Source organism: Saccopteryx leptura, chromosome 1 (genome assembly GCF_036850995.1).
Source record: "Saccopteryx leptura isolate mSacLep1 chromosome 1, mSacLep1_pri_phased_curated, whole genome shotgun sequence".
Lineage (NCBI taxonomy): Eukaryota > Metazoa > Chordata > Mammalia > Chiroptera > Emballonuridae > Saccopteryx > Saccopteryx leptura.
In genome coordinates, this window is record NC_089503.1 from 128,107,361 (window position 1) to 128,179,449 (window position 72,089).

A 72,089-nucleotide genomic window follows, 5' to 3' on the forward strand; every position below is an offset into this window, starting at 1 on the left:
CAAAGTCACTTATCTGAGGCATAATGGGGTTGCACCACTCCACATCAAAAAGGGTGGGAAAGGCTTAGTCCTAAAACCAAGCCCCAGGCTACAAGGATCCTGCCTGCCCACAGCCCGCCCCCAACACACATTAATATCACCTGGGCTATGGCTTCCATGTGGGCAGCGCCATCTTTAACAAAGTGAGCATAATATATTTTATCTGCCCAACAGTAACTTTGTGGCCAGACCCAGGCACCAGGGTTTGCACAGTGGGCTTAAAATTTTGACTCTAAAAGTAAATAAATACATTCTAGGATGCAGTAAAAGTAGTCACATGTTTATTCTAATGAAAGTGGTTTATAGAGCAATAATTAACTTGGGGTAGCTCAAATATTTCTTTAATGCAACATTGTAATGGGTCAGTAATTGGAACAGGCATTCTTAATCCTTCAAATACAAGGGTGACTGATCACCCTGTATCCATAGCACTTCCCTCTAGCATAGGTGGCTGCCATGGTGGATGGACTTGGCTTCACTGCATCATTCAGCAGCTAGTAACTCCATTCCCATTTCTTGCTCTTCCCCAGAGACCCAAGCCTGACCTTTTATAGAACTGAGGAGAAAATCTAGGTCTTTGAACTGTCTTGGCTTAATGTAGATGACATGGAAATGACTTCTTATTCTTGAAAGTAACTTCTACATCTATAATGTAAGGTAGTCAAATCTACAGAAGATATGTCTCTGTGACTACTGGTAAATTTGTTAAAATTTTGGAGAATGATTTGTATACTGACAACATTTTAGTACCCAGCTAAGAACCAAGACTAAACTCCTTAATACTTATGTCCGAGTCTAAGATCGTCTATTTTTAAAAGTTGAATATATTTCTATGAACTTATTTCTTATGTCCTATAAGGTTTAAGAAATTTCTTTCTTATATTCATAATGAAATTTATAGAAAAGAAAAAACCAGCATGGTGAAAAATTTTATACATGAAATTTTGTTGCAACAAAATATTACAAAGATTGTTGAAATACCTTTCTTAGAGTAAAGCAAGAGATTTACTCTATCATTTCTTATTTTAAAATAAAACAGATGACATAATTAATGCATTGGGCAATGTCTTCTTTGAGCAGTTGAATTCTGAGTAGCTTCCAATAGTCCTGCCTTATAGTTTCTGACAAGCCTCTTAAGTTCACTGCTGGGGGTTAGATCTCTATTACAGTTTAGCAATATCTTTTCACTTTAAAAATATTTTCTCTTTTCTTTCCTTTTCCTTTTTCTTATTTTTTAGTAGTAAGTTCAACAATACATATCCTTAACTCTAAATGATAAAATGTGGCAAATATATAGTTGGCTACTTTTGCTAGAGATCAATTATACTTCCCAAGAGTTATGATGATCATGCTCATATGCAGCCAAAGCATAATTAAATTAAGAAAACAATTCTTTGGGCCCTGGCCTGTGGCTCATTGAATAGAGTGTTGGCATTGCGTATAGACATCCTGGGTTCAATTCCCAGTCAAGGCAACCATCTACTTCTCCCCCACTCTCCCCCTTTTCTTCCTTTTCCCCTCCCACAGCCAGTGCCTCGATTAGTTCAAGCATGGTCCCAGGTGCTAAGGATAGCTCCTGTGGAGTGCATCATCCACAAGCACTAAAAATAGTTTGATACTGGAGCATCAGCCCCAGATGGGGTTGCAAGCTGGATCCTAGTCAAGGCACATGGGGGAGTCTGTCTATCTCTCCTCCTCTCACCTAAAAATAGAAAAGAATAGAAAAGAAAAGAAAAGAAAAGAAAAGGGTCTTTGACAGTGACTCTTGGTTCACATTGAAGGGCTTTTGTGTTGAATCTACAGTAACTACCACCTGCATCTGAAAAGTAAGTGAAAAGCACACACAGAGTGTGTATTGTGTACTGCCTTTATTACGCTGCTCTTCTGCTAAAAGGGTTCCCTATTTGCTTTTTGGCTCAATGCTAAATATCTCCAGTCCTGACACCCAGGTTATCATTAAACACATCTGATGCTATCTAATCTCTCTTTTACAACTTCTCTCATTCTACTTTCAGTTCTTATCAAACTGGTCTCTTATTCCCTTGGGCATCATTCAATTCCCCGAACACCAGTCTTGGTTGATCTCTTCCTTCCAAAGTCTGTTTTGGACAGCTGTCAACTGTTCTCTCACTGTCTATTCAAATCCTGCAGGTGCTTTGAAAGGCAAGCTGAACATTCTGACCATATAAACAAACTTATTAAATTCACCTAGTTTCAAAATCACCTTTCCTTTCAGCTGAACCCTTTTGATTTAAGTGCGCACACTATGTACCAGGCTTGCTGGTCTTTATTGCCAGCCTGCCCTCTTTATTGGCACCTGTCTTTTGTCTTCTTTTGTTTGTGTATCTGTCTCCCCATGGGAGGATCCTCTCACCTATTTCTGTTCAATCTCTCACAACACCTTATATAAATTTTCAGTGTACTACAAGTTCATAGCATTCCCATTGAATGGATTTTCACCATATAGTGAAAAAAGACTGTTCAGTGAATGACAATTTTATTAACCTTTTATGACTCTGACAAAACATAATTTTCTACTAAATTTTTAATATTAATCTGAAGTGAGCAAAATAATAAAGATGATGAATAAAAAGTTCAGTGTCTAGGAAATTTTCTATTGTTAGTACTAGATACATGGCTCTCTCTTAACACCGCTTGTACTCAGTGGGGAGAACCAATGTCTAGAGTAAAGCAAAATCTTTATCCAAATGTTGTTACTCAGCAGTATTAATAAAAAAAAATTAATGCATGGAATTGAAATCCTTAGTTATAATGGGAACATAGAACCTCTCTCTCCATTTTAAGCCTCTGGTATCTAATCATTATTTTGATTCAGCTATTTACATATCGATAGATAGTTCAAATCAAATGAAATTCTACTGGATAATAATTATGCAAAAATTAAAATAATACTTAATTTGTATTTTTAGACATGAACACAAATGAAATACAAACCTGTATGATAATGTCTATAATAATAATTTAAAAATAATATCATAGAACCATGCTTCTTAACCATCTGGGTTTGGAAAACACCAGAACTTTTATCTTCTATTGATCGTGGGCTGATGCTCTTGTAAAATACAAAACCATGCCCACGGATGACATGGTAATGTTAAATTGCAATAAAACTTCCCAAATGCTTACTTTCTCCCTATCTACTTATTTTATGGGTGGATAACAACACAGGTGTCATGGATGCCAACAATCTGTGGGCCGTGCTTTGAATAGCAGCATTATGGGCTGCACTATAACCAAAGAATTGCACCAGAAAAGGAACTGCTATATTTTCTTACAAGTGGGAAAAAGGAAAACTTTAAAAAATCATATTTGGTTAAAGTAAAGCTTTAGTAAAAAAGCTCTTGGCAATGAAGGTGGGATTAGTTGGGAATGTGTAGAAGTCATGATTCTTCAGCAGAAATCAATGCAAATATTCTGGCAGCAAATTCACTCTGATCAGTGACATCGGTACAAAAATGAAATGGGGCAGGAAGTCAAGAGGAGTCTGCTGACTTTTCTTGTGACAAGCAGTTTGCAAGAGAGCAGATAAATAGACGAGGTGAAGCCGACCAGTTAACAGCAAGTAGAAGTCAGGTAGATGAGTGCATAATTTAAAACCTCCATTGATGGCGACTAAAGGGTTTGGGCCCTAACTTTCTGCAGCCTTTTATTTTCTTCTCTACTCTCAATATGCATCCTGTGGCAGTGATCAAGAGCACCAGATGAGATAACTAGGGGACAGAGATGAGCAAAAGACAGGGCAGGTGTGATTGGCACCCAGGCTGTCTGATCCTCAGGTTTGCAGGTGCAGGAAACCATTTTTGTGAGTGTACTGAGGATTGAAGGACACTGCTTCACACTAACAACTATGCGGCATTCAGAAGAAACTGATGTGTAGACCAGAAGGCCATGTTATTAATTATGGGGGAACTGGCCCTGGCCTGTTGGCTCAGTGGTAGAGTGTCGGCCTGGCGTGCAGAAGTCCCGGGTTCAATTCCCGGCCAGGGCACACAGGAGAAGTGCCCATCTGCTTCTCCACCCCTCCCCCTCTCCTTCCTCTCTCTCTCTCTCTCTCTCTCTCTTCCCCTCCCGCAGCCGAGGCTCCACTGAAGCAAAGATGGCCCGGGCACTGGGGATGGCTGCTTGGCCTCTGCCCCAGGCGCTAGAGTGGCTCTGGTCTCGACAAAGCGACGCCCCAGAGGGGCAGAGCATCGCCCCTTGGTGGGCAGAGCGTCGCCCCCTGGTGGGCGTGCCAGGTGGATCCCGGTCGGGCGCATGCGGGAGCCTGTCTGTCTCTCTCCGTTTCCAGCTTCAGAAAAATAAAATAAAATAAATAAATAAATAAATAAATAAATAAATAAATAATTATGGGGGAACTAAAATGGTCAATAAATCGCCAATTTTGTGTAAGCAAATAGGTGTACTTTGCTCTGAAACCAATAGAAATTGGAAGAAAATTTATAAGCATGATATTAGAACATTAAAAAATAGAATGTTCAATGTCATCAACTTACAAATACTAAAAATATTTAATGCATTCATTTCTTATTTTCTCTCTCTCTCTCTCTCTCTCTCACACACACACACACACACTCACATAGACACAAACACACATACACACACACACTGAATCAGGACGTTTGCTCTGTTGGAAATGCCAGAGACATTCTGATAAGCTTCAAAGTTTCACTCTTTCTTTAGAATTCAATATTGATAACTCATTCTTAGACCTTGTTAAGACATTGACTTGGCTATATTTGTCTTTAACATTTAGTTTAAATTTTACTAAAAATTCTTTGAAGCTATTCTGTCATTTAAGGAAATTGTGCAGCAAGATAACCTCTACATTGTAAGTATAAATTTCCCTAGTTCAACTTTCAGGGGAAAATATTGTTTTCAAGTTCTCTGCAGACTTCAAAAGTGTTAGTATCATAATGGACATTTATTTCATTTTCTTTAAAGATGTATGAATGTGTGTGTGTGTGTGTGTGTCTAGGCCTTTATATTTTATTATCATAAATATTTTTATGATTTTTAGCACAAAATAGGGGCGTTATTCCCCACTCCTCACGGTGAACTTGCCATCAGCTTGTAAATTTCAATCTGACATTGTAGAAAAATGCCATTGCTCTAACATAAAATATGAGTAATAGGTGCTTAGCTCAAGTTTTAGATCTATATAATGAGACAATTAAGATAACTCTTATACCCCAACTGCTAACCATTAATATTAGGACAATAAAAAATAAGGTACAAGGAAAAGCAAATTTACAACATTGATGCTGGGTTTAGGTAGGATAAATTACATCTAACTTAGATTTTGTTACTCTAAAAATAATGTAGGGAAATTTATTTCTACTATGGCAAATCATAAAACTTTAAATAATTGCTCGTGATGTGATGAGTTTTTACCTTATTTAAGTAACTTATGCTGCAGGATTTTATCATCTTTAGAATATATATGTATATATTCACAATGTATGTCTATACATATATATCAAACACCTGAATATATTTGTATTTATATGTACAAGGGGGGCAAAAGTAAGTTCACAGATGTTCAGATAGAAAATAATACAATAATTAATAAATAATGAATAAATACTTGCACTCTGTTTCATGTACTCACCACTGTACACCTACTTCTGCCCCACCCTGTATATATGTGTGTATAAAGAGAAGTATGTATATTTGTCTTTACTTTCCAAACTCATGTTGCAATTAGTATATGTAAGAAACTAAAACTGCAAGTAGGTTTATTCAAAAGCTCCCAAACAAACAATAAAATTGAACGTACTTTTTAAATCTCAAAATGTTTTTTAAAACTCTCCTTTCATAGATTAATGAAACATTATAGAGTACTTTGAAATAGACACTCACAAACATGCCTGATTGACTTTTGACAGAAGTGCAAAAGCAACTCAATGGAGGGCAATGAGGCTCTTTTGAACAAACGGTGCTTGAGCAACTGGACATCCATGGGCAGAAAATGGAACCTTGACTAAACCGTACACCTTATACAAAAATTAGCTCCAAATGATTCTTGGGCTTTAATGTAAATGTTGAAACTATAAAAGTTTTAGAAAAACCATAGGAAAAAAACTTTAGGATCTAGGCCAAGAGTTCATTGATCTGCAGCCAAAATATAATGCATAAAAATAAAAACAGTTAAATTAGACCTTCTCAAAATTAAAAACATGCTCTGAAATCATATGAAAAGGAGAAAAGACAGCTATAGGTTTGGAGAAGATATTTGCAAACTACATATTCTACAAAGGACTAATATTTTAATATAAAAAGAACTCTTGAATTCAACAGTGAAAAAACAAACAATTCAAATAGAAAAATGGGTAAGGTGCTAACGGACATTCAGCTAAAGGCACATATTTTAGGAAAATTAGACAAATTAAAATCACAATCAGCTATACTACATACCTATTAGAATGGCAGAAATCTGGAATGCTGCCAGGATGTGGAGAAACTGGATCACTCACACACTGCTGGTGGGAGGGAAAATGGTACAGCCTTTCTGGAAATCATTTTACAGTTTCTTATAAAACTAAATATGGAAATACAATGCAATACAGCTCACTGACTGCACCCATGGGCATTTACTTCGAGAGATAAAAACTATACTCACACCAAAAACTAGACACAAATGTTTCATCACAGCTTTATTCATATTAGCCCCAAACTAGAAATAGTACAGATGTTCACCTTCAATAGGAAAACGTTAAACAAACGTTGGTACATCCATACCAGAAATGCTACTTAGCAACAGAAAGGAAAAACCTATGTATGTAACACAACTGGATGACTATCCAAAAAATTATATTGAGTGAAAAGAACTAGTCCCAAAAAGGTATGAAAAAGGTATGTACAGTATGACTCCATTTACATAACATTTTGAAATAGCAAAAAAATTAGAAATGTAGAACATACTAGTTGTTGCCAGGGCTTAGGGGGTAGGAGGTGGCAGGAATGGGGTGGGATTGGTAAAAAGGTGGGTGTGGTTTTCAAAGAGAAAGTCCAGGAGATAGAACTAGTTTGTGAGGGTGAATACAGAAACCTACACATGTGATAAAATTGTACAGAACTGAACACACACACACACACACACAAATGAATACAAGTAAACCTGGGGAAATCTCAGCAAGATGGGTGGTTTGTATCAATGTTAATATCCTTATTGCAATATTGTATTATAATGTCCTAAGGTGTACAGCTGGAAGAAACTGGGTATAGGGTGCACAAGATCTCTCAGTATTGTTACTTACAGATTCTGTGAATGCACAATTATCTCAGTAAATGTTTCAACTATTTAAAAATAAAACTAAATTCTATTTTGGTTGACTTCTTTGAGAGGTGCCATTTTGGGTTGGCATTTCCATCGAGTAGGAAAACATGGTTGCCCTTGGTCAAAGGCTGGTCCCTACTCTTTGGTCAGATTTTACAATAGAGGCTGTGGGTCACATGCGTACTGTGACCTGCCCACTTAACAGAGCCTAGCCTTGACATCACCCTCTCTAAGGTAACCAATCACAGGAAGTGTAAAGATGTTTTTTACAGGTTTCTTTTTCTGTTAAGTTCTTAGATAGAGCTTGGGAAGAGTTTCTTTTTCTCACTGAAGGCCAGGCCTGAAGCTCTGTCTCACCGGGCCTATGTTTTAGGTTGAATTGTCTAGTGGTGCATTAAATTAAACTTCTTTTAAAGAGTGTATCAGCATTTCGATGTGTTTTCAAAAGCCCATGAGTGTCCAAGCCCATTAATTTCACCCCAAATCAGAGTGTACTTTGTACCTTTAAAACCATAACAAATACAACGGTATTCTCAACACTTGCATGAAAATTATATTTTTAAAAATCCTTGTCTTTGATCTTACAAAATGGGCTTTGAAATGTACAGAAGACAATTACCTGCAAAATCAACCTGTCCTAAATAATGCAATTACTGTATTTATTTACATGTATTCCTTCCATTCCACAACCCTCAATGCCCCTCTTTTTTCGATTGTCTCATCTAGAACAATATTGAATAAAAAATAATTCCTCCTTAGTAATGGATTTGTGTGTGTGTGTGTGTGTGTGTGTGTGTGTGTGTGTGTGTGTGTGACAGAGAGAGAGACAGGAAGGGAGAGAGATGAGAAGCATCAGCTCTTCATTGGGACATGTTAGTTGTTCATTGATAACTTTCTCATATGTGCCTTGACTCAGGGGCTACAGCAGAGCGAGTGATCCCTTGCTCAAGCCAGTGACTTTGGGCTTTAAACCAGAAACCTTTGGGCTCAAGCCAGTGACCATGGGGTCATGTCTATGATCCCATTCTCAAGGCATTAACCCAGTGCTTCAGCCAGCACAGGAGAGCACGTGCTCAAGCTAGCAACCTTGGGATTTTGAACCTAGATCCTCTGCCTCCCAGTCCAATGCTCTATCCACTATGCCACCACCTGGTCAGGCCCCTTTAGTAATGTTCTATTCTTCCCACTTAGAAGCAGCGACATGGCCACCCCCAGGGATTCCTCCTGGGCTCCACGGATATCAGGCAATTTATCAACTAGGCAATATTTTCCTTGAGAATTACTGTTTCATAATGTTGAATGGAGTGTCCTCCATAGGGCAGGCTGAACACAAAGTCAGAGAAGATGCCAACAGCTCCTGACTTGTAGGTAGAATGCTCAGCATTTACCTGGCAGCTGTGGCTGATGCTATGCTGTGAGAACACTCCAGCAAGGATAAACCCTTCCTGGCACACCCTGGAGAGAGCTCGCCCGCTATACAGAAATGACTCAGCACCAATCAGGCAGCTTTCTAACCTTTTTTGACCATTTTCCCTGCTGTAACATTCTATTGGCTGAACCCATGAATATAAACTAGCTTACTTCCTGAATAAATCGGATCTGTGTCACTGAACCTGGTCCCCGGAGTCAGGTCTCTGCATCTCGGTCGTCCTCATTCCTGGTGGGCCTTGTCCACATTCTGGCACCTGGACAGGGACCTATCTGGCACTCAAAGGATGGGTGAGTGACCTGCAATGGGAAACCTTCTCCCTCACTATCGAGCCCAGAAGACTTGAGCCCTACAAGCTCTATTGCAGAGTAGTCAAGTTAAAGTTTGTGAACAGGATCTCCGTGCTTACTGGGAGATTCTCTCTGGTTTCAATCCCTGGATTAAGGATGTACCCCTCTGAGACCCAGATACTTGGGCCCAAGCTCTTTGATTCATTTGTTTGGCCAAGGTACATGAAGGAAAAACCTTCCCTCTTGGCCTCACTCCTGCCTTATTGGCAATACACGCCTGCTTGGCCGGTGCTACAGCTAAGGACCCTCTGGTGGTCCCTAAGGTCCTACAGGCTACTCCTCTTTCAGAGGAACCCCCACCTCCGTATTTGCCTCCCCCTGTAGAGGAAGAAAAGGGTTGGGCCAATGAGTTTGATGGACTTGCAGCCGAGCGTGCAGAAATGAAACTAGATACATTAGAAACTGTGCCATCAGCTCCGTCACCCAAAAAAGTGGAAGTCACTATATCCGCATTTCCTGCCGGGGCTCAATGCACCACCCCAGCCTCTCAGTCACCATTTTCTACCCCAGCTTTAACTCCAGCACATGTTCCTGCTGCAGACCCATGGGCCAGCCTATACGCCCCATATGTCTTTTGTCTTTTCTCCCCTCATTTGTCTATCTGTCTGTCTTGTCTATTTTTCTGTATCTCTCACTCTCTCTTCTCCTCCCCTCTCTCTGAAATGATGCTGGAAGGACCCAGCCATGGCACAATGGTGGAGATCACACCCTCTTCTAACACAAGGGAGAGGTTATGCTTGTGTTTTTTAGCCTATTTGGATCCCAGGAACCCCCAACCTGCTTAACAGGGTTTCTTGGGCACCCACTAAGTGGTTCAGTCTTCACCCGTCCAAAGTCACAGCCCTGGCGTCCTCCACACTGACTATGCCTGAGGGGAGGCGGTTCTCAGTGCTCCAGAAAAAGACCTTGCATCTGGCATGCATGCCCCATTACCTGGGGGGATGTGGAGGCTTTGGCAAGGCAGGGCCAGAAAATGGCCCCTGATGGGCCCCCAGGCCCTGGTGCTCTGTTCCTCCTTATGTGTGCCACTATCATAGCAAACTCCAGGCACGAGGAGATCCTCAGGTCTGGGCAGCTGTTCCCCACCCTGGCATAATTATGCCTGTTGAAGTTAATAGCCCACAGTTTCTAGCAGTATATTCCAGCAACTGCTCCCTTAGTCTCCCTTGTGACAATAGTGGCTGGGAGTCCCAACAGTGGAACGGCACTATATGGGGTAACTTCAGTGACTCAATGCTACTTAAGTTTACTCTGAATAATAACACTGTCCCCTCAGAGGGGTGGGTCCTCCTTCGAATTCATACTACGGGGGACTTTGCTGAAAACGGTACTACCAACCAAGGCTCAGTACTTGGCCTACAAGCCCTCCTCCTCCTAGCTACCAACAGCTGGGCCCACCCCACTAACCTTGCCTTCCAAAGGTTGCCTCTTTGCCCATTCCTGTATGACGAACATCTAAGAACATTCCCGAGAGAAGGAATTCCCTGGAGAGACTGCCACATTGCCTCTGGCCCAGATGCGCAGGCCATCAGCCTTGGAATTTGGCATCAGAAGCTGAGAGATGGAATGCAACCATATGCAGTATGCAGCCCATGGCAAGCCATCCGTTCCGTGTTTGAACGCTGGGACCTTTATGGGAAGGGGGCATGCATGGACCTACATCCATTTTTTACAATCAAAATGGAACTGTGTTTAACAGCCCCTGGAAGGTCTCTGTAATACAATGGGAGGAAAATAGATCCTGATCCCTAGGAGGAATCCCCTGTTTAAGACCCCCAATCTATTTCCTAATTAGTCATACATTATAGAAGCTTGCCTCATTGTTTAATCCAGCTAATCTATTAGCATAATAGGTATTATAGTTGTTTTAGTTCTACTAGGGTTCCATTGCATAATGCATAGCATTCAGAAGCTACAACAGCAACAAGCAGTCATCAAGCAAGTTCAACTGGCCTTAATTAAAAGAGAAGGGGGAGATGTAGGTAGAGCACAGAGCGCATTCCTAGCAGCTATGGCTGACGCAATGCTGTGAGAATACTCCAGCTCCCAGAACCCTCCTGGGTACACCCAGGAAGGGAGCTTGCCTGCTATATGGAAATGACTCAGTGGCAACCAGGCAGCCTTCTAACCTTTTTTGGCAAGTTGCCCTGCTGTAACATTTCATTGGCTGAACCCATGTATATAAGCTAGTTTACTTCCTGAATAAAGTGGATCTACGTCACTGAACCTGGTCTTGGAGTCAGGTCTTTGCGTCTCTGTCATCCTCACCCCCAGCAGGCCTTGTCCACACTGACTTATCACAAACCCAAGTGCAAGGAATTAAGATTACCCCACCATTCCCTGCTCAGCACTTACTTTGCTCTGATGATCATCTGGAATCTTCCATCACCCTCAGCTTGGCTCTGCTTTTTCCCTTTTTCTTCCTGAAATTCTGATGCCTCAGCTTTGATCCTAAAACTTCAGGGAAAAAAAGAAATAATAGGATATCTTCAGTGCCTTGCGATTACTTTGTGAGGTTCTGCTCTGGCCCCTGCTGGCTTTCTACTGAAAATTCCAACGTGTTTTCCCCTGCAGCAGCTGGAGTGAGCCCCAAAGACTTTTCATTCTAACATAACCCAAGTATGTAAGGAAACTAGAACAAAAGTGTGACATGACCGCTGCCTCCTGATTCTGCTGACCCTGATGTCTCCTCTCTGCAGTTTTGTGATGATGGCAATGAATCTGGGAGCTCTCTAGTTCATTAAACAGATGCGTGTATATGAGACTACCAGGAAGATATTTTATAAATGAATGTCGGTATTTCCCCTTCCAATGTAATTAGATATTCTGTTTCAGTCTAAGGCCCTTATTATGCCAAAAAGGAATAATGAAGCTTTCAAACATGATACAGCTGGGCAGATTTCAGCATCCGCACAGAAAGAAAAGCAGGCTACCCACCCTTCAAACTTTGGAAGGAGGCTACACAGGGTGGGGGAGGGAACACTCCAAGGAAATCTGGGTCCAAAAAAGGAAGCATGACTTGTTAGCTGCATGTTGTCTGAAATTTAAAAAGGCAAAGCAGGATTAAAATGACAAGTAAATGAGGACAGATGAGTAGGTCCCCCCACAGCTTTAGAAAAAATACCAGCTGAACTCATATGTGGTTTTATGCACTTGTTCCCATCTCCAGAGTCACAGAAAACACTAGCAGGCTTACAAGGTGTGCTGAGGATTTTGATAGCACAATAGGAGGAAGATGTTGAAACTCAGTTCCAAGGATGTTGGCACTGCTCCAAACATAGCAGAGCTGCTGAAAGGAGGAATCTACTTGGAATCTGGGAGGTCTGAAGAGATTCAAAGGCTGTTAAGCTGATGTAAATTCAAGAGAGCTAATATAAGTGGGTTGTAAAAAGATTATGCAGAAGGCCTGCTGCCCTGGGGATGGGCTGCAACTGCTTAGTGGGATGGTCTTTGGGAGGCTGGGCTTCTTGGAGAGCAAGAGATCCTAGGAGGGGCAATGCACACTCAAGACTGTCACCTGGGCTCCCTGATTGGCTGCGTAGTATGGGCTAAATCAGGGGTCCCCAAACATTTTACACAGGGGGCCAGTTCACTGATCCTCAGACCATTGGAGGCCTGGACTATAAAAAAAAACTATGAAAAAATTCCTATGCACACTGTACATATCTTATTTTAAAGTAAAGAAACAAATACAATATTTAAAATAAAGAACAAGTAAATTTAAATCAACAAATTGACCAATATTTCAATGGGAAATATGGGCCTGCTTTTGGCTAATGAGATAGTCAATGTGCTCCTCTCACTGACCACCAATGAAAGAGGTACCCTTTCCGGAAGTGTGGGTGGGGGGCAGATTAATGGCCTCAGGGGGCTGCATGTGGCCCACAGGCCGTAGTTTGGGGACCCCTGCTCCAGAGAGTGTCTGTGAATCAGTGAATCATTCATGATCTCAGAGTTAATGACAAGTGTTTTGGTCCAAGGCAGACCAGCTCCAAATCTGGGCTAGAGACTGTTAAGCTGTTGTATTGATTGATGTCATATGGAGCATTTGAACAGTTTTTGTTTTGTTCTTTACTCAATGAAAAGCCATTTGTTACTCCCAAACTTAAACCTTAGATTTATTAGTTTGGTGTTGGTGCAGGGTACTAAGTAACTGCGATAGTCTTGTTGGAGTAGGAAGATAGACAAACATGAGCAGAGTAGGAATGATAAGCTAGGTACGGAAGGTCACCGGAGTGGAAAGCCCAGGGTGCCTAGCAACGGGCAAAAGTAGGAAAACAAGTGTTGTAGGGTGGGACCTTACTGCAGGGTAATCATTCCTCCCCTAGCATATTGCTGGTCATGCAGTTTAGATTTCCTGACCTTTCACAATACTGGTCATGCAGTTTAGATTCCCTGACCTTTCACAATACTGGTCATGCACCCTCTCTTGACCTTTTCCCTCCTGGCATGTCACTTGTCATGCAGTAGATCCCCTTAGATGAGGAATAAAGGGGCTAGAGAATAGCCTCATAGGACTCACATACAAACCCTTGCACAGCCACTGCCTTAAACATTAAGCACTTGGGAAAATGAAGCTCTGATCTGAATTAAATAATCTTTATTTGATTAATAAAGCCTCATGTCTGTTAACCAGAGAGGCAGAATTTTGGTAAAACTAGAAATAACATCAGGTCTCAGTTGTGTTTCAGCACCACGCCCAGAAAAGCAGCAAAACTCAGAAGAAAAGATGCCGCAGCTGACATCAGGACCAGCTGCAATAAGTAAGAACCTTCTATCCTAGCATGGAACAATCAGTGGACACCGTGATCCTAAATGGACACACCTGAAAAGCTGACAAATGTTTTGAGATCCTCCCCTGAGACCTCCCCTAAAATCCCTGCCTTTGGAAAACAGATAAAACCTCTTCAGATGAAGAACACAGAGTGTCCGCTTATGCTCTCATTCTCTCTCAAGCACACCTGCACTTTTTCTTCCTCCTTTCCCCCTCAAGGTGTGTATCCATGCTTTCTTTCTCCTGAGTTCCAAGAGCCTTCTTTTCCCTCTATACCTTGTTTTACTGAGTCCACACAGCCCACCTGGCTCATTTCTACCTCTGTGACATTCTAAATAAATTTTATCTTTCTTGCCTGACAGGGTGGTGGCGCAGTGGACAGAGCATCAGACTGGGATGCGGAAGACCCAGGTTCGAGACCCCGAGGTCGCCAGCTTGTGTGCGGGCTCATCTGGTTTGAGCAAAAGCTCACCAGCTTGAGCCCAAGGTCACTGGTTCGAGCAAGGGGTTACTCGGTCTGCTGAAAGCCCGCGGTCAAGACATGCATGAGAAAGCAATCAATGAACAATTAAGGTGTTGCAATGTGCAACGAAAAACTAATGATTGATGCTTCTCATCTCTTCGTCCTGTCTCTCTGTCCCTGTCTATCCCTCTCTTTGACTCTCTCTCTGTAAAAAAATAAATAAATAAAAAATAAAAAGAAATAATAATAATAATCTTTCTTTTAAGTGCTTAGCTGTGTTTAATAGCATGACATAAAATCCCTACATTTGAATAATTGTTATGCAAAATACAGTGGTACTTTGAGATAAGAACAGACCAACGTACAAATTTTTTTAAGATACGAGCTGCGACTCGGTCCGTAATTTTTGTTCAAGATGTGAGCGAAATCCCGAGATACCAGTTGTGATTCGGGAAGCTGCCACTAGTTGGCACGTTGGCTCATGGGTCCAGTATTGGCAGTTTGATATAAGAGTTGACTGACTTACAAGCTTGGTTACAGAACGAATTAATTTGTATCTTAAGGTACCACTGTACATAGATGAATACTGTCTTCTTTTAAAAATATAAAGTAAATAAACAAAATATGTGAAAATAGGCAAGTTTCCATTAAATAAATAAATTTTTTTCATAAAAGGAAAGCTTTGCTTTCTATATCATTTGAAGAAGGGAAGTTACCATTTACACAATATTCAAGTTTATTAAACAAATTTAAAAACTGTTATCAGAATGATCTGGGTTCGGGGCAGCTCATCACATTCAGCCAATCAAAAGAGATGAACCTGACTGAGTATATAAGAGTGTCTTTAATTTAGAAATACTAATACCCCAGAAGGCAGGGGAGTCCTGTCCACAAAGCTGCTTTAACACTATCCTGGTGCTGGCAGCTTTTATAGGGTTCAGGGAAAAAGAAAAAAAAGTCAAAAGTTCCTGCAGTTAGTCATGTAACAATGTGCAGAATGTGGGTGTTCAGCTGCAGAAACATCTTCTCTGCAAGTTCTTCTGATGTAGCACAGGCCTAATCAGCATGGTCCTATCTGGTGTCCTTGGTAAGTCCTCACGACAGCCAGGGCCAAGTATCTCCCCAAAATAGCTAGGACTTGGTGCTCTGAGACCATCTGCCTCTGAATATTATCTGTGAAAAAAAATTCCTTGTTTCTTAGGATACAAAGTAAAGATTAAAGATTGGTGGGCTAAGTTTCTAATTAATTTATAGACTTTGAATTTTCACAGTAAATCCTGAGGCTAGGCTTTTATAAACAACTATTGTGATTTAAAGTCCCCTAATTGTCAGGTCCCTCCCCAATGTTAGCTTTTCCTGACATTTCTATGAAGGTAAACTTTTTACTACTTTCCAAAGTATAGGCCAGGAAGTCATTAAGAGAGACTAGCAAGCAGATCAACTATTTCTTAACCCTTACATATCTCCTATTCATTACAACTGAAAAGCTACTAAATACTAAAACCAAATTTCTAAATTTGAGGTTCCCCTATCAAAACTATTTTAATAAAATGTTTAGTTTTCATGAGATTCAAGGCTTACTCACTTCCAAATTTTGCATATAACTAAACTTTCAAAAGTGCTAGCACCTGCTGAATTGACTCCACTCTGGATTCTAAGGCATCAATTTCTTCTTTGAAATTTCTCTTTGCTTCTTCCATTTCTGGTGTTTCTTCTTGAGAATGGCTAATGAAAACATCACCAGTTTGATAAGATATCATTCAGCAGTCATCATCTGCAAGCATGATATCCTCCCAAGCATCTTATAAATTTTGGAGTTGTTTCTTTTTTAGGTCTATTTCTTCCTTCAGTTCTGTGATTCTATTTGTGCCCCATGCAAATTTGTTTATCTTTTGTTGATCTTCAAAAGTAAGCCTGACCTGTGGTGACTCAGTGGATAAAACATTGACCTGAAATGCTGAGGTCACCGGTTTGAAACCCCAGGCTTGCCCAGTCAAGGCATATATAGGAATTGATGCTTCCTGTTCCTACCTCCTTCTGTCTCTCTCTTCTATCTAAAAATTAATAAAATTTAACAAAACCCAAGTAACATTGACGTCTACTGCTACCACTTTCTTCATGGTGGCCACCATCTTAGGACTCAAATTTTCTTTTTTTAATTAGAGTTCTTGGCTCTGAAGTCTTTCTCAGCCGAATTCAAGGATGGAGGTCTAACTTTGCTGGTTATATCTGGTGTCAGTCACCATCAATAGTCTCAACAAAAAGTGATTATGACTTCATTTGATATGCAAGTATATTAAGCACGGTTGACTTTATTTTTAAACAAAATAAGCTTTTAGTTAGGTTTATCAGTTATTGTTTTTCAGTGATTTGTTCAATGGCAAATAAATCCCATTGAAATTAGTCATGTTGTTCAACAAGGAAAAATCTATTACTTTCCTTAATTGTATCTTTGCTTGTAAAAGCCTAACCACAGAGCATTGTGCTGATACCATCCAAGAGGCAGAAACAGAGGGGTGGGCTTTGGATTAAAGCAAAGCCTTTGGGTGGCCACTTAAGTGTAATTTCAAGGGCACTGAGAAGCAATAAGAAAACAACTATAATGAAAATAAAGTAACACAAATGACACCAATAACCAGTAATTACATGACGCTCACTGCATCCAGACTCGTTGTATGTATGCCCTTACACGTGGTAGGTAGCCCATTCAATCTGGACCCAGGAAAGTTTGATTTATACTCCTATCTTATAATTCTTTTATAATCTTTCAGAATTCTAAAAGTTAACCCCTTTTTACCCAAAGCATAATACTTATATGGTTGTATGGCCTCCATATAGGTCAAGATGTTACCATTGACTAGTACAATGATCATGAACCAGATCATGTTTCTGGACCTCATCTTTCCTCCCCTGGCTCACAAGTGACAGTAATGATGGTCCCTGTGATTCATATGGATTACATGAAACAGTGCAGGGAATGCATTCACACAATTCCTGACACAATGTAGTCAATAAATGGGATGCATTGTTATCTGGATCAAGCTAGGACAGTTATTTAAATTTTACCAAAAACCTGATCTTTTTTTCTCTGAGAAGTTTTGACAATGAAACTAGGGACAGGTGCTGTATTAATTTTTTAGGGCTTCCCTAACACAGTACCACACACTGGGTGGCTTATACAACAGGAATTTATTCTTGCTCAGTTTTGAAAGTGAGAAGTCCAACGTCAAAGCCAAATCTGAAGGCTCTAGGGAAGAACCCGTCCCTTGTCTCTCTCCAAGCCCCTGGTGTGGCTGGACATCCTTGGCATACTCTGGCTTGTAGCCACATCACTCTAATCTCTGCTTCCTTCCAAACATGGCACATGGCCTTCTTGTGTCTCTGTTTCTTTTCTCCCTTTTTTAAGGATACCAGTTACACTTGTTTGAGCCACTCCGATGACCTCATTTTAATTTGATTTTATCTAAAAGACCCTATTTCCAAAAAAAGATCACTTTCACAAGTACAGTGGTTGGGACTTGAATATACCTTTTTGAGGAACACAATTCAACCCAAAGCAAGTACCCTGAAGACTTGGCTAACCTTTCACTTATGAAGTCAAGAATTTAAATCTTCAAAATAAACTACTCTATTAGCTCTGTGGACAAAAAGCACCAGTTTTGTTGATTTTCTGTGCCAGTTCTTGTTTTATTTTTTCTAATTCAAGTATATTCTTTATCAAAGAGCTGCAGAATTACAACCTAATTTTTGGAAATCTCAAGATTACACTGAGAAAAGAAGACATTGTTCAGCTAGAAACATTAAAGAACACTCAGGACTCAACACAGCATTGTGTAAGCCAATCACAATAGAAAATGTTCAAATCAATTTTCCCCCAAACAACACTGCCGTTTTGATAAATTCCTATTTGTTCTTTTCTTGTCCATAATGCAGGACCGGGCTGCAGTGTTTAGAACACCTGGATGTAATTAGCACCAGTATCAATCTACACACGCAAAGTAGAGAAAAATTAAGGCATGAAACAATTGCATTCCTTACTGGAATTTGTATAATTAGTCCATATAATTATTTTTAAAGAAAATTCAACACTGAAAGAATTTTCTCCCTTACATTTTTATGTTGACAACATTATAAAAATTATTATGTTATCTGGGAGGCAAAGAATTGGACAAAGTTGTCTACTTGAGAGATGGTTTTATAATCCCTTGACAGAGCTGTGTCTTCTAGGTCATTCTGATTGAGTGGGCATTTGTCTGTCTCCTCCAACTTGTTACTGTGAAAACTAGGCTAAGGGGAGATTACAGTGCTCATTGCTGCCAGGAGGGAGAGATTCTGTCCCCAGAAAGCACAGGAGGGTCAGAGATTGTCCCCATACTTTCAATTTACTGGTTGGGAGACCTCTGGTCTATTGAGAACTAATCAGCTCCTGTGAAGTAAAAGAAAGACCTGCCACAGCTTTTGGGGAAATAATATTATAGTGAATCACTAATCATCAGTCCCGTTTGGTAAGTACTGTACTGGATGAAGGTTTTGTATCTTTGAAACCAATGTTTTGTGCCCTGAAGTCACGCCAATGAACAAGCACAGAATAAGTGGTGCTTCTTTAAATGTAAATGACTTCAGAGACATATTCTAGCTCCTTTAAAAAAATAATGTGCTGTCAGCTCCAAGAAGCCACTTTCTCCTAATGGATAAGTCTTGGGGTCATTTGCTGCCACAAGTAACTGAGCTGTTGCAGCCTATCTTATTCCTCCAACAGCAGGCAGATGAGGTAGTTAGTGGAATGAATGAGCATTCTTCTTCTGACAGCATGTGCTGTCTATTCAGCACAATTTTATATCAGCTTCAAGTAACAAATATTCATCAGCAGAGAAGGGAGCTGGAAGATGTATTGCCTATTTTCTAGAGAAACTTGGATGTATAAATTTCTTCTCCAGCCCAGGCTCTGTCGTTAACACGTCCTTTTTCTGGTTCATGCAAAATATAAAGGTCCTATCTTCAAATGTGTGCAGTGTATGTCATCAGAGAACAATAGAATAAAGTAGAAAGGTATTGGAACAGAATCCTAACTTCATTATGCATGGGAAAAAACAGTTGTTGATTGTGTGTTGCAGGTTGGATTCTCTTAGAAGTGACTCTGAGATGGAGTCATGCATAGAACATTTATTAGGGACTGTTCTTGGAATTGACACCAATGGGAGGGAAAGAGAGAAGGCAGGACACAGAGAGAGGCTGAGCTGAGATGCAGTCTTTAGAAGGTGCTTGGCAGACCCTATACAATGCTATAAGGATGGGATGGCCCTTAAAGTTGTCCTGAGTTGAAGAAAGAGAGTCATGCTTTTATTCTCCCATATTGATCAGTCATGGGATGTGGTGGCCATTAGAAGTAGGCCATTTTCCAACCCAGCCAATTTCCAAAGAAGATTGATAATGGAAGGCTATATCTGCTTGGTAGTATGCCCAGGGACTAGGGAACAGCTCTGCCAAAGAAGAGTCTGAATGGCACTTGATTCCTCCACTAAACCACATTGCCTGGGCTGTTCCATGTCCACTCACAGCCTCAGCTTCTTTATTGATAACTGGATAATTATAATTCCTACCAGGTAGTTCTGTTTCTTTCAGACACATGGTAATCTGCTCAGATTGGTCTTTGAGCTCCAGGAAGATGAGGGAGCTCATGTGAGTTTCTATCTTCCAGACAAGCAAATGTCACACACACATAAGATGTTTAATAACAGTCACAACATTGAATCTAAAGCTGATTATCCTTACTCCAAAGCAGTAACTCATCATGAGGAATTATCAAGGGCTCTTGATAAAAGCTCCTGTGTGTGAAGAGCTAAGGTAAAAGATGCTTTTGCTCTTTTCAACTGTAGAATTGCTGAAGGCTATTGGTAGACTTTCCATGCATTGATTGCCCTGAAGTCATGGTCAGTGACAACTCACCTTCAGGGGGTAGGGAGGACCACTGAACCAGTGTGAATTTCAGGCATCGTTTGTTTGCTTAGATTTTTCTGCTTATATTACTTCCTATTTTCACCTATAATTTTTACCCCATAGCACTAGTTTCTTGCTTTGCTTTAAACTTTTAAATAAAAAAAAAAGCCCCTGGCTGGTTGGCTTTGTGATAGAGTGTTGGCCGGCATGTGGATGTCTGTAAAGCCAGAAGCCACGGCCACCATCACAGCTGCCAAGCCCATGCAGGTTCGCATTGGTTTCGGACAGTCAGTAAAGAAACAATGGAGCCTGTAAAGCCAGTAGCCAAGTCCAGGGCCACTATCACAGCAGCCCGGCCCATGCAGGTTCGCATTGGATTCGGACAGTCGGTAAAGAAACAACGGAGCCACAAACTGGTGGGCCATAGTCTTTAATCCTAGCTTGCACCCGGCAGGCAAGTAAAAATACACACTGGGCTCCAAAACCCAGTCACATTTAGTGCTCACAAAGCTACTGATTTATCCGAGTTTCCTGGAATCAAAGGTTTCTAGCTCGCCAGCCTTATTCTCCTCAGTTCCCCATCTCCTTCCTTATCCCAGATACAAACTCTGCAAAAACTGGCATCTCACTCAGCACTCCACCATCTTGGCTGCTTCTCCTGGCCTCCTCCACGTGGCCTCCTTCCGCTCACCTCTCTGCTCTCTCCTCTGCTGATAATCTCAGGAACCAACAGCGCAAGCTCTCGTTTTGCCCCCATTTTATAGTGTAGAAATCCAAAACCTTAATCCAATATACATAATAGGGAGGTCTCTAATACAAAGACACTTCCGAGGCATGATTGGATTGTACCACCCCACATCAAAAAGGGTGGGAAAGGCTTAATCCCAAAACCAAGCCCCAGGCTCCAACAATCCTGCCTGCCCCCAACACACATTAATATTACCTGGACGACGGCCTCCTTGTGTCATCTTTAACAAAGTGAGCATAATACATTTTATCTGCCCAACAGAGCCAAAAACTGATGGGCCATCATCTTTAATCCTAGGTTGCACCCGGCAGGCAAGTAAAACACACACTGGGCTCCAAAACTCACTCACATTCAGTGCTCACAAAGCTACTGACTTATCCAAGTTTCCTAGAATCAAAGGTTTCTAGCTCACCAGACTTATTCACCTCTGTTCCCCATCTCCTTCTTTCTCCCTGCACAGACTCTGCACTAACTGGCTTCTCACTCTCTAATATTAATCTCAGGAACCAAGAGAGCAAGCTCCCATTCTGCCTCCATTTTATAGTGTAGAAATCAAAACCTTTAATCCAATATACAAAATAGGAAAGTCTCTAATACAAAGTCACTTATCTGGGGCATGATGGGATTGTACCACCCCACATCAAAAAGGGTGGGAAAGGCTTAGTCCCAAAACCAAGCCCCAGGCTACAAGGATTCTGCCTGCCCACAGCCTGCCCCCAACACACATTAATATCACCTGGGTGACGGCCTTCACGTGGGCAGCGCCGTCTTTAACAAAGTGAGCATAATATATTTTATCTGCCCAACAATGTCCCAGGTTTGATTCCTGATCAGGGCACACAGAAGTGCTGATCTGCTTCTCCACACTTCCCCTCTTCTCTCTCTCTCTCTCTTTCTCTCCTAAAGCCATGGCTCAGTTAGAGCGAGTTGGCCCCGGGCGCTGAGGATGATTCCATGACCTCTGCCTTAGGTGCTAAGAAGAGCTTGGTTGTTGAGCAATAAAGCAAAGCCCCAGACGGGCAAAGCATCGCCCCCCTAATGGACTTGCTGGGTGGATCCTGGTCAGGGCACATGCAGGAATCTCTCTGCCTCACCTCTGAATAAATAAAAAAAAGAGAAAACAAAATTTAAAAAGAAAACATATAAATCATATCTGTATTAATTAAAAGTTTCAAGATTTAAAGTATTTAATAGTAACTTTATCCTCTTAAATTTGGGACCAAAAACTGTCTTAGTGATTGTTAAGTCAAATAAGTTTGCAAATATGATCTATATGTTTGCTGGCTTATAATTTACATTGGATGTGGGGGGTTAGGCTGTAAGCAGATATGATTCTTATAGCCTAAGACTTAGTTTTAAGACTAAGCCTTTCCCACCCTGTAGAGCCAGGAGCCATGGCCAGACCCACTATCAGAGCAGCCCAGCCCATGCAGGTTCCCATTGGATTCAGACAGTCAGTAAAGAAACAGCGGAGCCAAAAACTGGTGGGCCATAGTCTTTAATTCTAGCTTGCACCCGGCGGGCAAGTAAAAATACACACTGGGCTCCAAAACCCACTCACATTCAGTGCTCACAAAGCCACTGACTTATCCGAGTTTCCTAGAATCAAAGGTTTCTAGCTCACCAGACTTATTCACCTCTGTTCCCCATCTCCTTCCTTATCCCAAATACAAACTCTACACAAACTGGCTTCTCACTCAGCACTCCACCATCTTGGCTGCTTCTCCTGGCCTCCTCCACGTGGCCTTTCTCTGCTCTCTTCTGCTCTCTCTTCTAATGATAATCTCAGGAACCAAGAGCCCAAACTCCCGTTTTGCCCCCACTTTATACTGTAGCTTCACAACCTCTAATCCAATACACAAAGTAGGGAAGTCCCTAACACAAAGTCACTCCTCTGAGGCATGATTGGATTGTACCACCCCACATCAAAAAGGGTGGGAAAGGCTTAATCCCAAAACCAAGCCCCAGGCTACAAGGATTCTCAACACACATTAATATCACCTGGGCGACGGCCTCACGTGGGCAGCGCTATTTTTAACAAAGTGAGCATAATATATTTTATCCGCCCAACACACCCTTTTTGATGTGGGTGGCACACTCTCATGAGAATTTCATTATGCCTCAGATAAGTGACTTTGTATCACAGACTTCCTTGTTTGTATATTGGAATAAGGTTTGATTTCTACACTATAAAGTGGGGCAGATGGGGAGCTTGCTCACTCTTGGTTTCTGAGATTAGCATTAGAGGAGAAAGCAGAGAAAGAAGAGCAGAGAAAGGCCACATGGAGGAGAGGAGAGAAGCAGCCAAGATGGCGGAGTGTTGAAGGAGAAGCCAGTTTGTGCAGAGTTTGTGCAGAGAGAAGAAGATGGGGAACAGAGGTGAATAAGGCTAGTGAGCTAGAAACCTTTGATTCTAGGAAACTCGGATAAGTCAGTAGCTTTGCAAGCACTGAATGAGTGGGCTTTGGAGCCTAGTGTGTGTTTTTACTTGCCTGCTGGGTGCAAGCTAGGATTAAAGCTTGGCTCCGTTGTTTCATTACCGTCTGTCCAAATCTAATGTGAACCTGCATGGGCCAGGTGGCTGTGATGGTGGCCGTGCCTACTGGCTTTACAGTGATGTTTGTACAGTGGACACTTACTCAGCAGTGAAAAAAGTAAATAAAAGAGGATAAATCATCAAAAAAATTGTAAAAGAAGCTAAATAAATTTGACAAGATAATCTGATACCTCTGAAGACACAAGATGTTATGAACATTGTTTTGGGGCCCAAGAGCAGACTTAAAGCCAACACTCAGTTGCTCAGTTGACTGTGTAAGAATTTTTGAGTTTATTTGTGTTGGAATCCGTGAGAGTCCGAAAAGACCAGAGTAACAGGCTTTATTGAAAGGAAGAAAGAAACCCTGCCAGGCACTTCTCCAGGGAGAAGGGCACCAGTACAAGCTAGGGGGACAAATTTTATAGGGTAAAGGAGAATCTCGAGCAAGAGGGTGTTGAATCAAAAGTCCTGGTATGTCTGGAATGCTCCTCCTTGGGGCTGACCAGCGTCTTGGAATTCCTCTGCCTCAGGGGCGATAGTCCAGTGAGTAAGGGTGAGGTCTGACAGATAAGCGGAACATCAAAAGGGCAGTTGGAATTCCTGGTAAATTTTTGAATTTATCAATTTGAGCCAAAGTGAATACAATTGTAGGGAAGCAAAAGCTCAACAGATTGAGAAAATGATCCTGAAAACGGCAGTTTTACCATGTATTTTATACATCAGAATCAAAGAGGAAGATGTAAAGGATTACACAAAACTCATTGGTGATATATAAGGGAGGTGGAAGAAAGCAAAGAGGGGACATCTCTGGGATTGGATAAAATGTAAACTGAATAGACACTTCTTTTAAGTTTGTGGATATGGGATAGTTACAATTAACATGATAATAATAACAATGAGAGGGTTTGTGGTCTCTGCTTGGGTATGGTGGTGTTTTGATAGTCCAAGAGTATCTTATCATATATGTTATCTTAGATGCAAAAAGACAACAGACAGGCTCAGTTAAGGTGAAGATTAACCTTTGTTAGGGAAAAATACCACCCTAAAACATGATACCTGGTATGAACTGCTTTTAGTTAGGAAGTTGGGTTTTGTTTTTTTTTTATTTTTTATTTTAGAGAGGAGAAGGAGAGACAGAGAGAGAGAGAGAGAGAGAGAGAGAGAAGTGGGGGAGGAGCTGGAAGCATCAACTCCCATATGTGCCTTGACCAGGTAAGCCCAGGGTTTCAAACCGGCGACCTCAGCATTTCCAGGTCTACGCTTTATCCACTGTGCCACCACAGGTCAGGCTTTTTTCGTTTCTTTTTAAGTGAGAGAGACAGGCAGGCACACAGGAAGAGAGAGATGAGAAGCATCGACTTACAGGTGTGACTCCTTAGTATTTATTAGTTGCTTTCTCATGTGTGCATAGGTGAGGAGGGGCAACCAAGCCAGTGACCCCTTGTTCAAGACAGCATCCTTAGGCCCAAGCCAACAATCATGGGGTCATGTCTATGACCCTGCACTCAAGCTAGTGAACCTGCACTCAAGCCAGATGAGCCTGTGACTCCATGTTGGGCAGATGAAATATATTATGCTCACTTTGTTAAAGATGGTGCTGCCCACATGGAAGCCATAGCCCAGGTGATATTAATGTGTGTTGGGGGCAGGCTGTGGGCAGGCAGAATCCTTGTAGCCTGAGGCTTGGTTTTGGGATTAAGCCTTTCCCACCCTTTTTGATGTGTGGTGGTACAATCCCATCATGCCTCAGATAAGTGACTTTGTACTAGAGACTTCCCTATTTTGTATATTGGATTAAAGGTTTTGATTTCTGCACTATAAAATGGGGGCAGAATGGGAGCTTGCTCTCTTGGTTCCTGAGATTAGCATTAGAGGAGAGAGCAGAAAGGAGAGCAGAGAAAGGCCACGTGGAGGAGGCCAGGAGAAGCAGCCAAGATGGCGGAGTGTTGAGTGAGAAGCCAGTTAGTGCAGAGTTTGTGCAGGGAGAAGGAAGGAGATGGGGAACAGAGGTGAATAAGTCTGGTGAGCTAGAAACCTTTGATTCTAGAAAACTTGGATAAGTCAGTAGCTTTGTGAGCACTGAATGTGAGTGGGTTTTGGAGCCCAGAGTGTGTTTTTACTTGCCCGCCAGGTGCAAGCTAGGATTAAAGGTGATGACCCATCAGTTCTTGGCTCCGTTGTTTCTTTACCGACTGTCCGAATCCAATGCGAACCTGCATGGGCCAGGTGGCTGTGATGGCGGTCCTGGATACTGGCTTTATATTTGGCGTAGTCTGTGGCAGGATTCGTTACCGATTGGCAAGGAGCCACCACCACCTTTGAGTGGTAGAGTAGAGGACTGGCTAGTGTTATGGTTCCCCATGGCTGTCCTTTTGGGGACCATAGGCTGGCTGACTTTTACAGCCATGTGTGAGGAAACTAAGAGCTCTGTGGAAGAGGGTGCCTGGGACCTGCAAACCGAGCAGCGGAAGGAGCTGGAGCAAACGTGGGAGAAATAGATGCTGACCCTGGAGCTGGAGGAAGCACTGGACGAGGAGGCTGACCAGGTTTGCGAGATTCGCCTGGAAATGGAGCAGCTGCTGGAGGAGGATTCACAGGTTCCTGAGTTGCAGAATGTCCTGGATGTTGTGGAGAGCCAGCAGCGGCAGGAGGCCAGGGCTGAGGCCGGGGCTGAGGCTGGAGCTAGAGCTGCAAGGTCTGCAGAGCAGAAGGCTGCGGCAGCCTGGGGCTCGAGACCGGCAACGGGAGCTGGTGTTTTCAGTTCCTCTTTGGAGGATGAGGAGAATCGGGCTGGAATTGCAATCCGCAGTCTTTATAAGATGAGAGCCCAGCTGGAAGGGGCACCTACTATGGCCCCGGTAGGTCTGTGATTTTGGGACATAGGGGTGGACGTCATTATGCTCTCCGGAGCAGAGATGGAAATGCTGACTGTCGTTGCCACGTGCTCCTCTTTGGGACAGTGTAAGACCTGCCAGGATGGCAGGGATGAGGCGGGTGGCTGACGCCCCATATGTATGGACTGATTTCCTGTATTATGACCGGAATGAGCACTGGCTTCTTGGAGGACCTCTCCTTCTTCCACTTAGGGTTCTAGTTAAAGGATAGTTTGTTATGCTCTGATACTGGGCTGCAAGGAGACCTGTAACTCAGGCTGGCCAATGTTTTAACCATTGCTCTGACAAGCGTGGATTGTCCGCCATAAGCAAAGGACCCCAGCAGGCCCATTAGAGTTCTTCCATGGGTAGCTTTATCCATTTGGGGATGAGAAGTCCTTTCTCTACTGGGCTTGCTAACCAGAAGCTGGAATGTGGACCTATAGCTGATTCAACTCAGTACCCAGCAGTTTTTCTGTAAAGTCCCTACAACTCCAGCTGGGCAGACCCACTGGTCAGACAGAGCTCATTTTTTCCCTAGAAGAAATGACAGCCAACAATGTCCAGCTTCCACCCATCTGCTGCTGCCAGTTCCATACTCTAGTGTCCGCCACTTACAACTCCTCATTTCCCAATACTGCAAGTATTTATCCCACCAGTATTTTATTAAACCCTTTGTGTCTACTAACCACTGGGCCCTGCTAAAGATATTAAGAAAAAAAAATTAGTTATTTCCTTGAAGATGTTTGCAGGCCAGTCAGGATAGGCAAGACAACATGCCATAAGAAACAGAAACAAGCCAAAACACACAAAGATACCTAGATTTGTCAAGAGTGATTTTAGATGGCAAATATGTCGGTAGGATAGGATGGCTCATCAAGCTGAATGCATTTGATTAAGCTGAATCCAGCTGGTTATGGCCACTTTGAATATGCATGTGCAGGAAAGTCCTTCTTCTTCTATTCTTACAGGAGGTGAACTTAGTATCTGAGGCAACTAAACATGGATGGCAAATTAACAGGGCAGGAAGCAGGAGAGGAAGAAAGAAATAGATTTTTGAGATAACATATAGCTAAAGAATGTTTATTGTTTTATAAAGCTTTATTTGAGTAGTACATTTTATGAACTCAGCTTTAATGTGAACACATCAGAGGTTTTTCTTCCCTCAGTTGAGGGTCACTTATGCTGGATCCTACAAGACTCAGCATAGAATCCTGCAATTTCACATTGCAGTGTCTCAGGGCTGTTTCCCAAGGGGTTGTCTGTATTTAACCAGTCTTTTGCAGCACACAACAATCGCTGGTTAACCACCTAAAAGAGAGAGCATCTTCTGAAAAGAGGAGCGGTAACATATACTTCACAGTTCCTTTCCCCCCTCAGTCCTTGGAGGTAGCGTTGTAATGAAGCTCCCAAGAAACCAAGCAGCATTACTTTGAAGATGAGCCCACATTACACTTCATAATGAGGCCAGCCAGACTCCTCAGAACAATTAATGTGAAGATTCTGTTGCTCTATCAGCAGTAACCCAGTCCAGGGCAGCCTGAGCCCAAGGCAGGGGCTCGCTGAGAACACTGCACAGGTTCTAAGAAGATGATAGTCCAGCAAAGAGAGAGAGTGCACCCTACTCTGAATTCTCCAGTGGGAATGAAGAGAGATGGCTTTACACATTTAACAAATTGCCTCTTGTTTCTCCCATGAAAAAAATGCCAACACCATGATTGCATATTGGCCTCATAAGAAACAACATCAAACGTCCCCAAATCTCAGATTCAAACTAAATACAAAACTTTAGAAGTCTGAAAATTATTATTTTTTTACATTAAAATAACAACTTTTATATAGAAAGACATAGAATCTCAACAATTAGCCTGGTAAAGATATTTATAATCTATTTTGAAAAACAGTTGAAGAAGGAATTTTAAAAAAGTATTCAGAAAGAGTAAAAGTCGAAAACATTTTCCACTCTGGGAAACTGAAAGAAAAATAAGTTGCACGTTATAGCTTTTATGTTTATGGGCATTATGCAAATAAAATACACATGTAGAAAATTATGGTGCTTTGTGCCATGAAAATATAGTGAAGATCAATACATTAGAGACTTTCTTATACAAATTTATCTTTAAGTAGGTTCTAAACATTGATTAGTAGCTTCTCTAAGTATTGATTTAGTAGAATTTTGGCTTTATTTGAATATACTCTATCCCCTCAGAAAAGGACCTCTTGCCCTTAGAGAAGAAGAAAGTAACTCCCAATATAGATCACAGTGTTTCAAAACATGTGGAGCAGTAATGGTGAACACTGTGGGGAGCTTTCAACATATGTCTAGAGTTCAGAGGTTGGGAACTAAACAAAGATTTCCATTTCCTTGGCTCCCTTGTCCTATAGTTCAGCCGATCTAATGCCCTAGAAGACTCTGAACTGGAACTGAGTTACATGGGGGAAGGCAAGGTGCCGAGTCCTCATTTGTCGGTGTTAGATGGGGACAGAAGTGGCACAGAGCCGTAGCCTGAAAATATAGCTATATTCATATTCATTAGGTGGCTTGTAGGGCCTTCCAGGTGCTTCAGCAGCCGTGGCAGGAATTTCCTTCATCTTTGCAGAAGTGATGCATTAGTGCAATCATCAACAGCAGTATTAACAATTCTTTGATTTACTACAGACAAGGACAGATTGGTGACTAAGAGTTGCTCCTGGGAGCATCATTAGAGCCTGCTTCCCCAACTTTCCTTGCGGTTTTGTAACATATGCTTCTCTGTACTAAGCCCCTTTATACTGAAACCAACTGAAATGGATTCTGCTGCCAGGAACTACACCCTAACCAAAGCATAAAAAAGAAAGTGGCTAGAAATGCATCCCAAAAGACGGAAAGATTTGCCATTCTTGGTGCACACATACATTTTTTTGTACAAAGAAGGCAGATCATGAGAAGCACAGACCTTGCTTAAAGGTACTAGGGTCACATTTGTTCACACACCTCTGGTGAAACACAAGCAGTTATGGTCACAGCTGAATAAGGATGGAATTTTCCAGACTTCTCCATGAATAGCTTAACTTTGGAGGGGCCACTTCCTTTCTTCAGCAAATTTGCCGCGGCCCAACAGGCTCCCACATGAAGAAATGCTCCTGTTAATGTTGTGACCGTGGGATGTTTCTGTACTACAAGAGGTTGGTTTAAAGATACTGGATTATTTCATCTAGAAATTGTACATATATAAAGCTGTTAGTAGGATGTTCTTCATGAAAAAACTCTTGGCCAATTTAATGCTTCCTGCTCTGAGGGCTGCTCATAATCAGGATAATGCATGCCTTTTTGTTAAAATGCACTTTCTAAATTTTAAAAAGTCTATGATAGAGGTCACTTTTTCACATATGAGATTATTTAATGATGGCAATTGCAACTAACTGATTTGTAGAAATTATTGTTTAGTATACATTTTTTTTCTGTATGGAGATCAATTTCAAAGTACATAGACATTTTAATTATCTATAAAACAAGGAAAGTTGCATTGGGGACAAGGGCAGCAGGCTTTTAGTTGTAGATCTGAATCTAACTAGTTGTGTGGTCTTAGGATAACCTTCACCTACATAAGTCTCAATGTTACTGAAGTGGCAAGGCTTCTTTTCCTAATAAAGCTCTACTATTTGTTACATGCATATATTAAAAGTCTTTGTTTTTAAAATATGTTTCCAAAGTTTTGACTCTGTATGTGGAAAGAAACATAACCTCATTGGGTATGGAAGTGGATTCTGTAGTGAAGGAGCATTGTCACTGGGGTAAGACCTGAGTTCAAGACTTAAGTCCTCAGTGAGCATGTGTATGACAGTGGGCAGGTCAATTGAATTCTTTAAGCCTCTTTAAAAATCACAATAGTGAAAGCTATTTCATGGGGTCATTGTGCTGAGTAAATATAACATGTATTGACTGTGTTGAGATTAATATTGTTTAATGAGGAGACATCCTAGTAAAAGGAAAAGAAAAATACAAGTTCCACACCGGGAGAGAGAATTTGCCACACACAATTGGAAAAACATTAGTGCCAAAAGTATATTAAAAAATAAGATTAAAGAAATAGTGAGAAAGAAAGAAAGAAAGAAAGAAAGAAAGAAAGAAAGAAAGAAAGAAAGAAAGAAAGAAAGAAAGAAAGAGTAATCCAATAAAAATACAAAAGATGTAAACCGACATTTGACAGGAAATAAGAGGTGAAGATTTAATAAGCATCATGAATGACCAGGAAAATGCAAATCAAAGCCATAATGGGATGTCATTTTGCATCCATTTAGTTGACAATAGATTAAGTAATCTGAAATGCCAAGTGCTTAAAGCAGTGGTTCTCAAAGTGTGCACTAGGGCACACTGGTGCACCCTAAAACAGTGGTCCCCAACCGTTTTTGGGCCACGGACCAGTTTAATGCCAGAAAATATTTTCACGGACTGGCCTTTAGGGTGGGATGGATAAATGTATCATGTGACTGAGACAAGTGTCAAGAATGAGTCTTAGACGAATATAACAGAGGGAATCTGGTCATTTTTTAGAAATAAAACATTATTCAGACTTAAATATAAATAAAATGAAAATAATGTAAGTTATTTATTCTTTCTTTGCAGACCGGTACCAAATGGCCCATGGACTGGTACCAGTTCGCAGCCCGGGAGTTGGGGACCAATGCCCTAGAAGATTTTCCAGGTGCGCCCTATGATATTCCAGAGAAATATGTGCATGTTGGGGACCAAAAAACCTACAGGGTTTTTGGAGTTTAGATTTTTGGGGGACAGAGGTGTGGGGAATTGGCTGTAAGCTGACAGTCTGCCCAACTCCCCACCTCACTTGCCTGATTAGGTTGCCAAAGGCTGTTAAGGTATGGTGCTGGATTGTTTACACTACCCCCTATGTTCCCCGGAAAGACTGGAGGCAAGTTTCTTCTATCCTTTGTTTGGTGTAAAATTAAGATGTTATGTATGGTGGGATTTTCTGCACTTAACACAATTAAGAGTACAAAAAGAGGAATTATTCAATGTATTGACAAGGAAATGAGAGTTTGCCTTTCAAATATATGCTCAAACATTAAAGAAATCACTAGGAGACATCAGGCTTATGTTTCTCATAAACACAAGAATGAAAAAACTTAACACATTTGTGCTGGGGCCTGCCAGATTTACTAAATCTTACTAAGAATGCATCTATATATATAAAAAGATAACTTTTTGTCATTTTTTTATTTTTTAATCCTTCTTTTTTACAAATTCTAAAAAGATGTAACATAAAATGTAACAAAAATGTAACATAAAATGTTTTTAATGTCAAAATAAATTTAATTTTGTCATATTTTGTATTATTTTGTTTAATTAACATGAAAGCACACTTGGACTTTTTAAAAAATATTTGACTTAATTATTATAACATATTTCTCAAATTTGTATATAGTGCACCTACAATTAATTGTAAGATTTTAAATGTGCTCTGACTTCAAAAATTTGAGAACCACTGGCTTAAAGGAACACGGATCTATAAGACTTTTTTCTTACTGAGAGTGTGGCATTGTCTCTACAATGCAATGTTCATGTACCCAATATCCCAGCACACACAATTCCACCATCCACAGGAACACCTGGCATGTGTTCAAGAAAAAACGTGGCCTGACCAAGTGGTGGCGCAGTGGATAGAACATCAGAATAGGACTCAGAGGACCCGGAGGTCACCTTCTTGAGCACGGGCTCACTCAGCTTGAACATGGACTCATCCTACTTGAGTACGGACTCATCTGGCTTGAGCATGGACTCACCAACTTGAGCACAGGGTTGCTGGCTTGAGCGTGGAATCATAGGCATGACCCCATGGCCGCTGGCTTGAGCCCAAAACTAGCTGGCTTGAATCCCAAGGTCTCTGGCTTGAGCCCAGGGTTTCTAGCTTGAGCATGGGATCACTCACTCTGTTATAGCCCCCCAGTCAAGACACATATGAGAAAATAATCAATGAACAGCTAAGGTGCCACAACAAAGAATTGATGCTTCTCATCTCTCTCCCTTCCTGTCTGTTTGTCCCTATCTGTCCCTCTCTCTGTCTCTCTCTGACTCTGTCACACACACAAAAAAAATGTGTACAAACTATTCATGCTGCCCTGTCTACTATGCCAAAGACTGGAAAGAGTAACAAAAGAAGGAATGAGTCAACTAGTCATAGTGGACTGATCACAGCCATTGGAATGAATAAGCCACATTTGCACACAATACCAAAGAATGTTAGCTATATAATGGAAAGTTTAAAAAAAAGTAGTATCAAAATTTACATAAAACATACATTTTTTTTGTAAGGCAAAACAGGTACAATTATATGTATAAATTATAAGAATACATAAAATTGCAAGAAAATTACAAATAAGTAACTAAGAGAAGATTAAACATAGAATCTAGAATGTAATTATTCTGGGTGGTGAACCTGGAGGTTTATAGATGTTAAAGATTATTGTTAAAGCCTTAGATTTTTAGGGGAGGAGGGGTAAAATTGTGGGTGTATATTACATTGTTAAAATAACTACATACAAAAATAAAAATAAAAGCCAACCATGCATACGCAAATGGCGAGTGTGCATAATGAGAAAAAAAATTATAGTAAATCCCATTCTTGCACCTGGAGTCCAAAAGAAGGAAATTTATATATAGCCTTGTATAGCACCTGCTATATCAAGTGTTTGATATCATTACTATTGCCACCCACCACAAAACTGTGACTGCTGCAGACATCCACACTTCTGCCAAACCAGTGAAGATTGATTTTGTAAGTGGCTTCCTCTCTCTTTTACTGAAGTATATTTTTCTCCATTCACATAAATTTGATTCAGTGAGAACAGTTCTTGAGGACGACTGCGTAAGTGTACACATCCTGAGGCTCATCTTATGGGTATACACTCCAAGAAATTAGGCAGGAGTGCAGGCCAGACATGGGCCCTTGCAGCCAGTTTTGGATAAGGAAGGACCCTCTCATAATGGGATATGGAGGAGATCAGAACTTATTTCTTCCAGAGACTTAGATCATGACCTCTTTTTTTTTCTTAAGACTTTTACTGTTTTAGAGCAGTTTTATGTTTGAAACAAAATGGAGAGGGAGGTACAGAGATTCCCATATATCCTTGCCCCCACACATGCATAGCCTCCTCCATTATCAACATCACTCACCAGAATGGTACATATTTTGCCAAGGATAAACCTACATTGACACATCATCATCACTCTAAGTCCATAGATCATATTAGGATACTGTCTCCTTTTCAATCTTAGAACAAGAAGCACCTTTTCCCAATGTGATTTGGAGATTCATTCATACATTATTTAACTCAGACCCAATTAGCTTGTCTCCAGAATCAACAGCTAATTAGAAGATGTTTCATTCACAGTAAAAGATTCCCCAAACCTATGGTCCCTTTAACATCATGTGATCCTCAGGACAGTGGATGTCATGTCCTTTCACACATACAGTAGTTGACTCTGTTCCTGCATCTATCTAGGCATGGCACTATAGGACCTAACAAATGAGCACTCCCTTCCTAACATGAAGGAGACACACATGAAGAGTATAAGTTGTAATTAAATAGTAATGACACTCTTGGTCAGGAGGATGGTGTAAAATATACACGAGACAAGTTTATAGTAGCCAGCCTCATATTCTTAAGGGGAAGACATGTGACACAGGGAGCTACTCTTAGACCCCAACCCACAGAAGCAGGTTCAGAGTACTGATGAATTCTAAGCAGACACCCCCAGCGAGAGTTAGCCAGATCCAGAAGTTCTGCCAGGGGACATGTCCTGGGTAGCCTCAGGCCATCTCTGCGTGGGCTTCTCTGATTGCATCCATTTTATTTTCATTCTTTTTTTTTTATTGACTTGAGAGAGACAGAGACAGAGAGAGAGAGAGAGAGAGAGAGAGAGAAATATATAGATCTGTTCTTGTATGTGTCCTGACCAGAGATCGACCTGGCAACCTTTGTGCTTTGGTATGATGCTCCAATCAATGGCACCATCCGGCCAGGGCTGCATCACTTTTCTTTTTATTTGTGTTTTCTTGTTTGAGTCCGGATCATTGAGGTATAATTATACCTTAATATTTAAATAGAGTAAAATTCTCTCCTTTACTTGTAAATTTTTATAAATATTTGATAAAAGCTTACAATCATGTAATCATCATCATAATCAAAATATAGAACTGGTTTATTTTTTACCTCACAAAGTTGGCTTGTGCAGCTCTGCAGTCAGCAGCTGATCTATTTTTTGCCCCTGGAATTTTTATCTTTTCCAGAAGCCCATGTAAATGAAATCATACACTACATAACCTTTGGAGTCTGGCTTCTCTCACCCAATGCAGCACAGTTGTGCATTAGAGACCATTCCTGGGTCATATTCCATTGTGTGGAAGTATCACAGTTTATTTATCCATTCGCCACTTGAGGGGCCTTTGGGTTTCTTTACAATAAAAGTTTTGGCAGTTGGAGGTTAACTACAGTCATCCCTTCACCTTGCATGAAATGTCAAGGAATAAGTTGTCATATTTTTGTCATTGATCCAGACCCACATCAAATACACACATAAGGGATAGGTGAACTGGAGACACACTCTGGCTATGCACATGATATCTCCGTTAATCCTCACTGCATCCTTATGAAATGGGCACTTATTTCCTTTTCATAGAGAAAAAATTGAAGCTAGAAGATTAAGTGACTGCCTGCATTCACTTAAAATTTGAGTAGATTTGGAAGGCCTATCTACCTTTGATTCCTTTGCATATAAACAGCATATACAATTAAACTACTGCTCACAAAAATGAGGGGATCAGGGAAAGTGCAGATATTCCAGTACTTTCAGCCTTCTGTATAGTGCATTTGCACCCCCCAAAAAAAAAGTTTGTTTTGCATCTCATTTGCATAATCAAACAACTTTGACTTGTCTTTTGCTCTTCTGATGTTCTTGTTTAATAAAAAGAATCAAATGCTTCTTTTTTTATCACTTTATATTCATTTTGTAGTATCTCCTAATTTTTGTGAGCAGTCTATTAACCCAAATGAACCAACATAGGTATACTAACTTATTAAATAAGACATGGATTTTCAATCATTGTTTTATTCGAGCTTAGAGAAATCCTGAATGTCATCTGGTCTCTGAGTCCTGAAAGTCAAATATGCTCTTAGGTTCCAACCCATCTGGGCCTTTTGGACATCAGACATAGAAGTGGCTACATAAGGGCCATTTCTTCCAGGGTCAATCTCATCTGACACAATCACAGCTCTTCCTGATAACATTCTAGCTTTGGTTGAAATATGCTATTTGGGGGAAAATTCAAGTATTTTGGATAAAAGCTTTTTTTCTTATGATAAAGACCATAAAATTATTAATATAAAATTGTTAGGGTCCATTGCAGACCTTTGGAAGAGGACTTTGTAAATAAGGGCCATAAAACTAAGGTGTCACTAGTTTTATAATAAATTCATTTTTCATGCTATGTGTATGTGTCCTTATTTTTCTTTGAATACCAATAGATAGTTTGAGAAAACTTTAAGATATTAATTCAATAGAGTCAACTTAGTTTTTTACATCATGGATATTTTTAACACTTTTCTGCAAACAAGATGTTAGCCATTGACCATGTGGAGGATTCTGTAAGACCCGGCAGATTAAAGTCAGTCATAATCAGTGAACTGATCCATAGGTTGTCACAGTTCAGAGGGTGGGAAAGCCACAGAATATCTAATTTTAATTGGATCAAATAGAGAACAGACCTAGTAGGTGAAATTTTACCAGACCACCAACTTAGCTGAGCAAATAGCAAAATGCTTTACTATACTTAAATTAATTTTATTATACCAAGTTTATTTTTATCTTGAGCCTCTTTTTCCATCAATAATCCCAATTTAATCTTCATTTGGGATAAATGCAGGCGTTTTATAGTTCCCTCTCCAGCCCTCCATATTGTCTTGTCTAAATCACAGTATGGTGGTTGGAGTGACAGAAAGGGGAGGTGAAGATATTTGGTCACAGCCTATGAACTCTCAGTACTGGCTTTCCCTGGGTGCACTTCAAGAACCGTCTTCCCTCCACACCAGCATCCTGGGCAGGGTCTGCCTCCTTGCCTGTTACTGGTTGCCAGTTCTTGGGCCAGCAACAAGGCCTGGCCAGGTGTGCCTTCTTTGAGGATCAAGCTCTGATCTTTGGCAATTTTATGGTGCCTGTGATGAGTCTAAGAATTGGGGGGGGGGCTGCTTAAGGAAAACACAGAACCGTGAGATGACAGCATTGCACAATAAGTTTTACTGAATAGCACTTGGACAGGACTGTATGAGAGAAGGAGTCCTGTCCAGCAGGAGAACTTTCAGAGACAGTTACATGTGGTCATTGTCCAGAAACAAAAGAGGGCAGGGAAACTTCCAGGGGAAGGGTTCTTGTGGGGGGTGTCATGTCTATGATGCTGCTCAGCAGCTAGGTGGGGCATCTCTGGGCCAGAGAGCTCCAAATGGCAGCAGTGGTTTGGGTCTTTAATAGCCACAGAGTCTATCTTACCTACAGCTGGTAGATGCTAGGTGTAATCCCATGGGACTATGCAAAGCAAGCAAGCTCTAAATAGATAAGAATATGCCTATTTGGATTCTAATAAAAGCAAAAGAGTGTGTAAATATTTTAGTTTGGTGCCCTCTGGCTCGGGGCTAATGGTCACAGCTGTTTGGGAAAAAACTAAACCTTACTGGGGGGCCAATACATAGGGGCCATATTTGGCCAATTTATACAATAATCCCTACATAATACTAGGTCACTGAACAAGTTTTGAGGCTCTTTCAGTACTATCCCCCACCCCATGTTTTTTTGTTTTGTTTTGTATTTTTCTGAAGTGAGAAGCAGGGAGGCAGAGAGTCCTGCATGTGCCCGACTGGAATCCACCTGGCATGCCTACTAGGGGGCGATGCTCTGTCCATCTGGACTGGAACCATTCTAGCGCCTGAGGTGGAAGACATGGAGCCATTCTCAGAGCCCGGGCCAACTTTGCTCCAAAGGAGCCTTGGCTGCTGGAGGGGAAGAGAGAGAGAGACAGAAGGGAGAAGAGGGAAGGGTGGAGAAACAGATGGGCTTCTCCTGTGTGCCCAGGCTGGGAATTGAACCCGGGACATCCACACACTGGGCTGATGCTCAACCACTGAGCAAACCAGCTAGAGCCCCCCATCCCATGTTTTTTGATTGGATACCATGCTAAGTGTGAATGTTACTTCATGCATGTCTTGGATACAGCTCTTTTCTTCCAGTCCCAGAAGAGAATGACATCAGAATCATTTATGTGTAGATACACAATCTATTCTTGCATAAATGTGTATGAACTCTAATTATGTTTTAGTAGTTAAGTTATTTGCAACAAATGTGATAAAGAGAATTTAAAAATCAAATCTGACCCTGAAAATTAAATGCCTAGAATTTCCATCACTATCAATATTGATATGAAAGAATAATTGATTTATTTAATAAAAGCTTACTAAATGCCTACAATATTTTATACTTAATTCATAAGAGAATGATATTTTTCTAATACATCTTTAAGTAAAACTTTCCAACCTAGCTCAATTGTTTTAATGGTCTTTCTTTTGTATAGAATAGTATTTGTTGCTTGTCCTGGGAGGCTATTTTCCACTCAACACTGCTAATGCTGTCATTTATAATTGGCAGATCTCTACTATTTCCTGAGATTTCATTATTCATTCATTTCTCTTAGTTTTCTGATAAGGCTTCAAAGAGAAAAGTAATGGCAAGGATAACATGCCTAGTGTCTTGTCCATTATCCAGTGTAGCTAGAACATGAATTTGTTTTATGATATATAAAATATCCTTGTACAAGAATATTGACTTTATGCAAGTTTTATTTACTTTTTCTTTTTAGGCACAGGAGAGAGAGGGGAGAATAGACAGAGAGAGAAAGAGAGAGAAGCATCAACTCATTTTCTACTTAGTTGTTCCATTTAGTTGTGCACTCATTGGTTGCCAAGCATATTGGTCTTGACTGGAGATTGACCCTCAAACTCAGTGTACCAGGACAGCTCTCTATCCACTGAGGCACCTGGTCAGAGAATATGCAAGTTGTAAAAATGAAAGAAATCTGCCTCTAGAAAAAAGGAGTAACCTATGTGAAATATCTGAGCACAGAATTTAAATCTAAGAGTTTTTTTCTTTCTAAATCAATTCTGTTTCTGGGAAAAAATCTAGAGCACTGATGTGAAGGTGGTTTAGATTTGAATTCAGACTTTTAAGACCCTTTTTGTCATAGAAAATTTGCTACAATTGTTTGGCAACATAACCCAAGCTCATCGATGTGACCATTTGGTTCATAAACAGTAAGCATAAAACTACTAGAGTAAGAAATAAAAGGGAGATGAATCCAGTTCAATGTAAAGTAAATGGTCTGGACTAGAATATTAAGGAAAAGTTCACACCTTACAAATCTCATTATAAGTACCAAAGGTGTAGGTGCAATATCACAGATAAAACTTAGTAAATTCAAAAAGCATCACATTGTAAAAGTGAGAATGGCTTATGTGTGGGATGGCTGATGGCATTATTACAGTCAGCAAATAGGCCCAGTGTCTTTCAGCAAACTTCCATCACTGGGCCAAAGCTTGTTCTGGCCTCTCCACTCGCCTCAAACCTAACATCTGTCTATGCATAGAAATCAAACCCAGAAGCCACCAAATTTCAATGGGTTGAGGTTTGGGTAGTGTTTGTTTCAACAGAGGAGGATGTTGTGTAAGGAATGGTAATAATAGTGTTATATACTAGAATGTTTTTATTCATAGCAATGCAAGATAACGAGGTTTTGAGCTTTTTCTTTGAGCATTAATCTTTCATGCTATATCTAATTTAATCTTTATTTTTAACCTAATCTCACCAGCTAAATGTGTCAGTTAGCAAGACTTGAACTCAAACTGTGATTTATCAGTTCAAGGCCACCATTTTTTTATAATTAATTACCACAATTCTCAAAGTTCTTACAGATACTATGTGATATTGCCGTTGCTTCTGACAAAAGAAAAATTCTGTATAGACTTGCTAGATAATCACACCTCAGACAGCAATATTGTTTTTAATTGTTCTGCTTTTAGCTTCTATAGATCTCTGTTTATTTTGATAGTTCTACTGTATTCACTTATTTTTGTAAGATTATCTGTTTTCTATATACAACTTGCTTAGATGTCTGAAAGCCTCTTTCTATGGGGGTAAACCCAATACCAAGGATCTTACATGGATCATCCCAGAAACTTCTTTCATTCTGCATTGGTGACTAGTCTGTTTCCCAGTTGTAAGAGTTGTGAAAAAATAATCTGTGATTTCTCCATCTTCTTAACACCCTGACTACATCTTCAGTCTTTGAGGGAAATCCATTATTTAAGAAAAGATGATGGAAGGCACTCGCCTATAATAAATGTGTTTTGTTGGTAGGCTCTCTATAAATATCTGTTCTCAATTTACTTAGTCACCCACACGCTGGGGTACTGTTGTTTTCATCAGTCAGTGTTGAGTTTTGTGATCCATGATGTTCCAAATTTAATGTCAAACAATTATATTTCTAAAATATTAATCTGCATGTTTATATAATGGCAAGTATAATCAACAATTTGAATATACCACTATATTATCCACTGTTACACTTTAAAATGAATGCTACTATGCCAATGGAAAAAAAATTGCTCTTATTTAATTAAAAGTTTTATTTCAGTTTAACAAAAAAGTGTTGATAGGAAGAGGAGAAATTTAAAAATTGTCGAAGATTTATCTTTTATGGTTTCAGTGTGGTATCTTACAACTTCAGTTTTGTAAAAACAATTATTTTCTGAATATATACCTTCAAGTGATTATATATTAAGATTTCTCTGTCCCTGAATTACGTTTCTATGAGAATGTAAATGTCCATCTACACTTTGGCCAGATAATTCTTTGGTGTATGTGTTGTGGGATGGGGGTGGTGTCCTGCACGTTTTCAAATGTTTAACAGCATCCTTGTCCTCTACATACTAAATTCCAGTAACAATCTCCAATTGTGACAACAAAAATGTCTCCAGACAGTGTCATTGTTGAATGCCCCTTAGGGGACAAAATATCCCCCAGTTCACAACCACTGATACATACATTTTACTTTATTTTATTATTATTATTATTATTATTATTATTATTATTAGCAACAGAGACAGGGATAAATAGGGACAAGCAGAAAAGGAGAGAGATGAAAAACATCAGTTCTTCATTGCTGCATCTTAGTTGTTCATTGATTGCTTTCTTATATGTGCCTTGACCAGGGGGCTATAGCAGACCGAGTGACCCCTTGCTCAAGCCAGCCACCTTGGGCTCAAGCTGGTGAGCCTTGTTCAAACCAGATGAGCCCGTGCTAAAGCTGGCAACCTCAGGGTTTTGAACCTGAGTCCTCTGCATCCCAGTCTGACGCTCTATCCACTGCGCCTCCAGCTGGTAAAGCTGATATATATATTTTATATATGCCGTTTTCACTTTTGTGTTTTTCAGAAATATAAAATTATAACTAGAAAAAATAGGTTCTATTATCTTCTTTAAGGTAAGAAAAAAAATAGCATTCCTAAATATAAAATTACTACAAACATATACACAAAACTATATTCATAAAGAATAGACACTCCTTGATTTAAGAATAATGCTGACTTAGTTATTTCTGCTGTTAAGAAATTACTCCAAAATTTAGCAGCATAAAAAAATAAACTATTGTTTCCGTTTCTGTACCAGGAATGGAAGAGGTAGCCTTGCTGGTTGGGCCGTTCTGGCTCCTAGGTCTCTCACAGTGTTATGACAATGATGTCAGCCAAGGCTCCAGTCCTCTCAAGGCTTGACTGGGCTTGAAGCGCTCTCTACAAAGCTACTCGCAAGGGGTGGGCAAACTTTATCTCCTCCTGAGCTTTTGGACAGAGGCCTCAGCATTTCACCCAGCCATGACTGATTATCTCAGGGCTGCTCCTGCAGCATGGTGCTGGCTTCATCCAGCATGTGCTGATCTGAGCTAGGGAAAGCACACCAGGGGTGGAAGCCATATGCTTTTTATAATCTGATTTCAGAAGTGATATTCTATCACTCTTGTTATATACTTTTGTGTAGAAGTGAGTTCATATGACCTGCCCACACTTGGTGGGAGGTGATTATACTAGCAGGGACCATGGAGAGCCATCAAAGAGGCTGCTTATCTTGGTCTCCTTCGTATAAACAGTTGCTTCTTTTCAAAATGAGCATCAGGACCCAACTTTGCTTTGCTGATAACCACAGAGAGCTTGGTACCCTTTTCTCAGCTGGGTCAACACTCCAAGAACCAGGAGCTAATGGGAAACTCTGTTGATGGATTCCTGAATCATTTTTTAGTCAAAAACCTGCCTCCACCAATTTTTGTCAGAACACCCAATGACTCACAGAAATCACCTTCAGTGACCTAGCAGTGAAGGAAAGCCCTTCTTCCTGCTACTATGATGGTAGCCAAGGAGATGGTTCTTAGCTCCCCTATGAAACTCTGAAGACCTAGGTGGTAAGGGAAAGTTCTTCAGTTGGCATAGGATTTCAATCTAAGCTCCACCTCTGACCATATATGCTTCTGTGAGTTTGTTTTTCTGACCCTCAACTTTTTCCTCATAGGGTGGAACTGATACCACCTCCCTCTCAGGATTGTTGTGAAAATGAAAAGAAAACACAGAGCAAGTTCTTGGAACATGGTAAGATGTTTTAAAGAAAAGTTTTCTTCTATTCCTCAATTTTTATAAGAAGCAGTTGTTAATAGCATCTCACATATGGGGCTCTGCCTTTAGATGAAATTACAACAAAGTACAGTTTATCAGTCCAGTCTTGGTTTTCACCAGCAATGAAATCTGAGATACTTCAAGAAAAATCTCTGAGTGCAAAATTGTCTGACTTGAAACGAGCTTTTGAATAATGTTTTATTTTAATTTAAGGACTGTCTGTGAGAGTTAGATTTGTTTCCTCGTACTTACTAATGAGTTTAACTAGAATTCCTGACAAAATCATTCTTTTAGTCAGAGTGTGGGAAAGATTCCTGGAATAGAAAACATGAATTCTGGAAGCAGGCCTTCTCCCAATTATTGGAGTAATTTTGGGCAGGTGGCTTCATTTCAACTGGCCTCATTTCCTCGAGTTTATAATGAGCGAGGCATATGGATGAGGTAATTTCCAAGGCCACATCTGAAAAAATTCTGTGTTATTCATCTTGTTGTAAACAGCACTGTCATGGGAAAAATCATCCAATAAAGCAGACAAGATTTTCTAAAATATGCCATAACATTTCATGTCATTTGGAAGGGATTGCTAGTCTTTACGCAGAGGCAGGTACATAAAATGTTTTGAGTGATATTATTTTGCCACTCTTCACAAATCACAATGGAAAGTTATAGAAAGTCTTTCTTTAGTAAGTATTAGTGACTTGGTGGATGCTGGTAACCACCTTATTTTGAAAACAGGTAAGTAAAGGAGAAGAAACAAACATTTATTTTCTTTCTCTTAGGTGAAAGAATGGTACCACTGGCTAATCACCAAGTAGTAGATAAAGAGAAGTTTGTATTTATTGCAGTATTCCAGCTAATAAAATAAGAAGGTGTGATAGAATTAGAATATGACCGTTTTGTAATCCCAACGATTAGTGGATCCAGTCAATGAGCATCAACAACAGCTAACATAAAAAGAGATACAATCAAACCCTGTAAGCCTCCTCCAAGAGGTCCACAGCACCACCATTGAAACACTCTTGCCATAGAATTGAACCTGAATCTGATCGACCCCATCTAGATTCAATTATCTCTGTGAAGGAAATACAAAGGACAGAGCAGCATGCAATAAAAACAACAAAATCCAGTTTGTGGAAACCTCTACAAGACAAATTGATCTTATTTCACTTGCAAATAAATTATTAAAAAAATGATATGGCCTGGCTGAATAGTTCAGTTGGTTAGAATATACAAAAGCAGATTGATGTTCCTGTCTCTCTGTCCCTTCTTCTCTCTAAAATCAATAAAAATAAACTTTTTTTAAAAAAAAATGAAAATGATATGGAGAAAACTCTACTGATGGAAAGTGATGACATGTGTCAATCAATTAGAAGGTGTGATGTTTTCTGCATCCAAATTCAAACAAACTGAAAAATATAGGACATTTGAGAAATTTATGAAGCATTTAAAGTTTTGAATACTGACTAAAAATACTTGCTGAAATTAAGTTATCAGAAGGAAGGGAGGGAGGTTGAGAGACTGAATGAAATAGATGAAGGGATTAAGCCAAAAAACAAACACAAAACAACTTCATAGACACAGACAATAGTATGGTGATTACCAGAGGGAAAGGGGGGGTGGGGAGAAGCAGAAGACGGTCAAGGAGGAGTCAATAGTGATGGAAGGAGACTGGAGTTGCAGCAGTGAACACAATACAATATACGGATGATATATTACAGAATTGTATACTTGAAATCTGTATCATTTTATTAACCAATGTCACACCAATAAATTCTATAAGAATATATTAAAAATAAATTGAAAGGTTTAAGATGTGATAATAATATTGGAGTTATGTTAAAGAAAAGAAGTCTTTATCTTTTAGATATGCCCTAACATATTTATGGATAAAATGATACATTTTCTTCAAAGTAATGTGAGGGTGAAAGACAACGTAGGGGGAACATAGATGCTGCAACAGTCTAACGCAGAGCAATGGAATAAAAATTGTGAGGGGCATAAATGAAACTAAAATGTCTTGGAGTTAAGATATTGAAAGTAGGTGGCAGAAACAGGAAGGTTTCCCCTATGCAATTCTGTGTATATGTTTGGTGTTTTTCACAATAAATAATTAAAAAATAAGTAAACACCAGCAATTACAAACAATTAAATAGAACCCTCTATCTTCAAATCTCCTCCATGTTTATAAACATAACTAAGAATTGATGCTTTTCAGGCATCTAAATGTAGTCTAAAATGGACTTAGTTTATAAAAATTCAACTTTATAGTCAATAATAAACTGCTAAGTTTCCATCTATCTTTAAAAGTAGGAAGTAGAATATACACAGTGGAATGTTGAAGTCAGCTGATATAAGTCCACAACAATTATTAAATTTGCAGCTGTTAATCACAGCCATTATTAAAATGAAATTGCATAAAGTTATAGTTTAATCAATTCAACATATATTAAAAGATAATTAATACTCAAAACCCATTACTTTTTAATTATTTTAGTGTATTTTTTATTCTCTATGCTCTTCTAGTTATTAATACCTATTGTATGTATACATGGTGTCAATGCTAAATAATGGTATGTAGTCTAGTGTTTCTCTTTCAAACAACAGGCTCAATGATATCACATCGGTTGCTTGTAATGACCTATGTTAGTCTTTCTCCAGGACGTTGGTCAATTCTATAAAACATGGCTTTTTATTTCCCCTATGAGCTAGTAGTTAATCATTTACCAACACACTGTTGATATAAGGATTTATTTGGTTCTAATATGGTTACAATGCTTAAAATTACTTAGATAAATACTAGAAAAGTGAAAATCTCTATCACCGATGTTTCCCATTTTAATACTTGTGCATTAAATGTGTCTGTCTCCTTATGTATGAGCTCCTTAGCTGAGTTAATGATTTACTGATCATTCTATTCCCAGCATTAACAGAATGATTGTACATTTGGCTCACTGAAGAATGAATAGATGAATTCTATTCATTTTTTATTTTATTTTAGGGAGAGAGAGAAAGAGACAGATAGACAGAAAGAGAGATAGATAAGAAGCATCAACTCATAGTTGCAGCATCTTAGTTGTTCACTGATTGCTTTTTCAGATGTGCCTTGACCAGGGCGTTCCAGCCAAGCCAGTGATCCCTTGCTCAAGCCAGCAACCTTTGGGCTTAACCCAGTGACTAAACCATGATCCCACACTCAAACCAGCAACGCTGCTCTCAAGCTGGTGAGCCCATGCTCAAGCTGGATGAGCCCACACTCAAACTGGGACCTACAGGTTTCAAACCTGAGTCCTTAGTGTCCCAAGATGACACTTCATCCACTGTGCCACCACCTGCTCAGGCTGAATTCTATTTAGATAGCATCTTTAACATGCTTATTATTGTGCCAGACACTATGGAGATTCAATAGAAATAAAAATATTTTCCCCCTCAAAGTTGTTTTAGTCTATCAGTAACATACAATTATGTACCATCTTATTAGATAGCACTATAAATTCTAAAAAAAAAAAAATCAATGGACAAGAAGACCATGGAGGGGGCAGTATGTATTCAGTGAAATCTTAAACCTTCTGGATAGAATCCCACCAACCTCATTCCTTGTTTAAGAACTTATTACACCCTAAATACTTTATATATTTTTATTTAATTCTTTTAATGATCATCTAAGATAGAATTATTACCCCCGTTTTATAGATGAGGAAACTTAGTGTGAAAAAGATTAATTTTTAGTAAGACTTAGATTTTTTTCTTAGATTGTCTGCTTTCAAAGTTCAGGCTCTTAAGTATTTCATGTACTATCTTAAAGAAGAGGAAGAATAGTACTTCTTGAAAGATTGGTATAATTTGAACAGTGAGAGAAAAAAGGAAGATGTCATATAATAGGGAAGGAGACATCATCAAGGCAAGACACATCAAGGCAAAGCCTATTTGCAAGCTAGTGAGGATTCTGTCCTGGCTGAGTGGTTAATTCTTCTTTGGGAAGATATGACTATGAGGCTGGCTGAGAAGACTGATTTTCTTGAATGCTCTGAAAATCACACAGAGAAATTTGGCTTGGAAATAGGGAGCCATCAAGGTCTTTGAGCTAGAGCAGGGGTTGGGAACTTATGGCTCGCGAGCCAGATATGGCTGTTCTGATGGCTGCATCTGGCTCGCAGACAAATCTTTAATAAAAAAATAATAACATTAAAAATATAAAACATTCTCATGTATTACAATTCAGTCATTTCCTACCTCTCATGTTCATGGTTGCGGGTGGCTGGAGCCAATCACAGCTGTCCTACGGGACAACACCAAATTTTTATTGGATAACGCATAATGTACACGGGTTATTGTATGGCTTTCACAGAATTACATTTTAAAATATGAGGCGTTCGTGGCTCTCTCAGCCAAAAAGTTTCCCAATTCCTGAGCTAGAGAGTGCTATAAAATTCACAGAATTTAAAGAACATAAGAAAGCATGCCAGAAAAATTGAAAGAGTAAGAGTGGAAACAGATATTGTAGTAATAAAAGTCTGAAGCAACATCATACTGAAATAGAACAATAGATGTTTTCTTTGGAGTTTGGGAATCTTTTTTAAAATTATTTCTTATAACTAATAATAATGATAACATCACAAAACAAATTTCCATAATTAAACAAGTAATAATATTTTCCCCTAATAGTTATAGTCCAAATCCAATATCCTAGGTTAAAGCAGATTGGCTACTAAAGAGCCTGTAGTGTTCAGTTTATGAGAGGTGCCCTGGGTGCACTTTGAATGAGGGGGTATATTGTGCAGGCTGGTTAGCATTTTATGCTCCAGGGCACCAAAAGCCAGCAACAATCCCACATACGGTTTGTGCAGGGGTCACCTTTAATAATGATGGGATTTTCTAAGAGACAATCTGCGTTTTTGGAATTGAATGTCAACATCATCAAACTCCAGCCTTCAGATTCTGATTCTCTTTCTGTTTTATTAGCTGCTATCTCCATAGCAGCAGCACATCAATCATGCACTTTTCCTTTCTATTCTAACTCGCATCACATCTACAGTGCCTAAATTTTTTGGCTCATCTGACCCCTTGAGCATGCATAGATTCTAGTATTGCCACACATGCAGGCTCTTTTGCTGACCCAGAGATTTCTGAGTGAGGAAGGGTAAAGAGTTGTCCACCCACCTTGGGCAAGCTTCATTGACACGTAGCACATGCAATGGGAATGGACTCTGGATGCCGCAGTGTATGTCATTTGGTCAGAAACTGACTGCTACTTACTCATCTGACTCATCAGGTCTCAGCACCACACAGGCTTGATCTCTGCTAATTGGGCTGTGTGCTCAGGAACTTTTCCTTAAGATGTTCTTAATTATGTATGATAATGACAACATAAAGAATAATTTGAGCAACTGAATGTGCAATAGAATAAACTAGTAGTAATTGAATGACCATACTCTTAGGCACAATTAGAAACATTGAACAGTAACAGAGTGATTCTGGCATTTATTTGTTCTATCATAATGCAAGCCTGGTGAGGGTGGGACTGGGTTTGTCCTGTTCATCACTGGGTCTCCGGACAGTAGCTAGAAGGGGCTGAATAATTATTGCTGAAAGGATAAGTTGCGCTTCCCTAGTGGGAAAACTGGTACTCTTATTGGTTATGAGTGTGGGCTCTGCCTCTGTGAGCTCTTACACTTGTCTGTGTGTATAAATTCAGGTGAGTTATTTGTGCTCCTTGTGTCTCAGTTTCCTTGCCTGTGAGCTATAGATAATGCTGCTTCTTGTTTAATCAATGTGTTGTGAGGATGAGCTGTGTGGTTGCATGTGAGAGTACTCTGAGCCACGTTCATGCTTGCTAGAACTAGCACTGTGGCCATGGTCATCTATGTGCTTTTCAGAAGGCAACTGACATTCTGGGGCCATGAAACACCCTTTTACTGGGTGGAAACTTGCTAATTGGAGGCTCCCAAATGGTCAGCATAGTTCTAGGTTAGGGCCAGGGCCTCTTACCAAAAGCCTCAGCTAGTCAGGTTGAACTTTAGGTGACCAGGTGCCAGGGTAGTTCCTGTAACTTCGTAACTCTCCACCGGAGCAGTCCTGATTGATATCTCACCTCCGTCTGACACCGGACATTCTGTCAGCTAGTCATCTCCCACTTTACCAATCATTCACTTGCCTGACCATTAATCGCTACCCCCACCATTGTTTAACCTTTCCATTGTTTAACTGCCACAAGTAACAGAAATTTTACCCTGCAGCGAGAAATATAGCCAAACTCAGTCCTATACAGGATGAGGCTTTTCATCTTCTCACTGCTGATATCACGAGGGTCTCAGCCCATCTGTGCACAGATACATAAATAAATTCCTTAAAAACTCATCGGGTCTTGTGCGTCCCTTCTTTGGCAACCTAACACATAAAAGTCTTTGCTAATGATTTAGTTTCCACTAAGTTGATCCTAGTTTTGTTTTTGGTGGTTGGCCTCTTTCTGTCTGATCACCAGTTGTGGCACCCATTGTCTATACCAGGGGTCCCCAAACTTTTTACACAGGAGGCCAGTTCACTGTCCCTCAGACCACTGGAGGGCCGGACTATAAAAAAACTATGAACAAATCCCTATGCACACTGCACATATCTTATTTTAAAGTAAAAAAACAAAACGGGAACAAATATAATATTTAAAATAAAGAACAAGTAAATTTAAATCAACAGACTGACCAGTATCTCAATGGGAACTATGCTCCTCTCACTGACCACCAATGAAAGAGGTGCCCCTTCTGGAAGTGTGGCGGGGGCTAAATAAATGGCCTCAGGGGCCCTCATGTGGCCCGCGGGCCAAAGTTTGGGGACCCCTGGTCTACACCTTGGACTGTGATGGCTCCTTTCCATCTGATGACCCTAATCAGCCTTTGATTTTGCCTTGGCCGTGCTCCTGCGCCTCAGCTGTGGAGCTCAACTGGCACTGTGCTTCTTATGTTGCCCAACACAGACTAGACTTCCCAAGGTTCTTGGTGCTCCTCCTAGTCCAGCATCCTGGCTGTGCCATCGCCCCGTCTGAGCTTCTTGCCAGCATGTGTTTCACACTATTTTATGCCGAGATGGCCATTCCTGTGCAATAGGGCTAATATTGTAACTGTACTCAGCTGTCCAGTATAAAATGATGCTCCTTTCAGAACTAAAATAAGCAATCCAGTCTAATAGTACTTAGTGCAGGCTGGTTGTTATTGTCACTTCAGAATCAGCACTCCCAATATTGATTGTAGAGAAAAAAGTTCTGAGTTTGAGTATCACTAACAAGAATATCCCTCACCATTCTGAAGCTGTGCACAAGAAACACTGTTCTGCACTATCAGATTCTCCAGGCTACATCCACGGGAGCTGCTCTTCCAAGATCAGGGCTTACCTCAGTCTTACTGTAACTGGTGAAACATCCTTAATTGCATCAACTTGCCATATTGATGTCCTCATAAAGTGTGCAGTGCCATATAATGTGAATCCAAAGAAGGTTTTTAAAGTGATATTAGTGTTGTTAGACAGACAGTTCCTCCACCAGTATAACTGAGCATGTTAGTACATGAGCCAAATGTAAATGGAAGTGACAAAGGTCTACAGAAGCAACAAAAACTGTGTTAATGACTCTTAAAACAATTGGTGTTCATCAGTTAAAAATATTCTGGAAAATTATGTGTGGTACTCTATGCACATTATAAATCAAATATTTTTGAAAAAATATTTTATTTCTAAGAGGAAAAGAATTATTTTAAATAGCAGATTCAAAGACTATCTATTGGAGAGAGACATATTAAGTGTTTGTTCTTGTACAAATAATATTTAAAATATCCAATTATACATCAAAGATGAATGAGTAACCAAAGGTAACATTAATAATTTCTTCTCCTATAATTAATAGCTCTAAAAGTTCCACCAAAAATTGAAAAGTTGTCACATAAAATGTCAAAAAGTTAGTATTTTTTGAAAATTAATTAATTTATTATTAATTTTACCTGCTTTTAAGTATCTCTAATTTTAAGAAAATATTTTATAAATAGTATATGTTCTGTTATCTAAATCTAATCAGTAGTTTGTAATCAATACTTTTCTCACAACACAGAATGTTCTAAAATCTAACATAACAACAACAAAATCAGACAAGTATAAAGTTGGTTAAAGAATTATTTTAAAAATTTAATTGGAATTCTAGAGGGTTTTAACTTGGATTCTTCTTAAAGATAAAATATCAATAATATAATTAACTTACACACTTTGTCAATTGCATTGTGAGTGGGAGATAAAGGAGGTTAAAGATCAAGAAGTAGGTCATTAAAGAATTACATAAGAATAAAACCATATCAAAATTTGGAAAGATTACACTATACACAAGCACAGTGATAACTGATAGAATTTACATCCATTCCTCATAGACAGTTCTTCTAAGAAGCATTTTATAGACACTGGTTTATTTAAGCATGTAAAAAAATTGTTCTGCATGGAGAAAGCAGAAAAAGAGGGAAAATATCTAGGAATAAGATAGTGCTTTTTAAATTTATTTTTAAATTTAAATATACAATCTTATATTGGTTATATTAGTTTCAGGTGTATAATATAGTAGTTCAACATTTTTATACCTTATAATTTTATACCCTACTAATTTTAGTAATCATCTGTCATCATGTAAACTTATCACAATATTATTGACTATATTCCTTGTCCCTTTTTCACCAAACCCCTCACTCTTTTTTTTCCAGCAATCATCTCTTTGGTCTGTTTCAGTGGGTCTGTTTTTGTGTTTGTTTTATTTTGTTTTCAGATTCTACATGTAAGTGTAACCATACAGTATTTGTCTTTCTCTGACTGACTCATTTTACTGAGCAAAGTACCTTATTAATAGTGCTATTTTTTATATATAAAAAAAAGATATCAGGATTGGGTTAGCCACAAATAGGACCTTTATGAGTGGAAACCAGGATGCTGTGATGTAATAGCAAGATTCCTCATGATTGTGGAATTATTCTATAGCTGATGTTCTTGAATTACCAATGTCAAGTAAAATAATCATATTTCAGCACTCATATTTTGAGAGATGGGAGTAAATCAGGATTCCATATTTTGAAAGATTTTAATCTAAAAATTATTCATAGATTTAGAAAAAAATAGCTTTTTGAGAAAAATAATGTAGCCTTAAGAAAAAAGGCTGAGTATACAAAGATGGCAGCGGAGTAGGCGGACGCCCAGACGCCCAGCTCTCAACACCAAACTGGAATACAAGTCAATTCAGGAAAAATCAGCATGAAAAACCAACACTGAACTGCAAGAACAGCTCTCAAAAACCAAGGAGCAAAGAGGAAGCCACAATAATCCTGGTAAGGAGTGCCTGAATCTCCTCTGCTTACAGGAACGGAAGGGGGGGTGAGGCTGAGAGCCCAGAGAGGATTTCACAGAGGAAAAAGAGCAGAAACTACTGCTCACAGCCACTTACCTGGTGACCAGGGAGCAAGGTGGGTTGAAAAGACCAGCTTATCTCCCAAGTGGAAAGGACAAGGAGAGGGACAGACTGTGAGGGGCTAAGGTATGCAAGAAATGAAATAAAAAAGCTGACTCATTCGTGCTGGAGGCGGCCATAGCTGGGGGAGGGACTGAACCTTTCACAAAACAGAGCTGAAGTGCTTCCGGATCAGAGATCTCCGGACATCTATCCAGCTCCAATCAGCGCAACAAGACACAGCTGAAAACAAGAAGTGGGGAGGAGGGGCAGTAACTCAGGTCTCCATGGAGATCTGAGATACACCTCCCCCTACTGAAGCTGAGAAAAAACCCTGCCCCCAGTGAGATTAGTTGGTGGAAGAGACCTTCAGCGTCTCAGGTTACACCCACAGCATTCCTGGTTACAGTTTCAAGGAAGCCCCCTGCTGAGATCAGTTAACAAGACTATCACCTGTTAAGAAAACAAACAAATCAAGACTTCAAAGCTGCCCAAATCCGAAAGTGGATTAAAAATAATAGCTGATACCAACCCAAGAAGACCTAGAAATAACACAACTGAAAACTGGAGGCAGACAACACCAAGCCTAGACTCAACCAATTCTACAAATAAAACACCATTATGAGAAAACAAAGGAGTGCAACCCAAATGAAACCACAAGAGACACCTTTGAGAGATGAGCTGAGTGATATGGAAATAATCAAACTTCCAGATGCGGAGTTCAAAATAATGATTGTAAGGATGCTTAGGGATCTTAGAACAACAATGGAGGGGCAGTTTGAAAACCTAAATAAAGAAATAGCAAGTATAAAAAAGGATATTAAAATATTAAAAAAGAATCAGTCAGAGATGACAAATACAATATCAAAAATGAAGACCACAGTGGAAGGAATTAAAAACAGGATGGATACAGCTGAGGATCGAATCAGCGAGTTGGAGGACAACTGGAATGAAGGAATGAAAGCAGAGAAGAAAAGAGAAAAGAGACTCAAAAAGTCAGAGGAAACAATTAGAGAGCTCTGTGACAACATGAAGAGAAATAACATCCGCATCATAGGGGTTCCTGAAGAAGAAGAAAAAGAACAAGGGATAGAGACTTTGTTCAATCATATCATAACTGAAAACTTCCCTAAATTAATGCAAGAGAAACTCTCACAAGTCCAAGAAGCACAGAGAACTCCATTAAAGAGAAACCCAAAGAAATCTACACCAAGACACATCATAATTAAAATACCAAAGCTAAGCGATAAAGAGAAAATATTAAAAGCTGCAAGAGAAAAAAAAGTTATCACCTACAAAGGAGCCCCCATAAGGATGACATCTGACTTCTCAACAGAAACACTTGAGGCCAGAAGGGAATGGCAAGAAATATTAAAAGTAATGCAGAACAAGAACCTACAACCAAGACTACTTTATCCAGCAAGGCTATCGTTTAAAATCGAAGGAGAAATAAAAAGCTTCCCAGACAAAAAACAACTCAAGGAATTCATTACAACCAAACCAACGCTGCAAGAAATGTTAAGGGGCCTGTTGTAAACAGATCAAAGTTGGAAAAGAATATAGCAAAAAAAGGAGTACACCTTTAAAAAAGAAAATGGCAATAAACAACTACATATCAATAATAACCTTAAATGTAAATGGATTAAATGATCCAATCAAAAGACATAGGGTAGCTGCGTGGATAAGAAAACAGGACCCATACATATGTTGTCTACAAGAGACACACCTTAGAACAAAAGACACACATAGATTGAAGGTAAAAGGATGGAAAAAAACATTTCATGCAAACAGAAATGAAAAAAAAGCTGGGGTAGCAATACTTATATCAGACAAATTGGACTTTAAAACAAAGGATATAGTAAGAGATAAAGAAGGTCACTACATAATGATAAAGGGAGTAATGCAACAGGAAGATATAACTATTATAAATATCTATGCACCTAATATAGGAGCACCCAAATATATAAAACAGACTTTGATGGATTTAAAGGGCGAGATCAACAGCAATACTATAATAGTAGGGGATTTCAATACCCCACTAACATCACTAGATAGATCCTCAAGAAAGAAAATTAACAAAGAAACAGCAGACTTATTGGAAACACTAGATCAACTCGATTTAATAGATATCTTCAGATCCTTTCACCCTAAAGCAGCAGAATATACATTCTTTTCAAGTGCTCACGGTACATTCTCTAGGATAGACCACATGTTAGGGCACAAAAGTGCTCTCAACAAATTTAAGAAGACTGAAATCATATCAAGCACTGTCTCCGATCACAACGGCATGAAACTGGAAATGAATCACAGCAGAAAAGCTCAAAAATTCTCAAACACATGGAAACTAAATAGCAGGGTGTTAAATAATGAATGGATTAAGAATGAGATCAAAGAAGAAATAAAAAAATTCCTAGAAACAAATGACAATGAGCATACAACAACTCAAAATTTATGGGACACAGTGAAAGCAGTGCTGAGAGGGAAGTTCATAGCACTACAGGTACACTTTCAGAAGCTAGAAAAAGCTCAAATAAACAACTTAACCCTGCATCTAAAAGAATTAGAAAAAGAACAGCAAGTAAAGCCCAAATGTAGTAGAAGAAAGGAAATAATAAAGATCAGAGCAGAAATAAATGACATAGAGGCTAAAGAAACAATACAGAGGATCAATGAAACTAGGAGCTGGTTCTTTGAAAAGGTAAACAAGATTGATGAACCTTTAAGTAGACTCACCAAGAAAAAGAGAGAGAGGACTCAAATAAATAAAATTAGAAATGAGAGAGGAGAAATAACAACTGACACAACAGAAATACAAAATATTGTAAGAAAATACTATGAAGAACTGTATGCCAAAAAACTAGACAACCTAGATGAAATGGAAAAATTCCTTGAAACATACAATCTTCCAAAAATCAATCTGGAAGAATCAGAAAACCTAAACAGACCGATTACAACAAAGGAGATCGAAACAGTTATCAGAAAACTCCCAACAAAGAAAAGTCCAGGGCCCGATGGCTTCACAATGGAATTCTACCAAATATTCAAAGAAGAACTAACTCCTATCCTTCTCAAACTATTTCAAAAAATTCAAGAGGAAGTAAGACTTCCAAGCTCCTTTTATGAGGCGAGCATAATTCTGATTCCAAAACCAGGCAAAGACAACACAAAAAACGAAAATTATAGGCCAATATTTCTGATGAATATAGATGCTAAAATCCTCAACAAAATATTAGCAAACCAGATCCAACAATATATGGAAAAAATCATACACCATGATCAAGTGGGATTTATTCTGGGGAGGCAAGGCTGGTACAATATTCGTAAATCAATCAATGTGATTCATCACATAAACAAAAAGAAGGAGAAAAACCATATGATAATTTCAATAGATGCAGAAAAAGCATTTGATAAAATCCAGCACCCATTCATGATCAAAACTCTCAGCAAAGTGGGAATAAAGGGAACATACCTCAACATGATAAAAGCCATCTATGAGAAACCCACAGCCAACATCATACTCAATGGGAAAAAATTAAAAGCAATACCCTTAAGATCAGGAACAAGGCAGGGGTGCCCCCTTTCACCACTCTTATCTAACATAGTCCTGGAAGTCCTAGCCACAGCAATCAGACAAGAAGAAGAAATAAAAGGCATTCAAGTTGGAAAAGAAGAAGTAAAACTATCATTATTTGCAGATGATATGATATTGTATATAGAAAACCCTAAAGTCTCAGTCAAAAAACTACTGGGGCCCTGGCCGGTTGGCTCAGCGGTAGAGCGTCGGCCTAGCGTGCGGAGGACCCGGGTTCAATTCCCGGCCAGGGCACACAGGAGAAGCGCCCATTTGCTTCTCCACCCCTCCGCCGCGCTTTCCTCTCTGTCTCTCTCTTCCCCTCCCGCAGCCAAGGCTCCATTGGAGCGGAGATGGCCCGGGCGCTGGGGATGGCTCTGTGGCCTCTGCCTCAGGCGCTAGAGTGGCTCTGGTCGCAGCATGGCGATGCCCAGGATGGGCAGAGCATCGCCCCCTGGTGGGCAGAGCGTCGCCCCATGGTGGGCGTGCCGGGTGGATCCCGGTCGGGCGCATGCGGGAGTCTGTCTGACTGTCTCTCCCTGTTTCCAGCTTCAGAAAAATGAAAAAAAAAATTAAAAAAAAAAAAAAAACAAAAAAACTACTGGACCTGATAAATAAATTCAGCAAAGTGGCAGGATATAAAATCAATACTCAGAAATCAGAAGCATTTTTATACACCAACAATGAACAGTCAGAAACAGAAATTAAGGAAACAATCCCCTTCACAATTACAACCAAAAAAATAAAGTACCTAGGAGTAAACTTAACCAAGGAGACTAAAGACTTGTACTCAGAAAATTACAAAGCAATGATAAAAGAAATCAAGGAAGATACAAACAAGTGGAAGCATATACCGTGCTCATGGTTAGGAAGAATAAACATCATTAAAATGTCTATATTACCCAAAGCAATCTATAAATTCAACGCAATACCAATTAAAATACCAATGACATACTTCAAAGATATAGAACACATATTTATATGGAACCAAAAGAGGACACAAATAGCCTCAGCAATCTTAAAAAAGAAGAATAAAGTGGGAGGTATCACACTTCCTGATATCAAGTTATACTACAAGGCCGTTATACTCAAAACAGCATGGTACTGGCATAAGAACAGGCATATAGATCAATGGAACAGAACAGAGCACCCAGAAATAAACCCACAGTTCTATGGACAACTGATATTTGACAAAGGAGGCAAGGAAATACAATGGAGTAAAGACAGCCTCTTTAACAAATGGTGTTGGGAAAATTGGACAGCTACCTGCAAAAAAATGAAACTAGATCACCAGCTTACACCACTCACAAAAATAAACTCAAAATGGATAAAAGACTTAAATGTAGGCCGTGAAACCATAAGCATCTTAGAAGAAAACATAGGCAGTAAGCTCTCCGACATCTCTCGGAGCAATATATTTGCTGATTTATCTCCACGGGTAAGTGAAATAAAAGACAGGATAAACAAATGGGACTATATCAAACTAAAAAGCTTTTGCACAGCTAAAGACAACAAGAACAGAATAAAAAGACAAACTACACAATGGGAGAACATATTTGACAATACGTCTGATAAGGGGTTAATAACCAAAATTTATAAAGAACTTGTAAAACTCAACACCAGGAAGACAAACAACCCAATCCAAAAATGGGCAAAAGAGATGAATAGACACTTCTCCAAAGAGGACATACAGATGGCCAATAGGCATATGAAAAAATGCTCAACATCACTAATCATTAGAGAAATGCAAATTAAAACCACAATGAGATATCACCTCACACCAGTCAGAATGGCGCTTATCAACAAAACAACACAGAATAAGTGCTGGCGAGGATGTGGAGAAAAGGGAACCCTCTTGCACTGCTGGTGGGAATGCAGACTGGTGCAGCCACTGTGGAAAACAGTATGGAGATTCCTCAAAAATCTGAAAATCGAACTGCCTTTTGACCCAGCTATCCCACTTTTAGGAATATACCCCAAGGACACCATAGAACGACTCGAAAAGGAGAAATGCACCGCATGTTTGTGGCAGCATTGTTCACAATAGCGAAGATCTGGAAACAGCCCAAGTGTCCGTCAGAGGACGAGTGGATTAAAAAGCTTTGGTACATATATACTATGGAATACTACTCAGCCATAAGAAATGATGACATCGGATCATTTACAATAACATGGATGGACCTTGACAACATTATACAGAGTGAAATAAGTAAATCAGAAAAAAAAAAACTAAGATGAATCCATACATAGAAGGGACATAAAAATGAGACTCAGAGACATGAACAAGAATGTGATGGCAACAGGGGTGGGAGGTTGGGGGAGGAGGGAGGGGGTGAAGAAGGAGAGAGGGGTTAGGGGAGGGGTGGGGCACAAAGAAAACCAGATAGAAGGTGACAGAAGACAATTTAACTTTGGGGGAGGGGTATACAGCACAATCAAATGTCAAAATAATCTAGAGATATTTTCTCTCAACATATGTACCCTGATTTATCAATGTCACTGCATTAAATTTAATAAAAAAAAAAAAAAAAGAAAAAAGGCTGAGGAGATAGTTACATATAATTAGTGCATTATATACCTCTATCTGTATCTATTTATCTATCTGATATATGTATTAGATATATTTTATGTGCACAATATATAAACATTATATATGTCTATATTTTTAATATTATATATGTTTTTATATATCTATATATAAAAGCTAAGGAGATTAAAAACTCCTGTTTTGAGGGTGGCAAAATTACATTAATACATTAAAATGGAAAATGGTAGGACCTCCTCCTTTCATCTGTTTTTAAAAATAGGACAAATTTCTGTTTAGCTAATATAGACATGCAATGTGCTAATACAATAAGATGGCCAGATGACCCTTTAACACCGTTCTCTCTTACTGAACCTATACTTCTTCGTTATATTTTATTAGAACAAGTTGATAAAATTGTCCATAAACAAAAGCAAATTTTCCTTCTTGGCTATTTCAGTTCAATTAGAAAATATAACTGCAAACCCACACACTTTTTGGATCCTTTTTTGACATTTAAAAGAAAAACCTATTAAGAAAGATACTCTTTTGGGTAGTGCCAAACACCTCAACTAATTGTAGAAGAAAAACAACTTCCCTGGAAATTACTTGGAAATGTCCTAAAGGGCTATTGGTTTGGCAAGTAGCCGGAGAATGTTATGTTCTCATTACTCCCAGCATAGAAACACACAGATATCACTTCAGCAAGATCACAGAGCAAAGGAGCACGAACTCTCAGTAGTAGAGTCATTCCCTTGACTGTATCATGATTCTACAGGTCTATTTCCCATGTCCATGCTAATATATTGTTCTCTTTGGAACATGAGAATGATTGCGACTGTGGTTAGGAGTATTGTTTCTGCCTTGAAAGTCACACACCCTTGCTGCCTAAATCTGCCATGTCGATTAATTATACACAGGTTCTACAAGGCATATGGCATGTTGATGACTAATCTGTAATTACTTTATGCTTCCAAGGAAGCTCTGATGCATTATGACATCTGTGTTGCCATTTTATCATATCAACCAGGACATTTCCATCTTTGCAGTATGTTATTATAGCCTCATTTCCTCACCAAGTTATTGCCAGGTAACTGTTTATCCTCTGTAGATAAACCTGCCTTCCTGACTTCTCCAGAAAACTCCCTGATTGTACGAGGCTCTTTCAGCAACCTTCCTCAATTAAACATGCTCAACCATTCACCTGTATATTGGTAAAAGAACAATTCTATAAGATGTGAAAGTATTAATGATGCATAGATTTCAAGCTTTAATTTTCACCCCTTTGAGAGTTTATTCTGTACTGAACCGCACCCCTTCACCAGAGCAGTCATAAAGTTAAAAAGATAGCCAATCGAGAAAAAAGAATATGCTTGGAATACAAGTGAAAACACACATTGCAAGGGGAAAAAACTCTAATATAAGATAGCAATGAATTATAAATATACCGTAGATGTAATTATACCATTATAATGTTAGAAATATAAATAGTTCCTTCTTTTTCTGTTAATTTTTAAATTATCATATTTTGGTTTCATCAAGATTTTACTTTACATGGTTTTTCCTTACTGTTTTAACCCAATGAATATATTTTGGTTATTGACAGAATCAGTAGTAATTAGACACTCTTGTTTAATTAAAAAATATTGTCTATAAAATAGGATTTATTTGAAAATCCTATACCAGAGAAAATAATGAAAATAATTGTCTTTTATTCATTAAAAGTTAGGGCTTTCATTCTCCTCTTTAAATATTTTCTGAAACCCATCCAATCTTGTCTATTGTTTTTGAAAAATTCAGGACTCAATAAAAGGCGACTTTTCTCTGGAGCTGGTGGGAATCCTTGTTAAGACTTCGCTAACATACAGAAACCTGTGGTTTGTCCTTCATCTGGGTGTCCAGGCAGTGGACAGAAAGAGAGAAAAATATATAAAACGTGACTTACCATGACTGGTACTATCAACGTACATCCAATTTGGTGAAAAGTCAGCATCAGGATCACATAACATATAGGTGTGTAAACAATAATTTGATTTCTTAGATAAGAAAATTGACATAAATAAGGGATGGATTTAAAACATCTGACCAACTGTAGGGAAATTTAAAGGTTATGCTTACTACTTCTTCAGAGTCTTGGGGAGATCATTACACAGAAAGAATTGTAAAAAAGTCTCCAAAATTTAAAATTAGTACAGAATCAAACTGTCCTACTTTTATTCAAAATAAAATAGTAAAAGACACAGGGATAGTGCAAAACAAAGGCTGAAGAATAGAGAGAGAAATTTCATTTTCAGGAAGTGTTATTAAAATTTAAAATATATTATGTTTCAATACCTTTACTCCCCTATGACAAGTAAGACAGTTTAAATTCAATTGTTATTAATGGTTAATCTTCATATATTTTGGAAAGGAGGTAATCTTCTCACTTTACAGATGAGACATCTGAGGTGTAGCTGGATTTATTCCTTGCTTGAGGTCACCAACCGGGATATGGCAGAGTCAGGATTTATACCCATACTGTTCAGATCAGAGTTCCACCTCAGGAACTTTCCTCCAGAACACCACAATATTTTACCTAATGTGTGTATTTTCCAGCAAAATACAAAATTGTTTATAATCTCTCATTTCCTTCAATTATAAAGTTTAGTATCTCCAATGTACCTTGCTTATTTTATTTCAGAAATGCAGTATTTTTTTTTTGTATTTTTCTGAAGTGAGAAGTGGGGAAGCAGAGAGACAGACTCCAGCATGCCCCTGACTGGGATCCACTTGGCATGCCCACCAGGGGGCGATGCTATGCCCATCTGGGCTATTGCTCTGTTGCACCTGGAGCTATTCCAGCACCTGAGGCAGAGGCCATGGAGCCATCCTCAGTGCCCAGGACAACTTTTGCTACAGTGGAGCCTTGGCTGGGGGAGGGAAAGAGAGAGTTAGAGAGAAAGGAGAGGGGTAAGGGTGGAGAAGCAGATAAGTGCTTCTCCTGTGTGCCCTGACCAGGAATTGAACCCAGGACTTCCACATACCAGGTCAATGCTCATCCACTGAGCCAAAAGGTGAGGGCTTGAAATGCAGTATTTTTAATGATTGAGGAAAATTTTTAATATTTAGAGTTTATTGGGCAAAGACCAAGTTGAAAGTTTCAGTTACTAGTTGACAGAATTTTCAGTAGCATGATGAATACTTTATCTATAATAATAATAACATGAGTTATATAATTATCAATGACATATACAATCTGTAATATATATGCATATCCTTTGAAAATGATGAAATAGTCTCCTTATATTAGTCAGTAATCATATTATAACATTAAGAAAACACTTTCTTTAAGAAGATCTATCATATTATCACTTCTATGTGCTAACATTTAGGAGTCATTTCATAAACATTTTTTTTCATTCAGACTGGCTACTAAATTTTTTAATTTTTCTTGTTAAGATCTTTAATATTATATATATGAAACATATCTATATTTCAGAATATATTTTTTCTGATTAAAGTAGCTCATGTTAATTATAGCTATTACTAAAAAAGAAAAAAATGCAGAGAAGAATCAATCAGACAAAATGAAATAATGACCTATGAATACATTAGAAAAACCTTCTAGCCCTGGCCGGTTGGCTCAGCGGTAGAGCATAGGCCTGGCGTGCGGGGGACCCAGGTTCGATTCCCGGCCAGGGCACATAGGAGACGCGCCCATTTGCTTCTCCACCCCCCCCCTCCTTCCTCTCTGTCTCTCTCTCTTCCCCTTCATTGGAGCAAAGATGGCCCGGGCGCTGGGGATGGCTCCTTGGCCTCTGCCCCAGGCGCTAGAGTGGATCTGGTCGCAGCAGAGCGACGCCCTGGAGGGGCAGAGCATCGCCCCCTGGTGGGCAGAGCGTCGCCCCTGGTGGGCGTGCCAGGTGGATCCCGGTCGGGCACATGCGGGAGTCTGTCTGACTGTCTCTCCCCGTTTCAGAAAAATACAAAAAACAAAAAACAAACAAAAAAAAACCTTCTAATCTATTTGCTAAAAATGATCTCTATACCAAGTTTTTTTTTTCTGTTCCTAAATATACATGTATTTTTTATGATACATGTATTTATTAGGATATGTTAAATTGCTAAAATAAATAGACACCCTTTTTGCTTAAAAAGGAATAACTGTTTTATTCCTGCAGAACAATCTGAAAGGGGTGGTTGGGGTTTCCAGGGTGATCTGTTCCATACGGATTTTCAAGGACCCAGGCCAGCAAAGGCCTTCCCATTCAATATGAGTTTCCTAAATTTACTTTATCTCAGGTATTTTAGCCAAACTCCCACTGAGTGGCAAGACCTTCATTAGCCTGGTAAGAAAGTGCAGACAGAGAATGAAGGAGGTATGACCTGATTGTCACTCACAGTCCTAGTAGGAACATACAGACAGAGGTGGGCAATAGGTTTACAGTTGTAATACAGATAAATAATACAGCAATAAATAAACAATACAAGGATAAACTATGTTTCACATACTCACAACTATAAACCTACATTTGTCCACCTGTGTGCATGCCTATTCTTATATTCCACTGAATGAGGTTTAGGGTAACAGCCACATTTTGTTGCAAGGAAAATTACAAAACGGTGCAGCATGCCCCATTCACAACTCTGCTTACTGTTGAAAGGGGGCTGAGGGATTCTGATAGATGTTGGGATGTTTCCACCATTGGAGATTTTGGTCATATTTTTATTGGTGTGTAATGTTAAATTAACTACAAAAACCAGTTTATCGAATGAAGTGGAATTCATGTAGTGTAAAGAAAAAACATTTTATTTTACCAGCACTTCCTTTACCTCTCTCTAGTCTCTCTTTTTTTCCATTCTCACACTGGCACATTTCTTTCCAGATGACAGCTTTCAAGTTACACAGTCATGAATTTCAGGCACTAACAATGGTATTTAAAGGACAAGACCAGTCTAATAAAAAACAAAACTATCAGTGTCATATTATAATTAAGACTCTTTGATCTTTCTACTTCTCTAGCTCTCTCCTTGATCACTCACATACAACAGTTTTGCTATCAATATTCTTAGTCTCAAATAAAAGCTTCCTTTCATTGATCAAATATACTTTTTTTTTAAACAGAGACAGAGAGAGAGTCAGAGAGAGGGATAGACAGGGACAGACAGACAGGAACGGAGAGATGAGCAGCATCAATCATTAGTTTTTCATTGCACTTTGCGACACCTTAGTTGTTCATTGATTGCTTTCTCATATATGCCCTGACTGCGGGCCTTCAGTATACCAAGTAACCCCTTGCTCAAGCCAGCAAGCTTGGGTCTAAGCTGGTGAGCTTTTGCTCAAACCAGACGAGCCTGTGCTCAAGCTAGCGACCTCGGGGTCTCAAACCTGGGTCCTGCCGCATCCCAGTCTGACTCTTTATCCACCGCGCTACCACTTGGTCAGGCCAAATATACTTTTATTTTGTTTTTTCATTTTATTAATTTCTGCTTTTGTCTTTATTAATTTCTTTGGTTAGCTTTTCTGTATTATCTTATTATTTCTTTTAATTTCTTGGCTTAAAAACATTTCATATATTTTCATATTTATTAATTTTTTATAAATGCATTCACAATTAAAATTTTCCTCTGAACACCAATTTAATTTTTATCTCACTGTTTCAATACTTTACAGTCATTTAGTTATAAATAGGTTTCAGTTTTAATTTTTATTTGCTTTTTAATCTGAAAGTTATTTAGATACCTATTTCCCTTCAGATAATTTGTGGTGTTTATCTATATATCTCTCTTTCTCTATATGTATATATATTGTTTGTTTCCAATTTCTGGTTTTATTGTACTTTGGCTAGTTAATATGGCATTTACGGTAATAATTCTCCAGAATTTATTATGGTCAGTAAACATGGCCTTTATTGTATCAGTAATTGTGAACTTTGAGGTTTGAGTTATCTGAAAAGTTTTAGTCCACCCTTATACTAAACTCACATTTTGGTCATGGATATGTAATCCCAGTTATTGTTCAATTTGATATTTTTTTCACTGTCCTCTTTTATTTGTTGTTGCCTATAAAATTTAAATGCTGATTTGATGACTTTTATATTATTGTATTTTGTCATTTTTGTATAGAAGTTAGAAGTATTTATATTTATACTAACGTGACAAAAGAATCTCTACATCTGTTTATAATGTTTTAATTTTTTTTTACTTTAATTATCTCCATTCTGTTGTGTTATCTTTTGGAAGAATTTCTCTTTTTTCAAATTTTTATTTATTAATTTTAGAAAGAGAGGAGAGAAGAAAGAAACATTGATTTATTATTCCACTTATTTATGCATTCATTGATGGACTTTTTTTTTTAAATTAAGTGAGAGCAGGGAAACAGAGAGACAGACTCCCACATGTGCCCTGACAAGGATCCACCCCACAAGCCCCTTGTGGGACAATGCTCTGCCCATCTGGGATATTGCTTCATTGCTTGGCAACTGAGCTATTTTTAGGACCTGAAGCAGAGGCCACTGGGAACCATCCTCAATGCTGGGGGCCAACTTGCTGGAATCAATTGAGCCATGGCTGCAGGAGGGGGACAGAGAAAGAGAATGAGGGAAGAGGAGGGGGAGAGATGGAGAAGCAGATGGTCACTTCTCCTGTGTGCCCTGACTGTGAATCAAATCCGGGACATTCTCACACCAGCCCAATGCCCTACAACTGAGCTAATAGGTCAGGGCCATGACTGACTCTTGTATAGGCCCTGACCAAGGATTGACATAGCAACCTTAGTATATCAAGATAACACTCTAACCAACTGAGTTAGCTGGTCTGGACTAGAAGAATTTCTTATCTTAATCTTCTACTTGGGTAATTTGTTCTTCAATTGTGTCCATTATATTATTCAACTGATCTTTGAAACTTTTATTTAAATAAACAAGTTTGTAATTTGTATGCCTTTTTTATTCTTGCAAGATCCTCTTGCATCTCTTTAAAGGTTCAACGTATCAAATCTCTTACAAGCTTCAGTATACTGCATTACATTGGATAAAAGTCTTCCTCTTAGTTAGGATTGTTAGTTCTCCATTTGCACAGCAATTTAGAATTTTCTCTCCTCTTGGCATCTGAGAAAGCCTGTTGTATCTATGTATAGGCTTATTAGGAGAAGACTGTAAGTCTTGTTGTTTCATCTTCTTTTCTATAAGAGTAGACAAGTTCTTTGATTTGCTGTTAGCTGTGCTATCTTGCTTGCTGCCCTTTCATCCTAGGGCCTAGGCTCCTTAAACTATATACTTGTTTTTGTACCCAACTTCCTATACCATTAAATGGTTCTTTTACAGCTCCCTGGCCATGGTGTGAAGCAGGACATTGAGCAGTCAACTCATTAGTTTCCTGAGCCTCTCCTGCCTTCTTATCCAACACTTCTTTTCATGGCATCTATATGATGCTTTTCCCACAATTTCATGTGTTTTGGGTTGAAGTTTTCGATTTCAAAACAATTCATATCTTTTTCATGTCTGTTTTTATACTGAAGGAGTTTTTTATAGTTTTTAGAGACAATAAATTCTTTCTTTTTTTCAATCATTGTTTGGATTTTAAAATAATGTCAATCATTTTTAGAAATTTGGGGTATGGAATCTCTGTCATGATGGACATCCCCTTCACTTTGTGTCATTTAAAGGAAAAGAATTTTAACAAGTTAAAAAAAAAAACAGAGGAATAATGATGGAAAAACTTGGAGAGAACCTGCTTTGACATTTTTTAGATTTAAATATTTTGACCTTTGGGACATAGATATCATTCACATCAAAAGAAAGAATTAAGATTGGCCAAAGAAGATAGAAATTTTGGTATCTCGAATATTTGGCAAGTTTGTGACAAGACTATCTGGAAACAATGCAATTTCTGCTGATAGAGAAGAATTGGTGAGGTGGTTGGGAAAAATGCCTCTCCATCTCCCTCTGAGCTGACAACCGATCCTTACATATTTGTCGAATATCCACGTGCACATAACTCACTGAGTCAGCTGTAACAAATAGGAAGTGAAATGCTTAATGGCTTAATTACATGGGAATTTTTAATTTTATTTCTCATATAACAACCCAAAGATATCATTTCTGTAATACAGAGACCACCTTTCTGAAAGTAGGCTATTTTCAACCCATGGCCATAAAGGCTGTTATTTTCATTTCCATCCAGACCCTCAGAGGGGTAAAAGACTATAAGGGAGCACAAATAAGGGGTTCTAATAGTTTAAGGTCTAAACTATGGGGAGCACAGCACTTCTCACATTTCATCACCCAGATCTCAGTCACATGGCCACACCCAGCTTCAAGGGAAGCTGGGGAATAAGTTCTACCTATGTGCTTCACAGAAGAGGAGAACATGGATTTTGAGGAACAGCTAGCATTCTGTACCAGAGTTTACTAAGACGGCTACCAAACATTACTTTGTACCTTCTTCTTATGTCAACTCCATGATCTCCCAAGTGGCCATACCCCAATTTTCATTTAGTCACTGAAGTCATATCAAACTGCAGGATCTCTGAGCTGTGTTCATTCCTCCCCACCAGGTGGTATGTGGCACTTTTTTTGCTGTTACACTCTGACGAGAGTATGGAAACCATGCTCACCTTGAAGATGCTTTCTTTCACAGCCTGCTTCATGCAGGTGCAAATCTGGGGTCTTGAACTGTGTCTCCTAGTCAAAGGCATTTCTGAGTCAAGCAAATGGTTCCTTTGGCATTATATCACTCTATAATTTGATAAAAAAAATTCTTGTTTATTTCCAGTTCATATTGTATGCCAATAAGTTCACCAAAAATATCCTTCCAAGACAGATTTTTTAAAAATCTACATTATGTCTTTAATTTCTATCTTTGCACTCACCTGCTCCTTTGACATATTCTGAAACAAATAAGCTTGGCATAAGGTTACACAACTTACTGTTGCCTTTCATCTTTTAAAACTGTTTCCTGACTTATTTTATATTAGTTAGGGTCAAGAAATTTTTGACCCTTTAGTTTCAGTATAGTATTTTTTATTTTGAACCAGTCAATTCTTTACTGATTTTTTACTTTCTTCTTCTTGAAATAATTAATTAAAGCAGCAAGTAGTACCCAGTACACACTAACATTCTGGCTTCTTCCAACCTCTTCTCCCAGAGCTAAAGACCTAATAAGTACTTTGTCTGCCTGTCAAGTCATCATACACAAAGGTCTTAACAAACCATTTGCTGCAGCATATTAGGGCCCTCTAGGTCCCCCCAGACTCCTGTGCATATTTCCTTACCACTCTCAGCTAAGTCACTAAGTCAACTGCATTTATCTCAGGTTCGCACTGGTTTAGCACACCACTTCTTTGGCTAAGATAATTCTAGCTGCTCTAAGCAATAGCCTCAAACATAGATATTGCTCAGTCACAATGAGTTCTTTGTAACCCACGTGACAGACAAAGCAGGCACTGCTGGCCAACAAGGACAGTTCTTCCCATGGTCATATCAGGATCTCACATGACGAAGCACAAATGGCTTTTAAAGGTGATTTTGTTGTCTCCATCCCCATCAACTACGGAAAAAAAGAGCAGGACTAACACATGTGTGAGAGGGACTTGTGGGCCAAGACTGAAAGTGGCACCCGTTGCTTCTGTTCCAAAACCCTGTTGTCAGGCCAAACCCAGCTGCAAGGGAGACCGGAGGATGTTGCCTAAACATATGATCCAGAACAAAAAAGCATGGGTTCTGTGAACATTGGGCAACAAATAAGCAATAAGGATGTCCTCTGTGATAAACTGAAGTCATTAGATAGCAGTGCCATGTACAAAAAAAATAAAATATGTGTAAGGATAGTTGATTAGATTTGGGAGGAAGCTTATTACCAAGCCTGAATGCTAAAAACTGGCTCTCACCTTTAAGCTTATTTCAACTTCTTCAAGGAAACACTCTCCTGGAAGTCATCAAGCTCCCAAGCAAGTATAAGACAATGAAAAGTTGGACATGGCAGTCTGTATTTATTTCCTGCTGTTGCCATAACAAAGTACCACAAACTGGATGGCCTAAAACAACAACAAAAATTATATTAAAAAGTTATTCTCTCAGTTCTGGAAGCAAGAAATCCCAAGAAAGGTGTTGCAAAAAGAAGTTTCTTTCTGAAGGCTTGAGGGGAGGATCCTTCCTTGCTTGTCCCAGCTTTAGTACCCAAGTATTCCTTGGCTTGTGGCAACATCACTTCAATCCTTACTGCCATCTTCAGATGACTGTCTTCTCTGTGTGTCTGTGCCTTTACAGGGTATTTTTCTTTGTGTATTTATTGTGTGTTTAAATTTTTCTTTTCTTATAAGGACATCAATCATATTGATTTGGGATCCACATTAAGGAACTCATCTTGCTTATATCTATAATGATCTTATTTACAAATCAAATCATATTTATAGGTACTAAAGATTTAAACTTCTGAATGTCTTTTGGGGCAGTATATTTCCACCCTTAACAAAGTACCAACCAAAGAAACACTGCTTTTATCACGCAGAACTGTTGGGAATGTATCAGAAACCTTTTCACCTTGCATAAGTAACAGCGAGTGATTTAGAATCCATTAGCTCAGTGGAAAATAAAACTACATTAGGGGAACTGTCTCCATCAGCCTGATGGGAACTGTTGTCTCAGTTTTGTCTGTTTCCATCAGATTAGCCTAATATTCTTTCAGAGTCTCCTCATTAACCTACTACTCTGAATTATCAATAAATGTGAGTTTATGAAGAGAATGTACAAAGCACACCCCTTTTTCCCTCTATGAACTTCCTTCATTATTCTTATCTAATTGCGTCACTAAGAGACAGATGAGATCTTCAGCATTTGACTGAGCCATGACCCGCCAATTCTGTTTTCTGCTTCCCCAGCAACCGTGGACTCTGTCTCTAAATCTTCCAAGTCAAACAACAGCGGAGACCCACCCACGTCTGGGTTCAGAGTTTATGGAAACCGGGACACCATGAGGAAGCTGAACACAGGCCAACAGAGGAATCATCATGGCTCAACATTTTAACTGGAGTGTTTAGTTTTTCCAATGGACATCATCAGATTTACGTTCTCATCATGCTTAAGTGTTCAAAGAAGAGCCCTTTTGATCTGAATTTTTTTTTCCTTCAACCCATGTGCTTAAAAAGGGAGCAGCCACATTATCTTGACAGACCCTGACATGCAGGTCCCACAGTTGGCTGAAATGGATTGTTCCTGGGAGATGGCTAGTCCGGCATCTGCAGCTTTGTGTGATGTAACAAAGTGTAAAATCCTGCTCTGTCTCCAGCAGACAGGAGCATTTGAGAGAATTTTCTTTCATTCCTGATTTTAGTAGAATCTAACTAAAGATTTTGTCAATTTGTTAATTTTTTTCAAAGAATCATCTTTTTCTTTCATTAATTTTGTTTTTATATTCTTTATTCCACTAATTTATTTCATTTTCTATTATTTGTTTTAGGTATAGTTTCTCTTCTTTTTTGAGTGTCATAGGTTGGAATATTTGTTATTGATTTCAGATCTTTCTTTTCTTAAAAAACATAGAGGCTTCCAGCTATAAAATTTTAAGAATTGTTTTTGCAATACGCCATACATTTTGGTATGTTGTGTTTTCATTTTCATTTATATTAAGGCATTTTCTAATTTATCTTGTGATGTTGTAAAAGGCAGTTAGACATGAGCAGAGCAAGGACGATAGTCTGAGCACAGGAAGTTGTTACCAGAGCAGAAAGTCGCAGGTGTCCAGCAATGGACAAAACAGGAAGACCAGGACCTCCCCCACAGTGGGACCTTTCCTCCCCTCGCTGGTCATTTGGATTAAACCCCCTTAGCGGGGGAATGACCATGGGGACCAGAAAATAGCCCAAGTGGGAGAACATGCAACTTTTGTCAGCTGTACTAAAAACCGTTTTTGCCTTTCTGCAGACATGGAGATAAATTGCAACACCATTACTAGGGTATCTTATGCCTTTGATCACGTTAAGTTACCTGCAGGATTGTTTCCAATATACTAAAGGGCAGTTTACTCCTATGTCCCAGTAAATAGTTCTAGGGGGCCATGCTCTCTAGGAAGACTGATGATGTTTATTTTTCAGAAGCCCCACACTACCTGGGCTTGACAGGACCTCTCCCTTGCACCAGATTGTAACAGTGATTTACACCTTTTAGCTCCTCCAAATATATTTTAGCTATATTTGTAATGCCAGTCATGGTAATCTCCTGCCTGCCTAGTATTATTGGTCTTAGAGAGGCATTTGCTATTTTTATTCTTATCTTTTTCGGTATCATAGCTTGTTGTTACATACAGTGTGCCCCATATGTGGATCTGCTATAAAGTATACTCCTAAACCCCCTAAAAGACTTTCTGATGCTAAGATACATTCAAATGATTACTCCATATAAAACTTACCTCATAGAAGCAAGATAGTCAAAACTAACAGTGGAAAATGACAGGGAGACTCTTGAGGTTAAATTTTTAGCTTTAGTGTAGTCAATAGCCTTACTGTCAAATGTTTAAATTTTAAGATTTAACTCATGGGCTTGGGGATTAATGCATGTAAATAGTTGTTTCAGGCAATTAAACATTTGTTCAGAGGATGGTGGTGGCAAGCAATTAATATTTGTTGTCAGAGAGGTGGTGTGGATCAAAGTGGTGTCTGAAATGCTCAATCACAACCTGACTTCCGGAGGCACACATTGAAACATATTTCCCCTGTGTTTCAAACCTCTACTCACCCCTTACTTCTCCTTATAAAAAGACCAGCCTGAGATGAAATGTTAAGACAGTTGTTAGAGTACAATGTCTTCTCATATCACCAGCCAGCTGAATAAAGCAACCGTAAAGATTCCATCCCTGTCTCTCCTTATTTGACTGTGTATGTGACAGGCAGAATGAGCCAATTTTTCCAGTTTCAATTTCTTGTTTGATCCATTGGTTAACTGTGTTTCCACATAATTATGAATTTCCCAAGTACCTTTCTGTTATTGATTTCTAAGAACATTAAGTTGTTAATGTTATGTACTTTATATAACGTTATAGTATGTTATATATCACATTTACCTTATCTTATATATATTTCACTTGTTATATATAATATGCTTTGCATGACTTTACTCTTATAAATGTATTTAACTTGTTTTATGGCTTAAAATGGCCTATCTTGGAGAATTTCCCATGTGACCTTTTAAAAATGTATATTTTGACCTTTGGGTTGAATGTTCCGTTCATGTTTGATAGATCATGTGGTTTACAGTGTTCTTCTAATTCCTTGATCTTCTGTGCATTTTTCTATGCATCATTGCAAGTGAAATATTAAAGTTTCTAACTATTATTGTTAACATGCCCTTCTTATTTTAATTGTCATTTTTTTATATATATTTTTGTAATGTTGTTATAATGTGCACATATATTTACTATGGTCATGTTTTACTGCTGGATTTGATTCTTTTATTGTTGTAAAATGTCCTTCTTTATCTCTAGTAACTTTTTTATTGTTTTAATGTGTATTTCGTCTGATACCCTAAATTCTTGCTCCTATTTACATGATATTTACATGATATAACTTTTTCCATTCCTTTAACTTTAAAGTATTTGTATCTTTAAAGTGTATATAACTGTAGACAGCATATTGTTGGACCTCATTTTTTTAAAATCTAGTAAAATATTACAATCTCTTGTCTTTTGATTTGATGGTTTCATCATTCACATTTAATGTTGTTATTGATATTGTTAGATTTATGTTTTCTGTCTTAGTTTCCATTTTCTACATATTAAGTCTTTTTTGTTATGGTTGTTCCTCTATTTCTCATTTACTGATTGCTTTATAACTAAGTGAACTTTTTAAGGAAAATAATTCAATTCCTTAATGAATGTTTTTACTATATTTTTGAGTTAATAGTGATTGATGGAGGGCTCACTTATCAGAGCCGTCTTCAGATTTATATTAAGTTCATTCCAGCAAGCTATGTGTGTGCATCTTCTTCCTTTTCTATGTGCTACTACAATTATATGTATACCTAAATTACATCTGTAGGTATTATAAACCTATTGTTACAATAACTACAATAGAATCTTCTGCCTTTTAAAGAAGAGAAAAGAAAACAAAGAAAGAACATATTTGTAGAGATTTAAAATAAATGAGTTAAAGAAGACTTCTATATGTATATTGATATGTTTATTGGCCTCATGTTGTTTAGCTCTTCATGGCAGACTGGGACAGTTAGCTGAAAGCCCTTTGATACCAAACTCAAAAGTTACAAGGATAACATTTAAGGATAACTCATTAAATGTTTTTACTAAGGTAGTATTTTAAAATTCCAGTTATAGTCTTTTCTGATTCTCCATACCAATTTAAGAATAAAGG

General features: G+C 39.0%; 1 pseudogene; it reads right to left on the reverse strand.

The window, feature by feature from the left end:
- Positions 1-15,929: 15,929 nt before the first annotated feature.
- Positions 15,930-16,484, reverse strand: LOC136388129 (prefoldin subunit 4 pseudogene; annotated as a pseudogene).
- Positions 16,485-72,089: the final 55,605 nt, after the last annotated feature.